Consider the following 63,871-nt stretch of genomic DNA (forward strand, 5'->3'; position numbering starts at 1 on the left):
GCTGCTGTCAAATGGCAAATCCAAAATCCACTGCTCGGCAGCTGGAGCATCCCCCTGTGCCCCTGCCACGAGGCTCTGGGCAGCTCTGGGTGTGGAGCAGAGAGGAGCAGAGTGTCCCACCCAGGTCCCCTCGCTGTGCCAGGGACACGACATCACTGCTGGCCCCAAGGGGTGACCACAGCTCACAGGACCACTGTCGGCGATTGAAGGAGAGACAGGGAGACTGACCATGACCAGAACCCGATTTTACTCAGGTTTTCCAAGAACTTATACACCATTTCAGTAAGGTTAATAATTTCTACTGCAACAATTAGGTTAAAAGATCATACAAACAACTCACACATTTTTCCACATATCCATGTAAGAAGTTGATTGAATCTTCTTCTTCTCTTGAGCAGATTTCTAATCCCATCTTCTCATGAACTCAAAGTTCTGTTTGTTCTTTCCAGGGCATCCCAGTCACCAGAGTAGATATGCTAATTAAATCTGTCTTACTCTCGTAAATCCCCACAGGCCACTGTTGTCTGTGTCCCTTGTTGTGACCCACCACGATGCCATCGGCCACCTCAGGCCACCCCGTGGGTTTTGGTGACAGCTGGGACATGTCCTGTTACCCCTCACTTAGAGGGGTCACACGTTGTGACGTGATGTGGACCCTCACAGAGGACAAGCAGGCAGCAGCAGGGTCAAACATGGAAAGCTTTTTATTTTTCTGACTCCATTCTTACACAGACTTTTTACAGAATGCCAGGATTGGCCCAAGGAGGTTACAACCTCCTGACCCCATTGGTCACTGTAACTTCAGAGAAGAACTATGCAAAATCTACAGATAATTTCTAAAAATACATATAGTTTACATCAAGCAGTGTGAGGATCAGGCTGCAAAGATTCAAGCACTTGAAAGCAAGAAAATCAGGGGTGAAAATGTTCCACTCCAGGTGTCCACCTGCACATTGAGGGGCCCTGGGATCCTCTGCTGGGCTGGGCTGGTCCCATCAGTGCTGCCTCTGCACAAACCAGGAACACCACAGGGTGTGCAAATCCATGGGGTAATCCATGTCCCAGTTGTCCCCAGTGCCCCACTGGGGCAGAATCCCTCTGCAGCCCCTCTCTGGTCACAACCCCAGAGGAGGTGGACTGTCCAAATATGTGGGTTTTGGGAAAAGAGGCTGAAAATGGAACAAGGTGGATTAAACTCCCCTGGGCACTGTGGAGGTCCTGAACAGAGCTCAGGGTCAGCAATCCCAGCAAGGCCTGAGGGACAGGAGAGGGCTCAGCCCAGTCATGGGGGGACACCACGGGGAGAAACACCGAGGAAAGGTGGAATGGTGAGTAAAGAGGAAACAGAAGGAGGGGACCATAAACCCTGGCAGGAACACAATGAGGCAGCCCTTCTCATGAACATGTTTTTCCTCAATATCCAACCTAAACCTCCTCTGGCACAGCTTGAGGCTGTTTCCACTTGTGCTGTCCCTTGTTCCCTGAGAGCAGAGCTGTATCCTCACCTGTCAGGGAGTTGTGCAGAGCCACAAGAACCCCCCTAAACCTCCTTTTCTCCAGGCTGAGCCCCTTTCCCCAGCTCCCTCAGCCCCTCCTGGGGCTCCAGCCCCTTCTCCAGCTCCCTCAGCCCCTCCTGGGGCTCCAGACCCTTCCCCAGCTCCCTCAGCCCCTCCTGGGGCTCCAGACCCTTCCCCAGCTCCCTCAGCCCCTCCTGGGGCTCCAGACCCTTCCCCAGCTCCCTCAGCCCCTCCTGGGGCTCCAGACCCTTCCCCAGCTCCTTCAGCCCCTCCTGGTGCTTCAGACCCTTCCCCAGCTCCTTTCCTTGCCCTGGACATGCTCCAGCCCCTCCAGGGTCTTTCCTGTCATGGGGAGGCCAATGCTGAGGTGAGTCCTGGAGTCACCCACCACAGCCCCAGCCCCAGCAGGGCAGAGCTGCAGGAAGGGGCTGGGACACCTTTGGGTGTCACTGTCACCCTGCTGACCCCTGGGAACACCTCACTGCCACTTGTGGAGCCCAGGCAGGGCAGGGGGTGCCCTCCTCCACAACTGGCCACCACTTTAGATCACCAGTCTGTCAGGAGAACATTGGGAAATCCAAGGGATTCAGAGCAGCCCTGGGCAGGGCAAAACACAAACGCTGCCTGGTTCCTCAGCAGCGGATTTAAGGAGCACAAAAAATCTGCTCAGCTTTCCTGGGAAACTGAAGGCGACTGGATGACACTGGGGAAGTACTTTCAGGGGAATATTAAACAGCTTCTTAATCGAGGCAGGGAGGAGGGAAAAGTCTCACTCTCTGGGAGCTGAAGGCAGATAAATCCACAGCGACAACCCGACACCGGATTTATCAGGGAGGGGATGAACCACTGGATAAACCCTCAAATCTGAGCAGACACAACCCCTCCAGCAGTGGATTCGGGCTCATTCCAGCTTTGGGAAGGGATAAATCCTGGTTGTCTGCCTGCAGGGATCAGTCATGGTTTAAATCTGCTGCTGCTGTCACATCCCTTGCTCTGGCAAGCCCAGGATCTGCTGGGCACCTCGGCAGCTCCAGGCTGGGGATGGGGTTTGCCTTACTTGGAGTGAGGATCCCTCAGTGCAGCCCATCCTCCCCAGCCAGAGGCAGCTCCCACAAAGAATCCCAGATCAGAAATCATGAATTCCCTCCTGGGAGGCCCCCAACCAACCCCAGATACCCTCAGCAGGAAGAGGCTGCTCTGGCACACGCCGATGCCTCCTGGTTTTATCCTGATTTCATCCTGATTTTTTTCTCAGGGAAAATAATATGGAGGATAAAATCCTCCTGATCTCATCCCAGGAAATATCAGTGGAGGGAATGCCCTGAGGACAGCAGACGTTGTTGCCCAGAATTTCCCTTTGACCCACAATTGTCCTTTTTATGGGAGAGTCAGTTTGTTCCCACCTCCCCCATCTCTCTTGCCATATTTCCATGGTTGGACCTCTTCACCTAAAAGTAAGAATTTTTGACATAGAACTAAGAACTTTTCACTTAAAATTAAGAATCTTTCACCTAAAATGAACGATTTCTGGCCTAAAATTAGGACCTTTTCACATAAAATTAAAAAATTTTAACCTAAAATTAAGAATTTTTCACCTAATATGAAAGATTTTAATCAGAGCCTGCAGGTGGCTTTAGGCACCCCTGGAGAGTCACAGCTCCAGAACCACTGAGGGCAGGAAACTCCTGGAGGTGCCTGAGCCCACAAACCCTCAGAATGGCCACAGCCACCATTGCTCGTGTCCCCGAGTGACACATCCACAGGAATTTAAACCTGGGAGTATCTGGGAGTGACTGGAGTCATACTGGGGGTGACTGGTGGCTACTGGGACTACACTGGGGACAAATGGCATCATACTGGAGTCGTACTGGGAATTACACTAGGAGCAACTGAAACCATACTGCCATCAACTGGGCTCATACTGGGAGCAGCTGGGTTCATGCTGGGGTAATAAATACTGGAATTGTCTGGGGACATACCGCGAGTTACCAGAATAACGCCGGGAGTGTCTGGGAGGGGCTGGGATGACACACTGGAAATAACCGGGATGACACTGGGAGTGCCGGGCCGGGACTACAACTCCCGGCGTGCTCCGCGCGGCGGCCACAGCCCCGCCATGGCTCCTACAGCCGGGACTACATATTCCATCGTCCCCCAGGCCGGCCGGAAGCGGCGCGATGGCGGCCCGAGCCCGGCCCGGTGCGGCCGCGGCCCCGGTTCCCCGCGGCCCCGCGGGCTGAGGCCGCGCCCGCCCGGTCTCCTCTCCCCCGGTGCGCCCCTCCCCGGGTCCTGCCACCGCCATGGCGCTCATCGAGGGCGTCGGCGATGAGGTGACGGTGCTGTTCGCGCTGCTGCTGGCGGCCGCCGTGCTGGGGCTGGCCTGGGCCTCCACGCGCGCCCCCGAGCCCGCGGCGCCGCCGGCTGAGGCGGCCCCGAGCGCGGCCCCCGCCGAGCGCAAGGCCCCGAGCCCGGGCCCGGGCCCTGCCCCGGCAGAGGGAGCGGCGGCTTCCGAGGAGACGGCGGGGCTGCGGCACCGGAATCCCCCCGCGGCCGCCCCCGAGAGCCCCGCCGAGCCCACGCTGGTGCTGCGGCTCAAGTTCCTCAACGACACGGAGCGCCTGGCGCGGGTGCACCCCGGGGACACCGTCGGGGCTCTCAAGAGGTGAGGGAGGAGCGGGCACGGGCGGCTTGTCCCGGCTCAGGGTCCTGGGACCTCCCCGGGCGTCCGTCCCTTCCCTCCCCGCAGCACCCGGGAGGGGACAGCGGTGTCCCGGGGCAGTGGCCTGTGCCCAGGTACCTGTGCCTGTCCCTGGAGGGGCCGTGGGACAGCCCGGGCTGGCAGGTGACACCTGGGGTGGCTGATGGGCACACACACACGCTCAGGTGTGTGAGCAGGGCAGGAGGGTCATGACGGGTGTGTTGGCAGGGGCAGAACAGAGGGGACTGTCCTGGTAGGTGACACCTGGGGCAGGTACAAGTGTGTGGGGTCGGGTGTGCAGGGCAGGGTGGGCACATCATGGGGTGTGGATGAAGAATCTGACCTGGCAGGTGACACCTGGGGTGGCCGACGGGTGCACGCACACTCAGGTGTGTGGGCAGGGCAGAAGGGTCATGACAGGTGTGTTGGCAGGGGCAGAACAGAGGGGACTGTCCTGGCAGGTGACAGCTGGGGCACGCACAGGTGTGTGGGGTCGGGTGTGCAGGGCAGGGCGGGCACATCATGGGGTGTGGATGAAGAATCTGACCTGGGAAGTGACACTGCAAGTGACACCTGGAGTGGCTGATGGGGACACACGGGCTCAGCTGCACAGGTGGGGTGAGACCTCAGGGTGGGCACAGTGACAGGAGGTGGGTCAGAGGGGCCTGTCCTGTCCTGTCAGCAGCGTGATGTGACCCCTGTCTCTTCCAGGACCTACTTCCCCGGGCAGGAGCAGCAAGTGCGCTTGATCTACCAGGGGCAGCTGCTGCGCGACGACACCCAGAGCCTGGCAGGGCTGCACCTGAGCCACCTGAGCGTCCTGCACTGCCACCTGTCCCCGCCCAGCGCGGCCCCCACGGCCCCCGGCAGCCCCGGCCCCCGCAGCCCCGCGCCCGCCGCGCTGGGCGTGGGCAGCCTGGCCCTGCCTCTCTTCGTGCTGCTGCTGGCCCTGCTCTGGTACCTGCAGCTGCAGCACCGCCACGTCTTCACCGCCACCGCCACCACCTGCCTGGCCGGCCTCACCCTGCTCGTCACCTTCGTGGCCTTCGCCATGTACCGCAGATAGCGCGGCCCGGAGCAGCGCCGGGGACACGGGGACCTCGAGCCACTCCTGGACACGGGGACCTCGAGCCACACCTGGGACACGGGGACCTCGAGCCACACCTGGGACATGGGGACCTCGAGCCACTCCTGGACACAGGGGACCTCGAGCCACACCTGGGACACAGGGACCTCGAGCCACACCTCCTGGGACATGGGGACCTCGAGCCACACCTGGGACACTTAGAGCTCGCCCAGGACACGGAGGGCTCTGCACTCAGCCCACTCAACATATCAGGGTCACGTGGGGCCTGCACCAAAGTGGGGCGGCTGGGCTTTGGTCCGGGCCCCCCACAGGCCCAGAGGTCCCGAGCCCACCCAGGCCCTGTCTGCACACAGGGGCTGTTGCGAGTGGGGGCTCAGCTACCTCGAGGGGGTCCCAGTGCCCCCTGTCCCTGCATGGAGCGTTCCCCCAGCCACTCTGCGTGCAGCTCCTCGGGCTGCAGTCCTGCCCGGGGAAGTGTCTGTGCCTGCAAGAGCTTCTCCCCGTGGGAATACGTCCTGGCGCCTCCCGGGGGTCGCAGTGCCTGGGGAGGGACGTGAACCCTGGGGTGTGGAGGATCCTGGCGCCGGCGGGATGCGCTTTGGAGCTCCCTGTGCCTGGGGAGGATTTCTGCCCCCATGCGGTCCCGGTGTCGGGGGTGGCCGCACTCCCCACTGTCCCGGGGATTCCGATGCTGTGTTGGGGGGTCTCGCTCCTCGCCGCCGTTCCGATTAAAGCGGAAAGACTGTGACCGGCCGTGGCGTCCCGGCTGTGCTGCGCCGGGGGTGGGGAGGGGACACCGGGGGACCGCGGGGACCGGGGGGGCGGGGATCCGGGAGGGGGCGGGGCCCCGGGAGGGGGCGGGGCCTGGCACCTTCCGCCACGCGCTCCGCAGGGCCGTAACGCGCCTGCGCCGGCGGCACCGCCCCGCTCTAACGGAGCTCTCGCTCATTGGCGGAGAGTAGCCGTGATTTGCATGCGGCGCGCGCCGGCCACGCCCCGGAAGTGGCGGGCGCGGGGCGGGGCTGCAGGAAGATGGCGGCGGCGCTGCGCTCCCGGGCCGGGTCCGGGTCCCGGCCGCGCTGAACGGCGGCGGTGGCGGCGGGACCGAGCGGCCGCCAGCGCCATGTACGGCCGAGCCGGGCGGGATAGGGGGGCAGGGAGTCCCACCGAGGGGGCCGGGGCGGGCCTGGTGCCGGTGGAGGTCGGAGTATGCCCGGGAGAGGGGCGGGGGGCGCCGGGCAGGCCCGAGGTCCCGGCACCGGGGGCCGGGCGGGACGCGGGCCCGGACAGGGCGGCGGGCGCGGTGCCGGGGAGCTGTGGGGAGGGGCGGGGATCCCGGTGGGTGTGGGGAGCCCCCCGTGCCCCCCGCCGTCCCGCAGTTCCCCCCGTGACGCCCCCGCCGCTGTGTCCCGCAGGGTCCCCCGGAGCCGCGGAGCCCCCCGCGCCGCGCCGGCCCCGCCATGCTGTGCCCGCTGCTGTGCCCATGGCTCCGCGCTCTGACCCGGGCGGGCCCGCGGGGCCCGGCTGCCCGTGAGCGCCGCGGCGCCGCGATGTTCCCCGCCTGCTGCTGCGCCGGCAAGGCCAGGCCGCGCCTGCTGCTGCCGCTGGACCCCTACGGCCATGGGCTGCTGCCCTCCGTGCACCCCGACGGCGGCCGGGGCCGGGCCCACCACGGCAAGAGGAAGAGCTGGAACTTCATCCACGAGAAGATGAGCTACGACACCTTCTTCACCATGAAGCGGCTGATCGAGCGCTCCCGCAGCGTGGGCGAGGTGCTGCGCTGGGTCACGCAGAACCCGGGCAAGGTGTCGGCCAGCCACTACCCCATCGCCCTGCACAAGCTGGGGCAGCTCCTGCAGCAGCAGCAGCAGCAGCCGGGGCCGCCCCTGGGGGCCGGGGACGGCCGAGGGCCCGCGGGGCAGGTGCTGGAGCAGCCCGAGTTCCACCTGCTGTGCCAGGCCATCGTCAGCGGCTGCGCCAAGTTCGACAACTTCAGCATCGTCAACTGCCTGTACGCGGCCGCTGCGCTGGGTGAGCCTCCCTGGGGACACAGGGGACACGGGGGACACGGCGGGTCACACAGGGGGTCACACAGGTGTCACACAGGGGTCACACAGGGTGCCACACAGGGGACACACAGGGTGGAAGCACAGGGTGGAAGCACAGGGGACACAGGGGGACACACAGGTGTCACACTGGGTGTCACACAGGGGACACGGGGGTTCACACGGGGGTTCACACAGGGGGTCTCACAGGGGGTCACACAGGTGTCACGCAGGTGTCACACAGGTGTCACACAGGGGACACAGGGTGTCACACAGGGTGTCACACAGGGGGGAGCACAGGGGACACAGGGTGTCACACGGGATACAGAGGGTCACACAGGTGTCACACAGGGGTCACGCAGGTGTCACGCAGGTGTCACACGGGACACACAGGGTGTCACACAGGTGTCACACAGGGGACACAGGGTGTCACACAGGGTGGGAGCACAGGGGACACACAGGTGTCACACAGGTGTCACACAGGACGTCACACAGGGGACACGGGGGTCACACAGGTGTCACACAGGGGACACAGAGGTCACACGGGGGGTCACACAGGGGACATAGGGTGTCACACAGGGGGTGACACAGGGTGTCACATAAGGGTCACACAGGGGGTCACACGGGACCCAGGTTGTCACGCAGGGGTCACACAGGGGACACAGGGTGTCACACAGGTGTCACACAGGGTGTCACACAGGTGTCACACAGGGTGGGAGCACAGCCCTGAAACGGGCCACGGCCCAGGGTTCTGGGGATTTGTGTAGATGTAGATTTGTGGCAGATGGAGCTGTGGCCACTGGGGGCTCTGCTCAGGGGGAAGGAGGGTTTGAAGGGGGCTCAGCTCAGCAGGGATGCTCTGCTCCTCCAGGGGAGGAGTGTCCCCAGCTGACCTGGAGGTCGATGCTGGGCAGCCCTGCCTGGCAGGATGTGTGTCAGCCACTCCTAGGCTGTGTCTAGTTCCAGCTTGAGTTCCAAGCCCTGAGAACCAGGAAACAGCTGAGCATTGATGGGTTTGGCTGAACTCTTGGAGGGCACAAGCCCCACGTCACCAGGTGTTGCTGTGTGGGAGAGAGGGTTTGAGGTATTTGGGTTCCTGTGCAGCTTCCTTGGGGTGCTGCTGAGCTGGGGAGGCTGCATCCTGAGGGGCTGTGTCCAGGGAAGGCTCCATCCCTCTGCTCCTCCTTCTGTGGGTGACCCTGCAAGTTCTCCTGCTGTGAGGAAGGGGATGGGGTCTCCATCCAAAGAGGAGTGGACAGCAGGGCAGTGAGGGGGGTCTTCCCCTCTGCCCCACTCAGGTGGGGCCCTCCCTGCAGTGCTGCTCCCAGCTCTGAATCCCAACAGCAGAAAGTGGAACGAGCCCAGACGGGGCCATGGACATGCTCCAAGAGCTGGAGGGGGACTTTGAATAAAGCCCTGGGGGGACAGGACAAGGGAAAATGGTTTCCCACTGCCAGAGGTCAAGGTTAGGTGGGGAATTGGGAAGGAATTATTCCCTGAGAGGGTTGAGAGGCCCTGGCACAAGCTGCTCAGAGAAGCTGTTGCTGCCCCATCCTTTGAAGTGTCCAAAGCCAGGCTGGACAGGGCTTGGAGCGGCCTGGTCTAGTGGAAGGTGTCCCTGGTCGTGGCAGGAGGTTGTAACTGGATGATCTTTAAGGTGCCTTCCAACCCAAACAATTCCAGGATTCCGCGATCTGGCGGGTGCCAGCCCTCCTGCCCTGGCTCCCCCCGTCCTGTTCCCGTTCCCCGCAGCCCTCCCGGGCCAGGGCTGTCTCAGGACCCGCCCGGCCAGGCTTGGGGCAGTAACTCGAGCCCCTGCCGGGCCCGGGGGGCGGCTCTGCCCCTGGTCCCGGGGCCGGCGGCGCCGGGTGTTTGTTGACACTGAGCCGGAGCCGCCGGCGCCTCTGCCCTGCTCAGGCTCCCCGTGCTGGGCCCCCCCAGCTCAGCCGTGCCCCCCACTTTGTTCTGCCCCCTTGGCCCTCATTAACACAAACTCCAGCTTTCTTTTGAGGCCTTTTTTACGGAACAAAGCGGCTGCTCGGGCCAATTCTGCACATTCCCCCTCCTGAGTTCTGATTAACAGTAACCCGCAGTGACTTGCCCTGCGCTGCCCTGCGGCCTGTGCCCGCCCAAATCCTGGGGTGGTGGGGAGCTCCAGGCCCCCCAATGCTCTTTGCCTCTGCTGAGGAGATCCCTCCTGACAGCCGAGGCGCTGAGCCTGTGCCCAGGCCTGGATAACACGTCCTGAGCTGCAGGGAAGTGTTTCCCTGGGAGCCGGGTCGCACAAGCTAAAGCTGAGCTGGGAAACAGGAGAAGGTCAAAAAAGCCAAAGGATTAGTCCCTTCTGGAACAAACAGCGTTTAGTTTGGTCACATGGGATGTCGCAGTTGTTTTCCAGCCACAAGTTTTTTTAATTAACTTTTTGAGGAGAGTTTTTTGAGTGCCCAGAGCCCCTGGAAAGTGCTCCAGGCCAGGTTGGATAGGGGTGGTCCAGTGGAAGTGTCCCTGCCCATGGCAGAGGGCTGGAACTGGATGGGATTTAAGGTTCCTTCCAACCCAAAACAGTCTGAGATTTTGGGATTCTACAAATGATTTGTCTTTGACATGTTTGAGACTTAGAAAATGAACCTTGCTACTGGTGGTGAGCTGCAGGGCTCCCATTCCAGTGGGATGGGTAGGAATGACCCCACGCAGTGTTTTCCGTGGTGCAGATGCTCTGATGTTCTGATGTGTTTTGCCTTCCCCTGCCTTCCCCTTCCTGGTTTGGTCACTGATCCAGCACATCCATCCCACATCCTGGGCATGGCAGTGGCCTCCTGCCCAAGCTCTGGAGGTGGTCCTGCCATGGGGCTGAGCTGTGTCCATGGAGCTGAGCCATGGCCATGATCTGATCCATGCCTGTGCCCGTTTTCCCCGCAGGGCTGCCTGGGGAGTCGCCGCTGGTGCGGGTGCTGGAGGACGAGTCCCGCAGCCGCCTGGGCCGCTTCAACCAGAAGGACGTGTCGATGGTGTTCAGCAGCGTGATGCGGCTGCACCCCTCCAGCCCCCACCCGCTGGTGGAGTCCTGCCTCAGCAGCCTGGAGCGGCACCTGGAGAAGGAGAGGCACCCCCAGACCCTGTTCCTGCTGCTCTCCTATTACCGTCTGCGGGCGCAGGCCCTGCAGGGCCACGCGGCCTCCGACCAGCAGCTCATCAACAACCGCAAGATCCTGCGCCTGGTGCGGCACACGCTGGGCCAGGTCAGCGCCATGAGGGAGCACGAGCTGGCGCTGCTGGACGAGATGCTGGCCCTGTGTGCCCAGGAGGCCAACAACAAGGCCCTGGAGGCCATCTTCAGCTCCCAGCTCTTCTACGAGAACCGGCAGGAGCGCTTCATCCGCAGCATGGCAGGTGAGGGGTGCCCAGGTGGGGTCCAGCATTGCCACCCACATTGGGCTCTGGTCAGGGAGAGGACCTGGCTGGGTGGGGGGCAGCCTCACAGATGCCTTCCCTGGCCCTGTTTGGTGGTGACAGCCTCAGCTGGGGCCCTGATGAGCTCCAGAACTGGAGCAGAAGGAGCCGTGTGTCAATGGCCACCCTTGTCACTGACAGCCCAGCCCTTTGACAGGCTGGGAGCCCCCCATTCCTCCAGGTACTGGGATGGACCAGGAGCCTCCCATTCCTTCAGAGACTGTTTTCCTACAGTGCCTCCAAGCTGGGCACAGTGGAGTTTTGGTGGGGTTTTGCAGAGGGTCCCACCTGTGCACATTCCTGTGCTCCATCTGTGCCTTCTGGCTGTGCATGACAGGAATCTGTCTCAGCCTCTCACCTGACCCACACCTGAGGGTCTTTAGGAGCTGCCTGGCTTCTGAGGTTTTTGGGGCTGGCACTACTCTCCAGTCCTGTCCTCCCACCTGTCCGGGCTGTGGTGGCTGCAGGGGACTTGTGCTGGGGACAGAGCTGGCCCCTGTTACAGCCTCCCCACTGTGCTGTCTCGGCAGAGTGGCTGCCCCGGAAGGCAGAGAACCTCACCCCCTACACCATGGCCCTCATCGCCAAGTACGTGGCGCGGCACCGGCTGCGTGAGCCGCGGCTGCTGGACACCATCGCCAACTTCCTGCTGAAGCGTGGGGAGCAGCTGGACAGCAAGGTGAGCATTCACCTCACCTGTGGGGTCACCTCACCTTTGGGGCACGCCTGGGCAGAGGAGACATGGCCCTTCTCCATCATGCTAGGGCATTCCAGGGGCTGTGCCCCAGTCCTGGCGGGTTCTGAGCACCTGTCTCTTCACAGCACTGGGCAGGTGGTCCCGTCCTGTCCCTTGTCCCATCCCAGCCCCACACTCCTCTCTTGCCGCAGGTGATCCAGAAGTTGGTGTTTCCCTTCAGCCGGATGAACTACCGCCCCTCCAACCACGGCGAGCTCTTCCCCAAGCTGGAGGCCATCCTGGAGCAGAAGGCCGGCAGCTCACCACTGGCCACCGTCAACATCCTCATGTCCATGTTCCAGCTCAGCCACTTCCCACAGACCGTCCTGCACCAGGTCTTCTCCCCAGGCTTCATCACCAATGTCATGAGTACGTGGGGTCGGGCCGTTTCTGGGGTGCTCCCAGCTGGAGTCAGGGGTGGGTGAGGGGACACCCATCCTAGTGGGGTCAGGCCATTGCTGGGGTGCTCCCAACTGGTGTAAGGGTTGGTGAGGCATGGCTGGGTGAGGGGATGTGTCCCAGTGGGGTCGGGCCGTTGCTGGGGTGCTCCCAGCTGGTGTAAGGGTTGGTGAGGCATGGCTGGGTGGGGGGATGTGTCCTGGTGGGGTCAGGCTGTTTCCGGGGTGCTCCCATCTGGGGTAACGGTTGGATGAGGCATGGCTGGGTGAGGGGACACCCATCCCAGTGGGCTCCATCTGGGTCGCCCCCAGGCAGCCCCTACGCGCTGATCGTGCGGCGGTACCTGTCACTGCTGGACGCGGCGGTGGAGCTGGAGTTCCGCGAGTACAGCGGCCCCCGCCTCGACCCGCGGTACCGCGTCCTCATGTTCGAGCACGCCCTGACCGCCGACGAGGCCAACAGGAAGTACAGGTGAGGGGGCGAGGGGATGTGGGGGTCTGTCACTGCTCTGGCACGGTCCCACATTATGCCAGGATGAAGGCCCCTATGGCAGTTCCAAAGCCTGTTGGGTGGCACTCTAGAATCACGGAATTATTTAGAATTGCGGAATTGTTTGGGTTGCGAAAGCCTCGAAGACCTCAGTGGAGAAGAGGTGATATTCATACAGGGAGAACTGGTTTGGAAACGCCTCCAAGTCCAGCCGGAGTTACCAACAACAGGGGGCAGAAGCTGGGTGCAGAGGCTCCCTGTCCAAGCATTCTCTCAGTCAGTGCACTCCCTCTGCCACTCCAGGCTCACCACACTCAGGCATTTCAGGGGATACCACTTGCTGGAAGCAGGACGTACAGGAGGTCAGGAGACTGGCATACAGGTGGAGGCTTTCAGATTGACAATGAGGAGAGCAAAAAAATTAGATGATGAAAATGCATCCTGCACATCTTCCCCAGCAGGAGCTGGGCAGAGAAGGAGGCAGGGTGCTTGCATGAGGGGGCTGCACATCTGGATGAAGATGTCATAACAATGCTGGGTGCTGTAGCCCCTGACTCCACCTGTCCCCCAGCAGTGCTAAGGCCACCACTAACCATGTCCCCAAGTGCCACATCCACATGGCTGCTGAATTCCTTCAGGGGTGGGGACTCCCCCCTGCCCTGGGCAGTGGTACCAGGGCTGGGCAGCCCTTCTGGGGGGCTTTTAGTGTCCGAATACTACGAGGAGCTTTTCTGCAAAAGGAACTGGAGCCCATCCCCTCTTGACTCCCAACAGCAGAGCCAAAAACTGTAGCCTTGTGCATCCCACTCCTGGGGGTTCCCATCCCCATGGTGATGTACTCAGCACCAACAGTGCTGGGGGGACATGCCAGCCCCTGCAGTGCCCCCCTGATTGTCCCTTCCTTGCAGCTACAAGGGGCTGGTGGCCGAGGCTCTGCGACAGCTGGTGGGGGAGGAATGCTACCGGCAGGACGAGGTGCTGCCCCCTGGGTACTGCACAGGTAACCCCCGGGCTGTGGGGAGGAGAGGGCTGCCAGGTGGGATCTGAGGGTGGGAGGTCATTTGGGGCAGATTGAGCTCTGGCTGCTTTGTCACTGCCTTTGGGACAAAGCTCCCTGAGCCCTCCCACTGCAGAAAGGGAGGTTTCCCCTGTGCCTCTGTTTGTTGGCTCAGAGTCCCAGCTGGGGCACACAGTTCCCCAGCCCATGTCCCATCAGTTGCTGATGCCTGTTCTCTCTCCTGCAGACTTCCTGCTGTGGATCAACCGCTCAGGCACAGTGCTGCCTCTCTCACGTGTTCCAGCAGCTTCCAGGGCACCCCCAGCCACGTCCCCTGTCACCATGTCCCTGCGCTCCAGCGTCCTCGCCCTCACCTCAGATTTGCAGGACTTTGCCCCGTTTGCCCCAGAGACGCCCAGCAGCCCCCCAGGCCCCCGGGAGAGCAGCAGGGCCGGGCGGTTCCTGCCAGCTCTCTGCCCGGCCCCGGGGGGGCCCTGCTTCCAGCCCCCCTCGGACTATTACTGTGGGCTGAGCAAGGAGCCCTCCCTGGCCAGCCCGGGCAGCTCCACGCTCAGCAGCCCCTCCGAGTGCCTCTCGGCGCCGCCGCCCGGCACCCCCGACTGCTCCCCCCGCACCTCCACCGCCTCCCTCTTCCAGTTCCCCATCGGCAAAATCCTGGAGGAGGAGGAGGAGGCTGCTGGCTGCCCTGGCCAAGAGCGTGGCTGCTTCCAGGGGGAGCAGAGCCAGGAGCAGCCTGAGGAGCGGAGCCCCCCGGGCAGCGAGGACAGCGGCCCCCCGCCCTCGCCCTGCCGGCCCAGCCCCAAGCAGAGGCCGGGAGAAGGGCCCCAGGGTGCCGAGGAGATCCAGAGGTATGGAACAGGGAGACATCCCCAGGCTCCTTCTAGCAGGACAGCCAGCCTGGCACTGCCTTGGGCTCCTGCTTGCTGAGACACTCAGCCCCAGCCCCTTCCTGCCCAGTGCCATGGGGCACCCACAGACCCATATCCCCACTGCTCTGGGGTGCTGGATACAGCTGTCCCTGCCACCAGCAGGGTCTGGGGTCATTTGGGGTGCTGCTTTTCAACTGCCACAGTGCTGGGGAGCAGGGTCTGTGGGGTGGGGTGATGCTGTGGCATGGGGTGACACTGCGCTCCCCGCTGTCCCCTGTACAGGGTGGTGCTGTCGGTCAATGACAAGTGGCACTACTGCCAGAACTCCGACATCCTGGTGGGCTCCCGGGCCATGAGGGACCGGCACCTGCGGCTGCTGGGGTATTGTCTGGTGCAGGTAAGGGGGGCTGCCCCCACCTCCTCAGGGCCGGGGCACACAGTGGTGGGTGATGGGCTCAGAGCTGAGGGCTGGCATCCCCCTGTAAGGATGGGCCCAGACCTGGCATCCCCAGTGTAAACACTCCTGTCCCTTTGAGAGGAAGCAGGGATGACTCATCCTCATGTCTCCTTGCCCTCCCCCACCCCATGCAGGACTTTTTCCATGCAGCTGGTGGGTGACACCAGCCCTGATGGAAGGCAGAGACAAGGGACAGTCTGTCCTGTGAGCTGAGACCCAACCTGAGTGAGGGGAAGGGGAAGGGGAGGGTGTTCAGTCCAGGCTCCAGACACAGCCACAGTGGCAGCATCAGGTGTGGGGCCTCAGCATGAAATCAGGTGGAGGGAACACATTTGGATCCACACATGGTGACCTGTGATCTCACGTGCCAAGGGGGCAGGAGGGACGTTGGTTCACCTTCTGCACCAGAGCCCTGCCTGCCCTGGCTCCAGCCCCAGCTATTCCCTGCCCAGTGCTGGGACTGGAAGAGCCCTCGGGTCTGTTGCTCCTTTGGCAAACTCCAGGTGTTGGTTTAGGTTGTGCAGCTCCCACGTGCTTGTGTGTGAGTGGTTTTAGCCTGAGGATGAGTCTTTCTGAGGAAAATGGCACTGGAAATGAGCCCTCAGTCCTGTTCACTCTTGCACTGCAGGGAGGACCAGGATTACAGCAATGCCATCCCACAGCCATTCCCCACCTGTCTGACCCCCTGCTGCCTCCAGGCCATGCCAGCTGCAGCTCCTCTTCATTCTCCAACTCAGCAACGCAGAGCTCTGTGTTTGTGCAGAGCCCAGAGTCCTGTGACTGCTGAGGATTCACCTGGGAGCTGCCCAGCAGCGTGGCTGGGCCAGGAGCAGGCCCAGCTCTCCCCTGAGCTGGTGTTTGGGCTGGGCTGGGCTGGGCTGGCCAGGCCTGTCTGTGTCCCTCCTGCAGAAGGCACAGCAGGGACCCAGCCGAAGGGACCTTAAAGCCCATTCAGTGCCAGCCCCTGCTGTGGGCAGAAACACCTTCACTATCCCAGGTTACTCCAAGCCCTGTCCAACCTGGCCTTGAACATTTCCAGAGATCCAGGGGCAGCCACAGCTGCTCCGGGCACCCTGTGCCAGGGCCTCTCCCCTCGCCAAGCCAGGAATTCCTTCCCACTATCACATCCCTCACCTCTGGCACTGGGAAGCAATTCTCCATCGTTTTGTCCCTCCAGGCTCTTGGCCTAAGTCCCTCTCCAACTCTCTGGGAGCCCTTTCAGGCACTGGAAGGGGCTCTAAAAGGTCTCCCCAGAGCCTCCTCTTTGCAGGTGAACACCCCCAGCTCTCGCCTGTGCAGTGGGAGGCTGCAGCTCTCGGGACCTTTATTCCTCCCCTGTGCTGCCAGTGCTGGAGTGTGGGTCCCAATGCCCCTCAGTCCTGCTCTGGGTGCTGGTGGTGCCCTCAGGGCTGTTGGACCTGCAGAGTTTTCAGCCCCCCCTTAGTACCTTACACCTTTAATGGAGGGTGCTGAGAGGGGCTCGAGGGGAAGATGAGGGTTGAAATTCCTCCCTTTGTGTGCCTGCACCACCTGTCCAGGGCAGAGTTTGGGCTGGACGAGCCTGGAACTGGGCATTTTATACACTTCCCATGCCATATCCTGCACTTCTGTCCATCCCCTCAGCAGGAACCCCTCTGCCCTCCTTCTCCAGGGTGGGATCTGTGTCCTGTTCCTCCTCCCACCACCACAGCAGGCTGAATGGGGCTGGGGGCTGGAGGTGCTGGGGACACAGGTGGGGCCAGACAGGCTGTCACCACTCTGACATCATCCCTGTCCCCCCACAGCTGCCCTACACGGAGCTGGAGAAGGTGAGTGGCATCGAGGAGGCCAAGCACTACCTGCGGCAGAAGCTGAGGGAGCTGCGCTTCTGAGGGACGGATCCGGGGGGTGTGGGGGGCCAGGTGGGTGTTGCCAGCCCCTTCCCCTGTGCAGGGGGATACGGAGCTGCCCCCCATCCCGGGGGGTCAGGGGGATAATACGGAGATGCTCCCCATCTTGGGGGGCCAGGCTGTGGGGTCAGGCCGTGGGTACCTGCTCCTGCTGTGGGGCTGGGGGAGTGTGAGATTATTTATTGCCGTTATGGGGGGCCGGGGTGTGATTTGAGGGGGGTGGGGGGAGATACTGGGGAAGGTCCCTCATGGCCCCCCTGCCCCAGCTCTGCCATTTCAGCCCAGTCTGTTCCTGCAGGGGCTGGGCCTGGCCTGGGCTTCCCTGGGGGCAATTCCTGTGCCCCCAACGTGGCTGCAGGGCTGGGGCAATGGGCCTGGCCCCTCCGTGGGGCACAGAGGGCCCGGGGGGCTGCAGTGGGTCATAGGCAGGGCCGGGAGTGGGTGTGCACACAGGGCTGTTCCCTGGGCCTGCAGGAGGGGGGTGTCAGGGAAGGGGGGAACTTTCCAATAAAACTGGTGAAAAGTGTGCAAAGTCCGGTCTCTTTATTAGTCGAAGGCAGCAGGGGGGCCTCAGCCCCCACCCCGGGCCCCCCCAGGGACTGCTCAGAGCAGCCTCCCCTCGGCAGGGGGGTCCCCCAGCACCTCTGCCCTGAGCCCTGCGCTCGGAATAAAGCTGTTTATTGCCTTTGAATACTGCCTGTTCCATAAACCCCGGGGGGCTCAGCTGACACCCAAGTGTCAGGACGGAGCCGAGGGGGCCACGGGGGGACCCCCAGCGCTGCTCAGGGGGCCGGGGGGCTCCGTCCCGGGGCGTGGGCAGCAGGTGTCTGAGGGGCTGATGAGCCTGGGGCCGGGGTCTCTTTGGCAGGTGCCCTCCGAGGGCCTGGGGAGGGCTGGGGCTCTGTCCCCGCTGGACACGGTGCTGCCCCCGGCCCCGCTGGACACGGTGCTGCCCCCAGCCCCCGGGGCAGGGTCCGGCCGTGCCCGGCGCCCACCGCCCACCGTGAGCCGCTGGCGCCGTCACACCGGCATCGGCATCTCGTTGTACTCATCCACACCTTCCCGCTCGTCCAGGATGGGCTCGGCCTCGGCTGCGTCCAGCTGCAGGACACGGTGGGGAGGGGCAGTGAGGGACCCCCAGCTCTGCCATCCCCAGGGGTCCAGCACCCCCCGCCTCCCCCAGGGGACAAACGGCCACTTACACACTTCATTTCCCGGTCGGTGAAGATGCGGCTGAGCAGGCACATGCGGAGTGGCACCGTGAGGATGAGGATGAAGGGGAAGGCGAGGGAGGCCACAGTGGACATGACGGCCCAGAGCACGGCCAGGCAGGCCAGCTGCAGCCCGGTGAACAGGTGCATGCGCAGGGTGCGCACCTGGGCACAGACGGACAGGTGTCACTGCTGGTCACTCAGCCCTGTGTCCCCCTCCCACCGCGGGGACAGCTTGGCCCAGGGGTACCCCCACCCCCAGACACGGCCCCCCAGCCCCACCGGGGTCTGGCTGCCCCAGCGTCCCCACTCTGTCCTCTGCCCCCTAAACAAGGCTCTGCCACAGCCTGTCCTGCAGACACCACAGTGCTCCCATACAAAGGTACCCCAGCCTGGCTGCTGTCCCAGACAAGGGTCCCACCCCTAAGGATCCTCCCCAGGCCCCCTCCCCACCTTTTTGACATAGGTGACATCAGGGTGGTGCTTGGGGGGCATCAGCAGCAGCTGCAGGCGCTCGTAGAACTGGATGCCGTTGAGGGAGGTGACCCCCATGTAGAGGAAGATGCCGAAGAGCACGGCCAGTGGGATCTGCCGCAGCAGGTCCCCGATGACGATGGACAGCCCTGGGCCAGAGCAGTGTCAGCCTGGGGAGGGGGCTCAGCACAGCCCTCCACCCCATTTCCCCCTGCCCACTTAACGGGGAGGGTCCCACATCCCTGTGTCCACTGGGGACAGGATGGCCACACCAATTTGGCAGGGGCTCAGGGTGCCCCAGCTCCATTCCCCACACTGCCCCCTCCCCATCTCAGCCCCCCATGGCTGCCCAGTCCCCTCCCCACGCTGCCCCCTCCCCACTGCACTGCAGCCCCCCATGGCTGCCCAGCCCCCTCCCCACACTGCCCCCTCCCCATCTCAGCCCCCCATGGCTGCCGAGACCCCTCCCCACACTGCCCCCTCCCCACCCCAGCCTCCCATGGCTGCCCAGACCCCTCCCCACGCTGCCCCCTCCTCACTGCAGCCCCCCCGGCCCCCGAGGGCCAGACCTACCAACCAGCACAGCCACCAGCAGCCCGGTGACCCTCTGCTCCTTCACCTCCTGGATCTTGGGCTTGTCCCCAGGTGCCACGGCCTTGCTCATGACAGTGAGGGCGTTGGCGTGGGTCACCGAGCGCACGGTGGCCGCGGCCAGCCAGGGCAGCCCAAAGAGGGCGAAGAATCCACCCATGGCCACGATGAGCAGCAGGTCGAGGTGGAACCCCGAGCCCTTCTGCAGCATCCTCTCCTTCTTGCTGATGATCAGCCTGGGCACGAGGGCAGAGGGTTGGCCCAGCACAGGCTCCCCCTTGCCCCCACCAACGCCCCCTGCCCGGCCCCGCTGCACTCACGTGGTGATCTGGGTCTCCATGAAGATGAGGATGAAGACGAGGATGGCGGGGAGGCCGCTGGCCACCATCATCCACACCGGGAAGGCACTCTGCATGCCCAGGGGGTTGATCACCCAACCCCGCTTGTCTGGGGCTGTCACTGAGAACCCACTGGGCACACTCAGCTTCTGCAGGGGGTGGGGGAGACAAATGGTGAGAGGGCACCTCACTCACCCCCACAGAGTGAGGGGGCCATGGAGGCACCAGGACCCACAGAAGGCAGACTCAGAGGGACAGGGAAGGTCAGATGCTGGGAGCCAGAGGGGGCCAAGCAAGTGCAGCACAGTGGGGACAGATGGAGCTGCTGCCCCTTTTAGCCAGGACAGTGGGACAGGGCACAGGGATCCCTAAGAGGGTGTGGGGTTAGACATCCTGCCCAGGCCGTGGATGGGTGGCTGCTCACCTGTGTGTAGGTGTCCTGGATGCTGTAGTCCACCAGCACCATCACCAGGATGGCGATGGGCACCCCAAAGTCCCCAATGAGCCTCCGGATCTGGGGGAACACCAGCACCAGCCTGGCCACAGCTCTCCTGGCTCACTCCAGCCCCTCTGGGCTCATCCCAGCCCCACGGCCCCCAGGTTCACCCCAGCCCCACGGCCCCACAGCCACCCCCACGCACTCGTCCGGGGAAGAAGCGGCTGTTCTTGAACTTGCGCAGGAAGAAGGCGATGAAGAAGGTGCCGGCCATGAGCACAAGTGACAGCAGGGCCGTGTTGGGCTGCCCCGTGACCTTGGTGGCACCACGGGCAGCCGGGCTGGTGGCCAGGGCCGTGGTGTTGGTAGCCACACTGCTGTTCCCCCAGGCCTCGGCCGAGCTGTTGGCGCTCAGGCAGCCGTGCAGTGGGTGCTCCTGGAAGATCTGGAGCAGGAGGATGGGATGTTCAGCCCCATCCTGCCTGGCCCTGCTGTAATAACCCCCTCAGCTCATCCCCTGATGTGGCTCACCTTGGCCAGCTTGGAAAAGGTCTCATAGATGAAGATGAGGGAGATGAGAAAGGCAAAGATCTCCTGGGTGAAGCGGGAGACGAAACGCACCAGGAAACTGCCCTCAAAGGCCACCATGACCAGCACGATGAGGATGAGCCAGAAGCCGATCCAGACACGCCCCACCAGGTACTCCAGCTCGTTGGATGTGCAGAACTGCCCAGCCATGCAGACAGACAGGTGGACAGACAGGTGTCAGGATGGTCACAGGGCTGGACAGAGCCCTGGGCAGTGGGGCAGAGCCCTGCCAGGAGGGCTGTGGGGATGTCTGCCCTGGGCAGTGGGGCAGAGCCCTGCCAGGAGGGCTGTGGGGATGCCTGCCCTGGGCAGTGGGGCTGGGGCAGGGGTGAAGAAGGCTTCTCACCGTGAAGAAGGCTTCCTCAAAGACAAGCAGTGGCCCCGAGAAGCCGATGACGAGCAGGGGCTGAGCTCCCAGCAGGCAGAAGAGGACGCCCTGCAGCGACGTGGAGATGATCAGCTCCGACACCCCGATCAGGTCCTGGGTCTTCTCCCCTGCGGCAGGACAGGCTCAGACCACCATCAGGATGGGCCCTTCAGCCTCGGCATCACAGCCCTGCCCCACAGCACACTCATGGGCAGCCCCCCAACTGCACCAGCCCCTGAGGCCTCCCCAGCCCCACTCACCCAGCAGCCCCCCCTGACTGCACCAGCCCCACTCACCCAGCAGCCCCCCATAACTGCACCAGCCCTTGGGGCCTCCCCAGCCCATTCTCCCAGCAGCCCCCCATAACTGCACCAGCCCCACTCACCCAGCAGCCCCCCATAACTGCACCAGCCCCTAAGGCATCCACAGCCCCACTCACCCAGCAGCCCCCCGAAGGTGATGGCAGGAGACAGCGCAGCAAAGTAGATGAAGATGACGGCGGCGATGCACTGGGGGTCCAGCGCGTCGCGGAAGTCGCTCAGGTAATGGGGGTACCTGCGCCGCACGTCCCGGATCAGCCCCCCAAAGGGGCGCCCCGTGCGCCTCAGGGGGTCGTCCTCCTCCTCGGCCTCGTCCTCCACCACCTTCAGCTTCAGCAGCGCTGGGGGCAGGCGGATGAACAGACAGACAGTGAGACCCCAACAGCTGGGACACCCCCCCAAACCCTGCCCTGGCCCCAGCCCTGCCCTTGTCACCTTTCTCCTCAGGGGATTTGGGCTCCAGCAGCAGCCTCCGCTCCTGCTCCATCCTCTTCTTCAGCATCTCGCGCTGGAAGTGGGCGACGCTGCGCAGCAGCTCCTCGCCCTGCACCTCGGAGGGCGGCAGCACCACGCTGCAGTCCAGGAACTCGTTGATGGCGTTCAGAAGGTCGTGACGGTCGTCAGCCAGGTAGGCAGCCTCGTGGAATTGCTGTGGGGCAGTGGCAGGGTCAGTGCCCACACCACAGCTCCGTGGTGTCCTGAGAGCCCAGTATTGCACAGCCCCAGCCTGGCCTCAGCGTGGGCCTGGTCCTGGCACAGCCCTGAGCCCCCAACCCTGACAGAGCCCTGGCCTCCACCCCAGTATGGCCATGAGACCCCCACACAGCAAGGCCCAACTGACATCCTGCCTCGACCCCAAGTTCCCCAGCCCCGACAGACCCCAAGCCTTCATCCTGGCATTTCATCCTGAGACCCCAGCACTGGCATAATCTGAGCTCTCCAGCCCATCCCATCTGAGCCCTGAGCTTCCAGCCCCATCACAGCCCCAAACCCCAATCCAGTGGTGTCTCAAGACCACTGTCCAGCAGGACCCTGAACCCCCAGCCCTGGCACAACCCTGAGCTCCCTGCCCAGCACAGCCTCAATCCCCCTCCCCAGCAGAGCCCAGAACCCCCATCCTGGCACAGCCTGAGCCCCCCACCCCGGCAGGACCCCAACGCCCTGGGGCACAGACCTTGTCGGACATGAGGGTGGAGATGGAGCGCCCAATCTCGTGATAGTCCATGTGGGTGCTGCTGGGGCCCAGCAGCACGAAGAGGAACCGCACAGGCACCGGCACCTCCAGCACTGCATCCAGCTCCACTGCCTCCTGCAGCCTCACAAAGGCCATGGTGGGCTGGTCCAGGAACTCCACACAGCCTGGGGGGCACAGGGGTCACTGGGGTGCCCGGTATGAGCTCCCCACACCCCTGGCCTGCCCACCCCTCCATACCCACGAGCACCACTGTGGCCTCGGCGTTGTCCGGGATCTTCTCCAGCAGCTTCAGCTCGTGCTTTGACTTGGAGCGAGTGATGCCGGCTGGGGGAGTGGGGGTGACCACCTCCCTCTGTGGGGACAGAGAGGGGCACCGGGGTCAGGACCCTTCCCCGGGGCACGGGCAGGGCTGGGGGGCCACGGCACCCACCTCCCTCTCCACGTCAACGCGCGTGTCGTGCTCGCCGGCGTGGCCGGCTATGAGCGGCTCGGTGACGGCCGGCTCGCTGCCCTCAGCCACGTGGTTGGTGCTGTGGTGGTGCACCAGCAGGGAGCCCAGGCTGCCCGCCGAGATGTTCCGTGGGAAGGAGAACTCCTTCTCGTCGCTGGGGTGGCTGCGGGACGGGGCCAGGGCTGTCTGTGGTGGCCCAACGGCACAGCCATCGCCAGGATCCCGGGGACAGCATCAGCCCCACGGCTCAGGGAGCAGAGCCCAGGGGAAAGGGGCTGTGTTCGTGCCCCCCAGGCCCACCTGTGCTTGAGCAGCAGCGCCCGCAGCACATTGGCGCGGTCCTCGGCCCGGATCTGGTCCGTGATGACCATCTGCTCCACCACCTGGTGAGCCACCCCTGGCAGCGTCTTCTGGTCCAGGTCCAGGAGCACGGCCCCTGGATAACAGAGTGGGGGCTGAGGCCGGCAGGGACAAGACCCCACCTCACCATGGGCCCCACAGGGTGGTCTCCACCTCCCTACCGTGGGCCAGGGTCTTGCGGAGCTCCAGGAGGCTGCGGAAGGAGAGGGAGGCCACATGTGGTTTGCCCCAGCGGTCTGTCTCCTCCTCCACGTCCTCCTCAAACTTGATCCAGCGCGCCGTCTCCTTCCACTGCAGCTCCTGGTTCTTGTCCACCACCAGCTCGTTCAGCTCCACAAACACCTGCAGCACGGCTGGGTCAGTGCCGGGACCCCAGGGCCCCCCTATCCCTGCCCATCCCCTGCCCCAGGACCCCTCACCTCGTGGGGCTGCCGGTCCTGCTTGCGCTGCCGCGTGCTGGGCTCCTTGTGGCCCTTGCTGACGTGCACCATCTGTGCCTTGGCGCTCTTCCGCACCAGGTGCCGGCGCACGCCCGGCACGTCCTCGAAGCGGTGACCTGAGGGGGGACAGCAGTGCCAGTCTGAGGGGTCCTGCTTCTCAAACCCCACCACAGGGGACACTGAGCCCTGGCATGGAGCTGTGGGATGTATCCTGGCTGGGGTAGCTCAGGGCAGAGCAATCATCCAAATGCTGGGGGTCACTGTGTCACCACCAGCAGTGCCAAGCAGGAATCAAGGTGGCTCCTCCTGGCACTGGGGTCACCTCCTCCCTGTGTGCCAAGGCCCACCCATGTCCACTGGCACATGGGCTCTGCCCTGGCTGCACTCCCCTGGGAGCTCCACAGCAAAAGCACCACCTGCCACCCTCTGAGAGTCCTGGACTGTGAATCCCTGGGGCTGGTGAGTGCCCAGGGCAGCCACCACCACTGCTGCTGCCATCACTGGCTCCACTTCCCCGGGCTCAGCTCCTGGCCACACTCAACAGGGACTCGGCCCAGCCCTGCCACTGGCACCCTGGCACCTTGGTTGTGCCTAGCACTGGAGGAGGGCCAGTGCCTGCACCCAGCCCAGCTTGGCTGGAGCCACAAGGCAGCCTGGTACTGCCAGCCCCTGTGTCCCAAACCCACCATTCCCAGCAATGCCAGCCCCACCACCCCCAGCCATTGCCAGCCCCACTGTCCGAAACCCACCACCCCCAGCCATTGCCAGCCCCAATGTCCCAAACCCACTATCCCCAGCAATGCCAGCCCCACTGCCCCAAACCCACCATCCCCAGAAATGCCAGCCCCACTGTCCCCAGTCCCACTGTCCCCAGCCCCAGTGTCCCCAGCCCCACCCCACTGGCACTGCCTGACCCACTGTCCCAGCCCATTTGCCCGACACAGCGTGGCCTCCAGAGCAGCCCCAGGTGCACGGCCCCCCACTCACTCTTCATGTAGTCCAGGTCAGCCGAGGCCAGTGTCTGTGCCTCCGACTCGTCCGTGGGCATCTTGTATCGGTCCTGCTCGGCCGCCGTCATGCTGCCGATGCAGCGCCGCTCGTGCAGGTTGTAGCTCCGGTGCCCCGGCTGTGACTTGGGCACAGGGCGCCCCGGGGACCCGGCCTCGGGGGCTGCCCCCTCCCCCAGAGCCCCCTGCTCGGCATCGGGGCTGCAAGGCAGGAGCCCACCTCAGTGCTGAGCCCCCCTCTGCACCCCAGTCCTGCCATGGGGGACTGGAAGGGGGTGTCCAGCCCCATGGGGCAGCCAGAGGATGCTGCCCACTCCCCAGGAGTCCCAGCATGGCCCAAGCCCAGCTCACCTGCTGGCCTGGGCTTCCTTTGGGGTCGTGGCCCCTCGGGGCTCAGGGGGGGAGCCGGGCAGTGCCGTGGGGGCCGCTGGCTCCTCTGCCCGGCGCTCGGCCACCTCATCCTCCTGCAGGAAGAACTGGGGGGGCAGAGGGTGAGCTGGCTGCTGGGGAGCCACGGTGAGCACCAGCCCCAGCTCCTCTGGTGCCCCAGACACCTCTGGTGAGTCACACTGTCCCCACGCCAACCCTGCCCCACCTGCACTGCCTCGCCCGGCCCGGGCTGCCGCAGCTCCTCCGCCGAGCGCTCCGTCTCCGTGTCGCACGCCTCATCCTCGTCCTCCTCAGCCTCCTCGATGGTGGGGGTCTCCCCGGGGACGGAGGCACGCCGGGCCTTCTTCTTGCCCTTTTTCGGGACCCCCTTCTTGCGGCGGGCGTCGGGGGGCAGGTGCGTGGAGAGCGGGTGGTGGATGTGGTGGGACGACTGGCGGTGGTCTGGGGGGACCGGGAGTTGGTGCTGTGCTCCCCGCCCGTTTCCTGCCAGCCCCCCACCCCCTGCTCGCCCCCTGCCCGCTCCCCGCTCCGCGCCCGCCCTTGGCCCCGCTCACACTCGAAGTCCTCCTCGCCGTAGCTGCGCCCGGCCTCCTCGGCGTTGCGGGGGTGAGCGTCGTTCAGGATCTCCTCGAAGCGCTCCACGCCCAGGGCCTTGTTCAGGTCCTTCTCCTCCTCCTCCTCGTCCCCGAAGGCAGGTGAGCCGGCGCCCAGCGCCTCCTGCTCGGGCTGCGGGCGGGAGGGGTGAGTGGACACAGGGCAGCGCCGGCCCCGCCACGCCACTGACCAGCAGCGTGTCCTGGCCGTGCAGCCCCATGAGATGGTGCCCGGACAGGGGGGCTCTGAGCCCCCAAACCACCCAAGGGCTGGGTACCCCCTGTGCCCTGGGCTGGGCCCAGACAGGGGGTCTCTGAACCCCCAAACCATCCAAGGGCTGGGCACCCAAGGGCTGGGCACCCCCTGCATCAACACCCACACCCCGCCAGCACCCCCAGCCCCAGCGCTGTGCTCCAGTGTCACCTCCAGGCCCTGGGGCTGTCCCTGGGTATCCCAGGGCTGTGTCCCCGGGTATCCCGGTGTCCTGCTCTCCTCTGAGCTGTGCCCCTGTACGACCTCAGCCCCCCCAGGGTCGTGCCCTGGCGCCCCCCGCCCCGTTTCCCAGCCCCAGCCCCCGCAGACCCCCCAGCTCGGTGCCCCCCGCCCGGCGCTGCTGCTGCTCCGCACCCCTGGGTGCTGGGGGGTCAAAAGGGGGGCGCGGGGGGAGGCGCTGCGGGGCTGGGGGCGGGGCTGGGGGCGGCGGGGGATGCGGGGCCGGGGGCGGCAGGGGATGCGGGGCTGGGGCGGGTACCGAGGATGCGGGGCTGGGGGCGGCAGGGGATGCGGGGCCGGGGCGGGTACCGAGGATGCGGGGCTGGGGGCGGCAGGGGATGCGGGGCTGGGGCGGACCCCGGGCATGCGGGGCCGGGGGCTGCGGGAGGCGCCGCGGGGGCTGCGGGGGGCGCGTCCCCGGCCGGTCCTACCTGAGTCATGGCGGAGCCGCTCCCGCCGCAGCTCCCGCAGCGCTTTATCGGAGCGCCGGGACCGGCCGAGGATGGAGCCGGGGCCGGGGGGGCCGGGGAGGGAACCGGGGGGGCGGCGGCTCCGTCCCGGCCTCGCCAAATATTGACGGAGCCGCCCCGCGCCCGTCTCAAGGTGACGGCGAACGCAGAGGGCACCGGCGGCACCGCGGCACCGGCGGAGACCGGCCCCCCCCCCCCCGGGCCGAACGCACCGGCCCCCCCGGGATGCGCCGGCCCCCCCGGGATGCGCCGGGCCCCCCGGGATGCGCCGGGCCCCACAGGGTGTCCCGGCCCCCACAGGACGCCCCGGGCCCGCTGGGGGTGCCTCGATCCCCCCCCCCGCCATCCCCGGCCCCCCGGGACGCCCCGACACCCCCGGGAGCATCAGCCCCTCCCGCGGAGCCCCCCGACCCGCCGTTCCCCTGCCCGAGCTCGGATCGGCCCTGGAGAGCAGCGACCCCCCGGCCGCGCTCGGATCCCCCGTAAATTCCCTCCCCGAGGGGCTCCCCTCAGCCCCGGGGGGGCTGCACAGCCGGGACCCCCCCACGGCCCCCACCCCCTGACCCGGGACACGGCAGGTCCTGGAGCCGGGTCAGGGGCCAAGGGGGGACAGGGGCACCCCAGGGACACCCCAGGGACACCCCCGGGCCAAGGGGGGACAGGGGCACCCCCGGGACACCTGCAGGGACCCCCCGGGCAGCGCTGGGGGAGCTCCCAGCGCCCCACAAGCATTTGCTGGTCCAGGGCTGTGCTGTGGCCACCCCACATGAACCTGAGCCCAGGTGTGAGGTTTGGGCACAGGTGCCCCACACCCATCCCTAGTGTACAGTGACCACAGGGGGTGACCCTGAGGGTGATACAGGGGTGACCCAGGTAACCCAGGTGATGCCCCAGGTGATCCAGGGGTGACACAGGTGATGCAGGGGTGACCCGGGTGATCCAGGGGTGACCCAGGTGATGCCCCAGGTGATGTAGGGGTGACCCAGGTGACGCAGGGGTGACCCAGGTGATGCAGGGGGTGATGCAGGGGTGACCCGGGTGATGCAGGGGTGACCCAGGTGATCCAGGGGTGACCCGGGTGATGCAGGGGGTGACCCAGGTGATGCAGGGGGTGACCTGGGTGATGCAGGGGTGACCCAGGTGATCCAGGGGTGACCCGAGTGATCCGGGGGGTGACCCGGGTGATGCCCCAGGTGATGCAGGGGTGACCCGGGTGATGCAGGGGTGACCCAGGTGATGACCCAGGTGATCCAGGGGTGACCCGGGTGATGCAGGGGGTGACCCAGGTGATGCAGGGGGTGACCCAGGTGATCCAGGGGTGACCCGGGTGATGCAGGGGGTGACCCGGGTGATGCAGGGGTGACCCAGGTGATCCAGGGGTGACCTGGGTGATGCAGGGGTGACCCGGGTGATGCAGGGGTGACCCAGGTGATCCAGGGGTGACCTGGGTGATGCAGGGGTGACCCAGGTGATGACCCAGGTGATCCAGGGGTGACACAGGTGATGTAGGGGGTGACCCAGGTGATCCAGGGGTGACCCGGGTGATGCAGGGGGTGACCCGGGTGACGCCCCACCCCATCACACCCCACCCCACCCCGGTACACAGAGCCTGCCACGTGCTGCCAGCCTTGGCACCAGGCCACATCCTGCACCTGAACACGCCACTCCTGCCACATCCCCCCCACCATCCCCCTGACCACTGTGACCCCCCAGACCCCTTAAAGCACCTTTGGCCACGTCCCCACGTCCCCAAACCTGCCAGGCCCCACCCCGCACCCCCGCAGCACCACACACACTCCTTTATCTGTCCCCTGGCGTCACCCTGGCGCAGGTGGGCACAGCGCCCGGGGGTGGCACCGCTCAGAGAGAGCCCCCAGGAGCCCCCCTAGGCCTCAGCTCACCTGGGAGCCCCGGAGGAACTCCATGGGGCCGGGGCCGGTCCCATCCCCGGTCACGTGCGTGGCACTGGCGTGACACGGGGCTCAATCATTAACCCGGCCCGGGACCTGTCGCCAGGGCACCGCTGGCACCGCCTGGGCCGTGCTGTGCCGGGCTGTGCCACCGCCGGCCCCAAGGGCACCGCCACCCCCGGCACGGCTGGTGTCACCCGCCCGGGAGCTGCTGCTGCTGCTGTGGGGTGGGTCTGCCCCACGGCTGAGCGATGGGGCGGGTGTCACACAGCACCCCACAGCCCTGCCCCACACCCTGCCCCAGACCTGAGCGATGGGGCGGGTGTGACACAGCACCCCACAGTCCTGCCCCACACCTGAGCAATGGGGCAGGTGTTACACAGCACCCCACAGTCCTGCCCCACACCTGAGCAATGGGGCAGGTGTTACACAGCACCCCACAGTCCTGCCCCACACCTGAGCAATGGGGCAGGTGTCACACAGCACCCCACAGCCCTGCCCCAGACCTGAGCAATGGGGCGGGTGTGACACAGCACCCCACAGCCCTGCCCCATTGCTGGGTGCTATGGGTGCTGCCAGCACCCCACAGTCCTGCCCCACACCTGAGCAATGGGGCAGGTGTTACACAGCACTGGCAGCACCCCACACCTGGGTGAGGAGGGGATGGGTGTCCCACAGCCCTGCCCCACACCTGGGAGAGGAGGTGTGGGTGCTATGGGCACTGCCAGCACCCCACAGCTCTGCCCCATTGCTGGGTGCTATGGGTGCTGCCAGCACCCCACACCTGACAGAGGAGGTGTGGGTGCTATGGGCACTGCCAGCCCCCCCAGCCCAGCAATGGGGCATCCCCCGGTGTCCAGGGCAGGGGGGCCGTGCTGTGACCCCCCTCACCCCCCAGGCACCACCGGGGGTGCGGCCCCTCGCCCCCCCAGCCCCAGGGCGCGCCCCCGCGGTGTCACTTACGCTCTGGAAGGCTGAGGAGACGATGTGGTGAAGCTCTGAGGACACCTGGGAGTGGGTCATGGTGCGGGCTGGGCCCCCGGCACGGCCGCCTTAGCCCTTTTCCTTCTCGCGGGGGCTCAGGGGACGCTGTCGGGGCAGCATAACCTGGGGGGGGGCGCACAGGGGGGGGCTCAGGGGGTCCGCAGGCAGAGCCCGGGGCTGCCCCTCCTCGGGCCGGGCTGGCTCCGGGCGGGTTTGTCTTGGCCACCGCCTGGAATGGGAGAGTCACAGCCAAGACAAACGCGGGGAGGGGAGCGGGGCTGGGGCAGCGGGACCCCGGGCAGGCTCCCAGCGCTGTGGGGCGCGGGCGGGGTGCCAGGCTGGGGGTGAGGGGGGGGCACAGCAGCACCCGACCCTCCCCAAGCCCCCCGCGCTGCCCCCGGTTCCCCCAGCCCAACCCAACCCTAACCCAGCCCAACCCATCTCCCCCCCACCCCACACCTGCCCCCCGGCCGCTCCCCCGGCCCCTCCGGCCGCGTTTATCGCCACGGGAGGCGGCCCCACGTGACGGGGGGGCCGGGGGAGGGTGGTGACGGATGACTGCACCTCACATGGGGGGTGGCATCACTGTCCCCGTCACCGCCACCGCCGCCGGGGTGACAGCACGGTGGCCGAGCTGAGGCTCGAGGGGTCAGCGCCACGCCACAGCCCCTGGATCCCGCCTTTTCCCCCCAAAAAAACCCGGTGCTACCCCGCTCTGGGCTTCTCCCTAATCCCCCGAATATTCCCGGCCGGGAGCCAGCACATCCACATTCCAGCGAGCAGATTATCCGCCCTGCCACGCCGCTCTCCCGGGGCGCCCGCCAAGCCGCCGCCAGCGCTCAAACCCCCCCAGAAAATTCGGGCTGGGACCCTCCCAGCCCGGGCTGGGACCCTCCCACCCTCCCACGGGGGGGGGTCGCGGGGCTGGGCCGCCCCCTCGGCGTGTCCCGGGGTCGGTGTCGCTGCTCCGGGCACTAAGCGGCTTTTTTGGGGCTTAATCTCGTGGGCGGTTTGGGATTAGTTTGGGAACACACTGGGATTGTTCTCGGGAACGCCGTGATCTCACCAAAACACCCCAAAAAAGGGGGTCCTGACCCTCCCCCGGCCCCCAGGTGACACTGGGGACACTGTGGTGACACTGGGGACGGGGTGGTGGCACTGGGGACGGGGTGGTGACACTGGGGACGGGATGGTGGCACTGGGGACGGGGTGGTGCCACTTGGGGACATTGTGGTGACACTTGGGGACATTGTGGTGACACTTGGGGACACTGTGGTGCCCGGGAGGGGCCGTGACCCCGCTGGAAAGGATGACGGGCAGCTGGAGGGGGGGACAGGGGACACTTCTGCTTTCCACGGCACCCGCTGAGTCACAGAGTCACAGAGTCACAGAGAACGGCTCAGGGCTCGCACCAGCCCCTGGAAAAGGGCCAGGACAAGCCTTGGCTGGTGCCCTGTGGGTAACCCCACCCCCAGCCCGCTCTGGGATGGGGGACAGGTCCGGAATGGACACCCCAGGACAGTCCCATGGACAGGTCCGGAATGGACACCCCAGGACAGTCCCATTGTCACCGCAGTGCCACCACCTCTCCTCCCTGCGCACGGCGGGGACAGGACACGCATCCCTGGCCACGGCGGGGACAGGACCGTGACAGTGTCACCACGGCGGGGACGGGACCGTGACAGTGTCACCAGGCGGGGACAGGACCGTGACAGTGTCACCACGGCGGGGACAGGACCGGGACGGTGTCACCACGGCGGGGACAGGACTGTGACAGTGTTACCAGGCGGGGACAGGGCCGTGGCCGTGTCACCACGGCGGGGACAGGACCGGGACGGTGTCACCAGGCGGGGACAGGGCCGTGACAGTGTCACCACGGCGGGGACAGGACCGTGACAGTGTCACCACGGCGGGGACAGGACCGGGACGGTGTCACCACGGCGGGGACAGGGCCGTGACGGTGTCACCACGGCGGGGACAAGGCCGTGACAGTGTCACCACGGCGGGGACAGGGCCGTGGCGGTGTCACCAGGCGGGGACAGGGCCGTGGCAGTGTCACCACGGCGGGGACAGGGCCGTCACGGTGTCACCGCCACCGGCGCGCCCCTGGCACAGCCCCGGAGCACAAAGGGCCCCTGTCGATGAGCGGGGCAGGAGCCGGGGCAGGGCTGGAGTGACCCGCCACCGCCTCGGGCACCGGCACCGCCACTCCCGGCCCGCCGGAGCCGCATTCCTGGGGCCGGCCCCGGCCTGCCCGGGCTGCGGAGGGGATTGCAGGGCCCGGCCCCGGCCCCGCACCGCCCCGGGGCTGCCCCAGAGCGCCCTGAGACCCCGGACCCGCCTGTGCCGGGACACGCCGGGACACCAGGGGCATCACCGGGACACCAGTGGCATCACTGGGGGACACCAGTGGCACTGCCAGCACTGGGACACTAGTGGCATCATTGGGACACCAGGGGCATCACCGGGACACCAGTGTCACTGCCATCACCGGGGCTCCAGTGGCATCACCGGGACACCAGTGGCACTGCCAGCACTGGGGACACCAGTGGCACTGCCATCACCGGGGCTGAGCACAGGGGAAGTGGGACAATGATGTGGCACTGCACACTCACACCAGGATACAGGTGCCCTCACCAGGACACAGCCCGTCCACACCGGGACAGCCACATCTGTATGGGACAGCCACATCTGTATGGGACAGCCACATCTGTATGGGACAATGACACCCTGAGCAGCCTGTCCACACCGGGACAACCATGTCCACAGCAGGACAGCCACATCTGTATGGGACAGCCACATCTGTGCTGGGACAGCCACATCTGTATGGGACAATGACACCCTGGGCAGCCTGTCCATGGCAGGACAGCCACGTCCACCCTGAGACACTCACACACATCCTGGGAAGCCACTCCACACACCCACACCAGGACATCCACAGCACAGACCCAAAACCCCGTGAGAAGGGACAAGACGGGAGCAGGGCACCCCCAGGGAGGCAGGAATCCCCCTGCCCACTCTCCCACGCCAGTGCCTGATCTATTCCCTCTCCTGGCACCACAACTCCTGCCACCACCGTGTCACCCAGCAGATCCCCGACCTGGGCTCGGTGCCACCCGTGCTGTGCCATCGAGGCTGACCCATAGGACATTTCCCAGCTGGTGACACCAGCTTGGTGACAAGGAACAGGCCGTGTCTGGTGTGGCCTCCCCTCCTGGCAGCACCCCCAGCACCAGGAATGAGCAGGGTGAGGCCAGCACAGCTCAGGCCGTGCCATCACCCGGGCAAACCTGTGACGGGAGAGGGAAATCAGGAGACCCCCAGCTCCCAGCACCCTGAAATGCAGGAGGGTGCCCCAGTGGGTGCCCCAGCACTCTGCCCACCCCCAGAAATGGGGGGACACAGCTCCGTGCAGCCCCTTGCTCCCCACCCCATCTCACCTGGCTGCTCTGGGTGTTTTTGGCACCCCCTGTGCCCCCAGGTCCCACCCACAGAAGCACTTTTGGGGTCCTGCACCCCTCACCAGGGGCTGGAGCTGGGCCAGACACCACTGGCTCCCACCCAGCAGAGCTTCGCTCTCTGAGACTTCAGAAACCAGCACCAAAAATATTTATCTCCTCCCCGCCCACAACCTCAAAACCACCGGATCTGGATGTAAAAATCTCTGCACCCACACGGTGCCACCACCACTGTCACTGTGTCATTGCTGCTGTCACTGGTGTGCCAGGACACCCTCCGCCACCTCAGAGCTGCCAGGACCCTCCCCCTGCAGCACCAGGACCCCCCTCCCCCTGCAGCACCAGGACCTGCCAGACCCTCCTGCCACTGCCATCGGTGTCCCCAGCATTGTCCCCATCCCAGCCCCAGGGGGGGACAGGCACAGCCGCCCCCCACCACAATCCCGTGGGGACATTCAGCAGCACTGACAGCTCGGTCCCTGCAGGATGAGAGGGGTGGTCTGGCCACAGGAACAGCCCCTCTGCCACCTGCGGCGGGGCTGGACAACGCCCACCCCCCCACGGCTGTGGGACCCCCACCCAGGAGGTGCCACCAAAGCGGTGCCACCAAAGCGGTGCCACCCCCTGTCCCGGCGCGGGCTCGGCCCCACTCACCCCAAAACCATCAAAAGCTCCAGCAGCTCCTGCCGCTCCCACCTCCCCCCTGGGGGTCCTGCCGGGCGGGGAGGGCGCGGGACCCCCGGCCCGGAGCGGGACCCCCGGCCTGGAGCGGGACCCCCGGCCCTGAGCGGGACCCCTGACCAGGAGCGGGACCCCCGGCCCTGAGCGGGACCCCCGGCCCGGAGCGGGACTCCCGGCCTGGAGCGGGACCCCCGGCCCCGAGCGGGACCCCCGGCCTGGAGCGAGACCCCCGGGAGACCCCCGGCCCCGAGCGGGACCCCCGGCCTGGAGCGGGACCCCCGGCCCGGAGCGGGACCCCCGGTCTGGAGCGGGACCCCCGGCCCGGAGCGGGACCCCCGGCCCCGAGCGGGACCCCCGCTGTGCCCGAGCCCCGCCAGGAGTTTTGTCCCGGCTCAGGAGGAAAACAAGCGGCGGGGGCAGCCCGGGGAGGTTTGTTCCTGCGGCAGCCCCGGAGCCAAACACAAACTCTGCCAAGTCCCTCTCTCGGCTCCCGCGGCCACCCCGGCCCCTCCGGGGCGCTTTGGGGACACGGGGACACGCCCCCCGCGGTAAGGGCAGTCCCGGCTCTGGTGGGGGCTGTGCCCACCCCCCTCGGCCCCCCCCTGGCCCCTGGAATGCCCCTCGGGCAGCCGGCCCGGCCCCTGCGGCCACCAGAGCCCGGTAATGACAGGCTGGGACTGCGGGGGCCGGAACGGGGACAGCGCGGGGACAGCGCGGGGACACGGCTCCCACGGTCCCCTCCCTTCCGCCGGGCCACCCCCAGCCCTGCCCGGGCCACGGGAGGGGACAGGAGGGTCCCCCAGCCCGTCCTTTGGAGCCCTGGGGCAGCCACAGCTCCCGCAGGGGACAGGGGACAGTGAGGGGACAGGACAGGGACAGGGACAGGGGACAGGGACAGGGGACAGGGACAGGACAGGGACAGGGGACGGGGACAGGACAGGGACAGGGGACGGGGGACAGGGACAGGGGATGGGGGACAGGGGACAGGGGACAGGACAGGGGACAGGGGACAGGGACAGGGGGACAGGAGGGGACAGGAGGGGACAGGGGACAGGGCAGTGACAGCCCCACCGGAGCCCCCCGAGGGGCCGCGGGGGAAGAGCCGCCGGCGGGGGAGGCGCAGCGGATCGTTAGAACGATCAAATCTCGGGGTTTTTTTGAGTTTTTTTGGGGTTTTTTTTGGAAGCGCTTGAAGCGGTGCAGCGACCCCGAAGGGTCCACAGCGGGTTCCCCCCGCGGGGGGCGGGGCGGGCACCGGGCCCTCCCCAGAGCGCCGGGAGCTGCCAACACAATCCCACCGCGGAGAGACCGCAAATCGTGACACTTATAGGAGAATTTAAAAAAAAAAAAAATTAAAATAATTAAAATAATTAAAAAAAATAAATTAAAGAATTAAAATAATTAAAAGAATTTAAAAAATTAATTAAAAGAATTTAAAAAATAAATTAAAGAATTAAAAGAATTAAAAGAATTAAAAAAAGAATTAAAAAAAGAATTAAAAGAATTTAAAAAAATAAATTAAAGAATTAAAAGAATTAAAAGAATTAAAAAAAGAATTAAAAAAAGAATTAAAAGAATTTTAAAAAATAAATTAAAGAATTAAAAGAATTAAAAGAATTTTTAAAAATTAAAATAATTTTAAAAAATTAAATAAAAAAATTAAAAGAATTAAAAGAATTTAAAAAAAGAATTAAAAAAATAAATTAAAGAATTAAAAAAATTAAAAGAATTTTAAAAAATAATAAAAAATTAAAAAAATAATTTAAAAAGAATTTTAAAAAAGAATTTAAAAAAAGAATTTAAAAAAAGAATTTAAAAAAATAATTTAAAAATAATAATAATAAAAAAAAGAAGAATTAAAAAAAATAAAGAATTTTAAAAAAAGGGTCTCTGCAGCGGGGGAAAGGAGCAACCACAGGCAAAACAACCCCAAAAACCCACTCCTCCCCCTCGCAGCTGCCGCCCCCTCCCGGGGCCGGGGCAGCCCCCGCTCCGTGGGAGAGCCCGGCCCGGGCTGGGCTGGGGCTGGAGCCGTGCCCGGCCTTGCTCAACCCCGCTGGTTTCGCAAGGGGCAGTGCCCGGCACCGGGCGGCTCTGGGGGGCACCGAGAGACCCCCGGGGGGCCCCCCTTGGGGGGCGGGCGGGGGATCCCAGTCCCTGTTCTGGTCCTGGGGACCCCCTGGACCCCTCGGGTACAGGGCTGCCCCACACCTGGGACAGGGACACACCTGAGACAGGGACACACACCTGGCCCTGAGAACCCCTGGACCCCTCGGGTACCTGGCCCCGTCCCCACCCCCGGTCACTCACCTGCCGAGGGCTGCCGGGCTCAGGCGCCGCGGGGGAAGCGCATGGAGCGGCCTCGCTGCAGAGAGAGGGGTGGGGATGGGGATGGACGGAGGGTCCTGCCCTGCCCCAGGGAGGGACGGTCACCCCGAGAGCGGGTCTGGGGTCACCCGGGACCACCCTGAGCTCCCGGTGGAGCCTGGCCGGGGGATGGGGGTGTCAGTGTCCGGGAGGGGTCCGGGGGGTCCCGGGGGTCCTGGGGGTCGGGTGTTGCTCCACCTGCAGCCGAAGGAGCCAAAGCACCGGAGAATGGGCTGGGAGACCCCCGGGCAGGCAGAGCCCCCCCGGACCCCCAGCGCGGGGAGACACCGGGGAGACACCGGGGAGACACCGGGGAGACACCGGGGGCTGCCAGGGCGGGGCGGAACCGGACCGGGAGCGGGTTCGGGACCGGGAGCGGGTTCGGGACCGGACCGGGAGCGGGATTGGGACCGGGAGCGGGTTCGGGACCGGGAGCGGGTTCGGGACCGGGTTCGGGACCGGGAGCGGGTTTGGGACCGGACCGGGAGCGGGTTTGGGACCGGGAGCGGAACCGGACCGGGAGCGGGTTTGGGACCGGGAGCGGGTTTGGGAGCGGAGCTGCCGCGGGCGGGGAGGGAGAGGAGGGAGCGGAATGGACAAGGCTCGGTGCGGGGAGCGGGGACAGCACCGGGCGGCACCGGGAGGGCGGAGGCACCGGCACCGGGACCCGAACCGGGACCAGGACCAGGACCGGGACCGGAGCAGCCTCACCGCCTCCACTCACGGTCCCGCCGCCGGTGCTGCTGCTGCTGCTCCTTACCGGACAGTCCGGCCGCGCCGGGCGGGTCTGCGCGTCCCCGCGGGGCGGAACGGCGGGAGCGCGCCGGGGCGGGGCGGGGCGGCACCGGGCGGGTCCGCTCCCCTTCCGGCACCGACCCGGGCGGCGCGGGCACCGTCCCCGCAAGGGAAACCCGCAGGGCACCCGCACGGTGCCGCTGTCCCGGGCAGGGCGGGCGAGGGGACCCGGCGGGTCCGGCGGGGACTGGAACGGGCGGAGCCGGGGATCGAACCCGGAACCTCGGGGCGGGGACTGGAACGGGCGGAGCCGGGGATCGAACCCGGAACCTCGGGGCGGGGACTGGAACGGGCGGAGCCGGGGATCGAACCCGGAACCTCGGGCGGGCGGGGCGGGCGGGCGGGGCCATGGCGGGAGGTGTGGCGGGGCGGGGCCGCGCGGGGAATGCCGGGAAGTGTGGCGGGGCCGCGCGGGGAATGCCGGGAGGTGTGGTCGGGCCGCGCGGGGAATGCCGGGAGGTGTGGTCGGGGCGCGCCGCGCAAGGGCTGCCGGGAGGTGTGGCGGGGCCGCGCAAGGGCTGCCGGGAGGTGTGGCGGGGCGGGCCGGGGCCGGTGGCGGGGCCGGTACCGGGGCCGGGCCGGGCCGGGACCGATCGCGGCGCGATGCAGAAATACGAGAAGCTGGAGAAGATCGGCGAAGGTGCGGCAGGGCCGGAGCCGCACGGAGGGACCCGGGCGCTGCGGGGCCCGGCGGCGGGGTCGGTACAGCTACCGGGGGGGCTCGGCCGTGACCCCCTCTCATTCCCCACAGGCACCTACGGGACCGTGTTCAAGGCCAAGAACCGAGAGACGCACGAGATCGTGGCGCTGAAGCGGGTGCGGCTGGACGACGATGATGAGGTGAGGTGGAAACCGGGGCTGGGACCCCCCCCGGGGGCTCCCCGGGACCCCCCCGGTCCCCCCGGGGCCCCCCCGGCTCCCACAGCCCGCCGTGTCCCGCAGGGGGTGCCCAGCTCGGCGCTGCGGGAGATCTGCCTGCTCAAGGAGCTCAAGCACAAGAACATTGTCAGGTACGGGGGGCTCCGGGGGGTACCGGGGGCCGGGGGGTCGTGACACCGGGGCTGCTCCTGCCCGGTGCTCTGGGGGGCTCAGGAACTCCCTCCCCGCAGGCTCCACGACGTTCTGCACAGCGACAAGAAGCTGACCCTGGTCTTTGAGTTCTGTGACCAGGTGAGCACCGGGGCCTCGGGGGTCTTGGGGGGTCCCTGGGGGTCTCTGAGGGTCCCTGAGGATCCCTGGGGGTCTCTGAGGGTCCCTGGGGGTCTCTGGGGGTCCCTGGGGGCGTCATTGGGGGGTCCCTGGGGGTCTCTGAGGGTCCCTGGGGGTCTCTGGGGGTCCCTGGGGATCTCTGAGGGTCCCTGGGGGTCTCTGGGGGTCCCTGGGGGTCTCTGGGCGTCTCTGGGGGGGTCATTGGGGGGTCCCTGGGGGTCTCTGAGGGTCCCTGGGGGTCTCTGGGGGTCCCTGGGGATCTCTGGGGGTCTCTGGGGGGGTCATTGGGGGGTCATTGGGGGGTCCCTGGGGGTCTCTGAGGGTTCCTGGGGGTCCCTGGGGGTCCCCGCCCCCGGCTCCCCTGACCCGCCCCCTCCTCGCTCCCCCCCAGGACCTGAAGAAATATTTCGACAGCTGCAACGGGGATCTGGACCCCGAGATTGTCAAGGTGGGTCTGGGGGTCCTGGGGAGCCCCCGGGGACCTGCAATGCCCTGAGGGGGTGCAGAGGGGCTGATGGACCCCCCTGTGCTCTCCCACAGTCCTTCATGTACCAGCTGCTGAAGGGCCTCGCCTTCTGCCACAGCCGCAACGTCCTGCACCGGGACCTGAAACCCCAGAACCTGCTCATCAACAGGGTGGGTGGGGCACGGGGGGTCTGGGGGGCTCAGTGGGGAGGGGGGATGGGGCAGGGGCTGTCACACCTGGGACTGTCACTGTCTGGGCTGTCACACCTGGATTGTCACTGGGCTGTCACACCTGGCACTGTCACTGTCTGGGCTGTCACACCTGGCATTGTCACTATTGGGACAGTCACACCTGGGACTGTCACTGTCCAGGCAGTCACACCTGGGATTGTCACTGTTGGGGCAGTCACACCTGGATTGTCACTGTCTGGGCTGTCACACCTGGGACTGTCCAGGCAGTCACACCTGGGATTGTCACTGCCTGGGCAGTCACACCTGGGAGCAGGGGATGTGCTTGGGGGGTCACACTTGGGAATGGGGTCTGTTTGTCTGTCTGTCTGTCTGTCTGTCTGTCTGTCTTGGGGAGTCACACCTGGTGTCTGTCCAGCCACAGCTGCAGTTCCATCTCTCTCACGTTCCCAATGCTGGGAAAGGCCACTGGGGTCTATGGGGTCTCTGGGGTCGGTCTCACTGTCTGTGGGGTCTCACGCTGACCCCATTTGTCCCCCCAGAACGGGGAGCTCAAGCTGGCAGATTTCGGGCTGGCTCGTGCCTTCGGCATCCCTGTGCGCTGCTACTCAGCTGAAGTGAGTTTGTGGGGTTTGTGGGGCTTGTGGGGCTCATGGGGATTGTGGGGCCTGTGGGGCTTGTGGGGATTGTGGGGCTTGTGGGGCTCGTGGGGTTCATGGGGCTTGTGGGGCTCGTGGGGCTTGTGGGGCCTGTGAGGCTTGTGGGGCTCGTGGAGCTCATGGGGCTCGTGGGGCTTGTGGGGCTTGTGGGGCTTGTGGGGCTCATGGGGATTGTGGGGCCTGTGGGGCCTGTGAGGCTTGTGGGGCTCGTGGAGCTCGTGGGGTTCGTGGGGCTTGTGGGGATTGTGGGGCTTGTGGGGCTCGTGGGGCTTGTGGGGCTCATGGGGCTCGTGGGGATTTTGGGGCTCGCGGGGCTCGCGGGGCTCGGGGTCCTGGCCCCATCCAGCCGGGCTGGGTCCCCCTGTCCCTGTCCAAGTGTCCCTGTCCCTCCCCAGGTGGTCACTCTGTGGTACCGGCCCCCTGACGTTCTCTTCGGTGCCAAGCTCTACTCCACCTCCATCGACATGTGGTCAGCTGGGTGCATCTTTGCGGGTACAAAGTGGGGGGACAGAGGGGTGCAGGGGGGCCTGGGGCTCCACGGGGGCCTGTGGGAACCAGCCCTTGTCCCCCCAGAACTGGCCAATGCGGGGAGGCCCCTCTTCCCGGGCAACGACGTGGATGACCAGCTGAAGAGGATCTTCCGATATCCTTGGGAATGGGGAGCCCCAGAATGGACTGTGGGAATGGGGAGCTCGGGGAATGGGGAACCCAAAGGAATGGGGACCACTGGGAGTAGGGAATCCCTTGAATGGAGAGCCCCCAGGAATGGGGAATTCACTTGGGAATGGGGAAACCTGTGGGCGTGGTAATCCCTCTGGAATGGGCACCCCAGAATGGGGGATTGGGGAAATCCTGGAATGGAGAGCCCTCAGGAATGGGGACCTCCCCTGGGAATGGGGAGCCCACAGGAATGGAGAGCCCACAGTAATGGGGAGCCCTGCAGAATAAGAACCCCCTGGGGAATGGGGAGCTCTGAGAATGAGGACCCCCCTTGGAATAGGAACCCCCCTGGACTGGGCTGGGCAGGGGGCAGGTGCTGGGTGTCCCCATGGTGGCCCTTGACTGTCTCCACCCTGCTGGGGACCCCGACGGAGGAGCAGTGGCCGGCCATGGCCAAGCTGCCGGACTACAAGGTGAGGGCAGGGGACCCGGGGGGTCAGAGGGAATGGGGGGGTCTGGGGGAGCTGGAGGTGACCCGTGTGTCCCCAGCCCTACCCCATGTACCCAGCTACCACCTCCCTGGTCAACGTGGTGCCCAAGCTGAACGCGACTGGCCGGGACCTGCTGCAGGTGAGACCCCACCTCTGTCCCCCTGCCTGTGCCCCCTTTCCCCTGTGCCCCCCTTTCCTGTGTCCCCACCTCTGGTGTGTGTCCCATGGCTGTGTCCCCACGCTTGGCACCCCTGCCCAGCCCCTGGGGGCTCTGGCTCCTGGCAGTGGGTGCCCACCTCCCCTCGCAGCCCCCTGCCCACCTGGGGGGGCTGTGGGATGGGGAGGGTCTGTGCTCTCCCCCCTCAGCCCCCCCCATGCCCCCCAGAACCTGCTCAAGTGCAATCCAGTGCAGCGGATCTCAGCGGAGGAGGCCCTGCAGCACCCCTACTTCACCGACTTCTGCCCCCCCTAGGGCCCTCCCCAATTCCCCAGAGCCCCCTGAGGGGGTGCAGCCCCCAGCCCCCCGCAGCCCAAGCCAGCCCCCCTGAACTGCAGCTCCCCCTCCCCAGTATTTATTAGGTTCTGCCCTGGCTGCGGGGGGCTGGCACAACCCCCCCGGGACCCCCAGCCCCACCGGGGGGGTGGATGAGAGGGCTTGGGCTCCCCCCAGGGACACGGGGCTCACCCGGGGGCAGGGGGCTTCCCAAGGGCATGGGAACCCCCAGGACATGGGGCCACAGGGCTGGTGGAGGGGCAGGACCCTCCGGGACCAGGCACAGGGACCCCAGGGGGGAACACACCCCCCACTCTCCTTTCCCTATTTCCCCCTGACCCCTTCTCTGCTGGGGGGGTCCTGGGTGTGCCCTGTGCCAGGGTGCTGCTGTACATGGGTGATGTGTGTTTGGTATCCCATAAAGAGCTTCCCTCCAGCGCCGCCTCCTCCTTCCTGGGGTGTCGGGGACCCCCCCAGTGTTCTCTTCTCCTTCCTGGGGTGTCGGGGACCCCCCCAGTGTTCCCTTCTCCTTCCTGGGGTGTCGGGGACCCCCCCAGTGTTCCCTTCTCCTTCCTGGGGTGTCGGGGACCCCCCCCAGTGTTCCCTTCTCCTTCCTGGGGTGTTGGGGACCCCCCATCTGCCCCTGAGCCCAGCCCTGTCACCCCGCAGTGTTCCCTTCTCCTTCCTGGGGCGCCCAGGACCCCTCCCCACCCCAGTCCCCCCCAAGCAGCCCGGAGCCAGGGCCTGGGGCACCTCTTTATTTGGGGGGGCTGTGGGGAGGGGGTGCATGTCCAGCGCGGGGGGGCACAGGCAGCGCATGCAGGGAGGTGGGAGCAGGGCCGGGGGGGGCCCCTCACCCCCAGCCCCCCGACACCCCCTCAGGGGGTGGGGGAGGCCTGGAGGCCGCCCCGCGGCCCGGGGGTGTCCCCCCAGCCCCCCGGCCGGCGGGGGGGCGGGCTGGGCTCTGCGGGGGGGCCCGGGCAGGACCCTAGAGCCGGGTGACGAGGTAGCAGGTTCGGGGTGACGCCGAGACGGGGCGTGGGGCCGGGCAGGGGGGGCCAGGCGCTCTGCAGGGGGGGTCGGGGGGTCAGATCCCACCTGTACCCCGCCTGCTGGGGGGCTCTGCCCCTCGCCCCCTCCCCTTGTGCCCCCCAGGGTGGCCCAGGAGCCTCCATTGGGGAGGGGACACCACATGGCCAACCTGCAGCTGCCCCCTCCCTGGTCCCCCACCCGGCCCCACTGAGCCCCAGAGGGGAGATTGGGGGACCCCAGCCCGGCTGAGGGGTGTCAGGGCAGGGCATACCCCGGAAACAGAGTGCTGTGGGGGATGATGAGGATGGGGGGTGTCTGCAGGGAATGGGGGGGGGTCTGCAGGGATGGGGGGGTCTGCAGGGAATGGGGGGGGTCTGCAGGGAATGGGGGTGTCTGCAGGGAATGGGGGGGTGTCTATAGGGAATGGGGGGGGGGGTCTGCAGGGAATGGGGGGGTGTCTATAGGGAATGGGGGGGGGTCTGCAGGGAATGGGGGTGTCTGCAGGGAATGGGGGGGGTCTGCAGGGAATGGGGGGGGTCTGCAGGGAATGGGGGGTGTCTATAGGGAATGGGGGGGGTCTGCAGGGAATGGGGGGTGTCTATAGGGAATGGGGGGATGTCTGCAGGGAATGGGGGGGGTGTCTGCAGGGAATGGGGGGGGGTCTGCAGGGATGGGGGGTGTCTGCAGGGAATGGGGGGGGGTCTGCAGGGAATGGGGGGGTCTGCAGGGAATGGGGGGTGTCTGCAGGGAATGGGGGGGGTGTCTGCAGGGAATGGGGGATATCCACAGGGAATGGGGGGGGTCTGCAGGGAATGGGGGTGTCTGCAGGGAATGGGGGGGTCTGCAGGGAATGGGGGGTGTCTGCAGGGAATGGGGGGGGTCTGCAGGGAACAGGGGGGTGTCTGCAGGGAATGGGGGGATATCCACAGGGAATGGGGGGGGTCTGCAGGGAATGGGGGGGGTCTGCAGGGAATGGGGGGGGTCTGCGAGGAATGAGGGGGTGTCTATAGGGAATGGGGGGATGTCTGCAGGGAATGGGGGGGGGCTGCAGGGAATGGGGGGATGTCTGCAGGGAATGGGGGGTGTCTGCAGGGAATGGGGGGGTGTCTGCAGGGAATGGGGGTGTCTGCAGGGAATGGGGGGGGTCTGCAGGGAATGGGGGGTGTCTGCAGGGAATGGGGGGGAGTCTGCAGGGAATGGGGGTATCCACAGGGAATGGGGGATGTCTGCAGGGAATGGGAGGGGTGTCTGCAGGGAATGGCCCCGCACCCCCGTGCTGGAGCCCCCCACGGACCCCCATCTCCCCCCCCCGGGGAGTGACAGCCCCACACTCCCCGTGCCAGCCCCGGGGGGGGGCTCTGGCCGCCCCCCAACATGTACCTGGGTGGGCGCGGGGCCGTGGGGGCTGCCCGGGACCGCCGGGTGCTCCTGGACGGGCGCACGGAGGGACGAGAGAGCGGTGAGCGGGGGCGGGATGAGGTGCGACCCCTGGGCTGGGGGCTGGGGAGTGGGGGGGCGCGGGGGGGTTACCAGGGTGCCGCCATCGCTCCGGGGGCTCCGCTTCTTCTCCTTGTACAGGCTGAGCAGTTTGTCCCGAAACACCTTTTGGGGTGGGGTGGGGTGGGCAGGTCAGAGTCCCCAGCCCTGAGACCCCCCACCCCGGGCAGGGGGAAGCCAGGGTGGGCTCACCTCATACAGGTAATCAAAGATCTCCAGGATGGTGAGGAGGCTGGCACCGATGAAGAGCCCCATCTGCCCCCCGATGTCACCTGTGCGGGGGGTGAGGTCAGTGGGGGCAGACCCCTGGTGTCCCCCCCGGCACCCCCAGAGCCCTGTCCCTCACCCAGCAGCCCCGCCACCTCGTAGGCCTTCTTCTGCTCGATCATCTCGTAGTTCAGGGCCTCGAAGAAGATGTCCAGGACCAGCACGTTGTCCCTGGGGGCACAGGGGGCACAGGGGGCGGTGTCAGGGTGTGCTGTGTCAGGCCAGAGGGGCTGGGGGGGCTGGACTGTGCCATGGGGTACCGTGAGACAGGGCAGAGGGGTCCCCCCAGCGCTGGGGGCACAAGGCTGTACTGTGCCATACCAGGGCTGTGCTGTGCCGTGCCATGCTGAGCCGTGCTGTGCCATGAGTGTTTCCCATTTCTGGGGCAGGTCTGCCACGCCGTGCCATGCTGTGCCGTGTGTGTTTCCCATTTCTGGAGCAGGTCTGCACAGGGGAGAGCCCATGCCATGCCATGCCGTGCCATGCCGTGTTGAGCCATGTGTGTTTCCCATTTCTGGGGCAGGTTTGCACAGGGGAGAGGCCATGCCGTGCCATGCCGTGTTGAGCCATGTGTGTTTCCCATTTCTGGGGCAGGTTTGCACAGGGGAGAGCCCATGCCATGCCATGCCGTGCCATGCCGTGCTGTGTCATGTGTGTTTCCCATTTCTGGGGCAGGTTTGCACAGGGGAGAGGCCATGCCGTGCCATGCCGTGCCATGCCGTGCTGTGCCATGTGTGTTTCCCATTTCTGGGGCAGGTCTGCACAGGGGAGAGGCCATGCCGTGCCATGCCGTGTTGAGCCATGTGTGTTTCCCATTTCTGGGGCAGGTTTGCCATGCTGTGCCATGCTGTGCCATGTGTGTTTCCCATTTCTGGGGCAGGTTTGCCATGCCGTGCCATGCCGTGCTGTGCCATGTGTGTTTCCCATTTCTGGGGCAGGTTTGCCATGCCATGCCATGTCACGCTGTCACACTAAGCCATGCCATGTCACACCATCGTTTTGGGCTGTGTCAGTCGGTGTGTGACGGGGATGCTGGGTGTGGCTGTGCCATGCTGTGTCACACTGTCACACCGTCCCAGTTCATGTCATGTCTGCTGGGGGATGCTATGTGGGCGTGCTATGTCACACTGTCGCTCTGGGCCGTGCCGTGTCACACTGTCACTCTGGATTGTGCCATGTCACACTGTTGCTCTGGGCTGTGCCATGTCACACTTTCACTTTGGGCTGTGCCATGTCACACTGTCACTCTGGGTTGTGCCATGTCACACTGTCACTCTGGGCTGTGCCAGTTCATAGATGCTTGGGACATTGTGTCACACTGTGCTGGTTCATGTCATGAGGCCATGCTGTGCCATGTCACACTGTCACACCGTGCCCTATGATGCCAGATCTCATGCTGCGGCTGTGCCGTGTCACACTGTCACACCGTGCCCTATGATGCCAGATCTCATGCTGGGGCCGTGTCACACTGTCACACTGTCACACTGCCCTATGATGCCAGTTCTCATGCTGGGGCCATGCTGTGCCATGTCACACTGTCACACTGTGCTGGTTCATGTCATGGGGCCATGCTGTGCCATGTCACACTGTCACACTGTGCCCCATGATGCCAGTTCTCATGCTGGGGCCATGCCGTGCCGTGTCACACCGCGCTGGCAAGGTGGCAGGTGACACCGCAGTGGCAGTGTCTCTGGCAGTGTCCCTGGCAGCGTCACTCACGCAATGTACTGCTCCGTCTTGTTGAACTTCTTGGCCAGGTACTTGGCCGAGGCCTTGCTGGGGATCTTCACCATGGAGAGCTCCTTGCCGTAGCGCACCATGGCGCAGGGCGTGCGGCACGCGCAGTACTCGCTGTCCTTCGTCACCAGGAAGTCTGGGGGGGCGTGGGTGGGACGGGGACCCCCGGGACCCCCTGCCCACGGGGGGGAGGCGGGGTGCTCCGGGGACAGAGCTGGGTGGTGGTGGGTGCCACCCAGGGGGACAGGTGGGGGGACAAGTGTGCCACGAGTGCTGTTGGTGGCACAGGGAGGGGACCCGTCCCTGCGGATCTGGGGACAGCGGGGACCCCCACCCCAGTGGGGGCACAGGGACACCAGAGCTGCACTCGCAGAAATGGGGGCATGGGGAGGCTGAGAGGTTTTTGGGAGAGGCCAGGAGGGTGTCCAGGCCCACTGAGGGGCACAGGGACACTGGAGCTGCACTCACAGTGCTGGGGACACAGGGACATTGGAGCTACACCCGCAGAAATGGGGACATGGGGAGGCTGAGGGGTTCCCAGGAGAGGCCAGGGGGGTGTCCTGGCCCACTGAGGGGCACAGGGTACGTACCCAGCGCGGGGTCAGCGCACTCCTTGTACTGCTCCGGGGTGCAGACGTTGGCATTGCCTGCGGGGGGAGGCAGGGGTCGCAGGGGTCGCAGGGGCGGGGTTGGCCCCGCGGTCCCGCAGCCCCCCGGGCGTTCCCCCCCCCGGCTCACCCGGCCCCGCAGCCCCCCGGGCGTTCCCCCCCCCGGCTCACCCGGCCCCGCAGCCCCCCGGGCGTTCCCCCCCCCGGCTCACCCGGCCCCGCAGCCCCCCGGGCGTTCCCCCCCCCGGCTCACCCGGCCCCGCAGCCCCCCAGGCATCCCCCCCCGGCTCACCCGGCCCCGCAGCCCCCCAGCATCCCCCCCCGGCTCACCCGGCCCCGCAGCCCCCCGGGCATCCCCCCCCGGCTCACCCGGCATGTGCACCATGCGGCAGTTGCAGTTCTCGGCCAGGTAGCGCGTCTCGCAGTCCAGGCGGCAGGCGGTCAGGCTGTAGTTGGTGAAGAAGTCGGACTCGATGGGGGTGGCCTTGCAGTCCCCCCAGGGCGGGGGCAGGTACACCAGCTGCCGGGCACCCGCTAAGGAAAACACGGCGTCCTTGGGGCCCCCTGTCGACCCCAATGTCCCCGGTGTCACACCCCGGCCCACGGCAGTGCCAGCCCTGGGGGGTCCTGCCACCCCAGAGCCCCCCTCCCACCCTGTCCCCTCCTTGTGGGCCCTGGGGATGGGTGTCACAGCGATTGTCACCTGCGCCGGGTGCCACCACAGCGCAGTGTGGCAGGTGGCACTGTCAGGAACGGGACAATACCGGGTGGGGGGCTCAGCAGGGACCCCCCGCCGTCCCCTTGGCGCAGGGATCACACCTGGTGAAGCCCCAGCACCCCCCACCCGTGGGTGCCAAGGCCACATCGCTGCTGCCGCCGTGTTTCTGCCGCCCCTGCGCCGGCACACGTGGTGACACCCACCCGAGGCACCTAAATTTAGGTGTCTGGCTGCGGGGGCCGGGTGCCGCCACCCCCCCGGCGGCTGTTCTGCGGGAGCCGGGGGTCTCTGCCGGAGCTGCTGCCTGCACAGGGGCTGCTGGACCCGCCCTGGGACTGCCCCACACCCCGTGCTGCACCCCATGGCACGGCTGGGCACGGGGTGTCCCCATGGCTGTGGTACCCATGGCTTGGAATGTCCTCACAGGGCCCCCCTCTTTGGGGGTCCATTCTGATCCCTTTAGATCACCATGCTGAGCCCTTTGGGGGTCCATCCCAACCCCTGCAGGGGCCCATCCCAATCCCTGGGGGGGTCTGTGCCCAGCCCCGGGCGCCGTGCCCGGATACCCGCTGCTGCTGGCAGGAGACGAAGGTCTGGAAGCCGGGGGCAACACCAAAACCCAGCTGGTCGATGAAGGGCGGCTCGTCCTGGCTGTGGATCTGCACCTTCACCCCCACCTCAAACGAGGTCTCGTCTGCAGAGCAGGGGAGGGGGGTCAGTGCAGGGCAGGGGATTTCACCCATGTCCCCCCAGATGGGCATGTGCTCACCTGTGTGCCCCCAAAAGGAAAAGTACTCACTGGGGACCCAAGTGCTCTCTCACCTGTGTCCCCCCACACAGGCAGGGCTCACCTGTGTCCCCCCAGACGGGCAGGGCTCACCTGTGTCCCCCCACACGGGCAGGGGCTCACCTGTGTCCCTCCAGACGGGCAGGGCTCACCTGTGTCCCCCCAGAGGGGCAGGGCTCACCTGTGTCCCCACACAGGCAGGGCTCACCTGTGTCCCCCCAGAGGGGCAGGGCTCACCTGTGTCCCCACACAGGCAGGGCTCACCTGTGTCCCCACACAGGCAGGGCTCACCTGTGTCCCCCCACACGGGCAGGGCTCACCTGTGTCCCCCCAGACGGGCACAGCTCACCTGTGTCCCCACACGGGCAGGGGCTCACCTGTGTCCCCCCAGACGGGCAGGGCTCACCTGTGTCCCCCCACACGGGCAGGGCTCACCTGTGTCCCCAGACGGGCAGGGCTCACCTGTGTCCCCCCAGACGGGAAGGGCTCACCTGTGTCCCCCCAGACGGGAAGGGCTCACCTGTGTCCCCCCAGACGGGCACAGCTCACCTGTGTCCCCAGACGGGCAGGGCTCACCTGTGTCCCCAGACGGGCAGGGCTCACCTGTGTCCCCCCACACGGGCACAGCTCACCTGTGTCCCCCCAGACAGGCACAGCTCACCTGTGTCCCCAGACGGGCACAGCTCACCTGTGTCCCCCCAGACGGGCAGATACTCCTCCTGCTGCACGTTGAGCATCAGCTCCAGGCCGTTGCCGGAGCCGCCCTGCAGCGTGGTCAGCACCTCGCGGCCCGGCCCCCCCGGGTTGAAGGTGTAGCACTTCCCCAGGCGTGTGAAGATCTGCAGTGACACGGGGCACACGTGGGACACGGGGACAGGGCCCTCGCTGCCACTGCGGGGACCCCGTGGGGACGTGGGGATGGGGCACTCAGTGGGGACCCTGGGGGGACACACATGGGGACACAGGGACACACATGGGGACACAGCAGTGGGGATTTCAGTGCCCCACAGGATCCCAGTACCCTCAGAGCAGGACCCCAATGCCCCACAGGGCCCAGGATGGGGGTCCCAGTACCCTCAGAGCAGGATCCCAATGCCCCACAGGGCCCAGGATGGGGGTCCCAGTACCCTCAGAGCAGGATCCCAGTGCCCCACAGGATCCCAGTACCCTCAGAGCAGGATCCCAGTGCCCCACAGGGCCCAGGATGGGGATCCCAGTACCCTCAGAGCAGGACCCCAATGCCCCACAGGGCCCAGGATGGGGGTCCCAGTACCCTGAGAGCAGGATCCCAGTGCCCCACAGGATCCCAGTACCCTCAGAGCAGGATCCCAATGACCCACAGGGATCCCAGTGTGCTGGGGGAGGATGGCAGTGCCCCCAGGAGAAGACAGGGATGTTGGTGGTGCCTGTGCTGCCAGGGCTCTGCAGGGATATTGGGTTTCGTCGCCGTCCCAGGGAACATGTGGGGACACTTGAGATGGGAAGGCACAAGCCAGAGCAGTGATGGGGAGCAGGACTCCTTTGTCATGGCAGAGGCCACCACGTCCCCTTAGGACCTGAGAGCAAATCCTGGGCCAGCCCCCCACCCGAGGGACCCCAGGGAGCTGCACCCCCAGCCAGGAACCCTGGGGTGACCTTGAGCTCCCAGGGATCAGAACCCACAGCCAGGGACCCTGGGGTGACCCTGAGCCCCCAGGCTGGTCCCACGGCCCCCCAACTCCTGCCACACAGTCCCATGGCATCGTGTCCCTCTCTGCTGTGGGTGCCCCCACCCGGGGTTATGTCCCACGGGGGGGAGCGGAGGGGGCGTTGCTGTGACAACCAGCTGCTCCCAAAGTGGGGACCCGTTGCCATGGCAATGCGGTGCCCAAGGAGGAAAGGGGGGGGCGGGTGTCATGGCAACGGCTGCCCGGCATGGGGATGCTGGGGGGGGCATGGGTGGGGACAGTGATGGGGACACAGCCCCAGCAGTGCCAGTCCTCCTGCGCTCCACGCTCGGGGTCACACAGGGACCCCCAGCCCTGCGCCCTGGGGACCCCCAGCCCTGCACCCCGGGGACCCCCAGCCCTGCTCCCCAGGGACCCCCAGCCCTGCACCCCAGGGACCCCCAGCCCTGCTCCCCAAAGATCCCCAGCCCTGCTCCCCAGGGACCTCCAGCCCCACTCCTCAGGGACCCCCAGCCCTGCTCCTTGAAGACCCCCAGCCCTGCTCCCCGGGGACCCCCAGCCCTGCACCCTGGGGACCCCCAGCTCCGCTCCCCAAACATCCCCTGTCCTCACATCCCCATCCTGCCCCATCCCACTGGTCCTGGGGGAGGCGAGAGGGGACACAGAGAGGAGGCATTTGGGGCCTCACCACTTTTCCAGGAATCTCAGGGATGCTGAGGCCCGGACTGGGATGAGGGACACAGGGACACAGGGACACAGGGCCAGAGCTCAGCACCGTGGCCCAGGGCAGAGGATCCCAAGCCAGGACTAAACCTGGCTGAGCCTGGGGATTTGGGGAGGTGGAGCCAGGACCCTGCTGCTTTACCAGGCACCTGCCACCCACCCCAAGTTCTGCTCTGGGGACCCTCAGCCCTCCTGCCACATCCTGGACCTCAAACCCAGGGACCATCAGCAGTGCCTGGCCCTGCTATGGGGACACTGGCAGAGCAGCTCTGGCCACGGGCACTGGGGCACTGGGGGCACAGGGAGCATGGGGGGCACAGGGAGCATGGGGGGAGCATGGGGGGCACAGGGGGAACAGGGGGAGCATGGGGGGCACAGAGGGAACATGGGGGGCACAGGGAGTATGGGGGGCACAGGGGGCACAGGAGGCACAGGGGGCACAGGGGGAGCATGGGGGGCACAGGGAGCATGGGGGGCACAGGGGGTACAGGAGGCACAGGGGGCACAGGGGGAGCATGGGGGGCACAGGGGGAACAGGGAGCATGGGGGCACACACCTGACAAAGGGCAGCTCGTCCCTAAGCTGCGTGGTGAGTTAATTAGTGCTCTAAGAGCATTAAGGTGACAGTAATTGCTGGGGACAGTGATGTGGATGGGCAGAGCTGGCATGGCAGACGTGAGCTGCCCAGTGCCCACGCTGCTGCCCGGTGCTGCTGTGGCAGGGGGGAAGTGTCTGTGGTGTCCATGTCACCATCGCTGCCTGTGCCACTGTCCCTGCCTGTCCTGCCTGTGCCACCATCCCTGCCTGTGTCAATGTCCCTGCCCATCCCTGTGTTCCCTGCCTGTGTCACTGTCCCTGCCTGTCCTGCCTGTGCCACCATCCCTGCCTGTGCCACTGTCCCTGCCTGTCCTGCCTGTGCCACCATCCCTGCCTGTGCCAATGTCCCTGCCCATCCTGTCTGTGCCACCATCCCTGCCTGTGCCAATGTCCCTGTCCATCCCTGTGTCCCTGCCTGTACCACCGCCCCTGTCCATCCTGCCTGTGCCAATGTCCCTGCCTGTCCTGTCTGTGCCACCATCCCTGCTCATCCTGTCTGTGTCCCTGCCTGTGCCACCACCCCTGTCCACCCTGTCTGTGCCACTGTCCCTGCCCATCCCTGTGTCCCCTGTCTGTGCCACTGTCCCTGTCCACCCTGCCTGTGCCACCATCCCTGCCCATCCCTGTGTCCCTGCCCGTGCCACTGTCCCTGCCTGTCCTGCCTGTGCCACCATCCCTGTCCACCCTGCCTGTGCCATCATCCCTGCTCATCCTGCCTGTGCCACTGTCCCTGCCTGTCCTGCCCATGCCACCGCCCCTGTCTACCCTGCCTGTGCCACCACCCCTGTGTCCCCTGCCTGTGTCACTGTCCTTGTCCATCCCTGTCCACCCTGTCTGTGCCAATGTCCCTGCCTGTCCTGCCCATGGCACTGTCCCTGCCCACTCTGCCTGTGCCACCATCCCTGCCCATCCCTGTGTCCCCTGCCTGTGCCACTGTCCCTGCCCTGGTCTGGGGGCTGCAGTGGGGGGTCACAGCAGGAGACCCCCGCCCATGCCAGGCATGGAGGAGCTGCCCATGGGGCCTCTGTGCCAACAGTCAGGGCAGCACCTGCTGAGGGCTGTGCCCAGTGACCTGAGGCTGGCACAGGTGCTGGGGGCTGCACCTGTCAGTGGTGACATCCCATATACAGGAGAGCACCCCACACCTGTGAGCATCCTGTACCTGTGACACCCCACATGCACCTGTGAGCATCCTCTACCTGTGAGTATCCTGTGCCCACCACCATCCCTGCTCAGTGTCTGCGTGCCAGCAGAGACCCCCAGCCCGCAGGGAGCCCCCAGCCCACACAGAGCCCCCAGCAGAGACCCCCAGCCCGCACAGAGCCCCCAGCAGGGACCCTCAGCCCACACAGAGCCCCCAGCAGAGACCCCCAGCCCACACAGAGCCCCCAGCACAGACCCCCTAGCCTGCACAGAGTCCCCAGCAGAGACCCCCAGCCCACACAGACCCCCCAGCACAGCCCTGCTCTATCCTGGCCACTTTTCGCAGCCCCCTGTCACCCCTGGGGACCCCCAGCCCTGCTCCCCAGGGACCCCCAGCCCCCGGGGTGGGGAGACATCCCTGTCTGGGAGCGGGGCGGGCAGGGGCTGGGGGTGCTGCGGGCTGTGTGGGCCGAGAGAGGGGATCACCTCAGCCGCTGTGTGACCCCCGCAGCCCCCCTGGGACCCCCGCCCGGGCTCGGGGCACTCACCACGGTGAAGTTGCGGGCGGAGCAGCCGGTGCCGCGGAAGGAGCACTGCAGCAGCATCTCGGCCAGGTCGTGCCCCGTGCGGTTGTAGAACTCGGCCATGCTGAAGGGCTTGGCCTTGAAGTTCTTGAAGTTGGCCTTGTCGCGCAGCGCGGCCAGGACGTGCGGCTCGGCCAGCTGCGGGTTGCTGATCTCGTAGCGCTCGTTGAGCAGCGCCAGCAGCTCGCCCACGTGGTACATGTCGTTGCGGGTGATTTTGGAGAAGCGGAACTCGTTGAGGTTGCAGATGGTGATGGCCGGGAAGGTGAGGTTGCGGGCGGCCACCTCGTCCAGCTTGGTGACGTGCGGGTAGGTGAGGAAATAGGCGACGCGCTCGGCGCACACCAGCAGCAGCAGCCCCAGCGAGCCCAGGAAAAAGCCGCCCCACAGCACCCGCCGCAGCGACACCGCCCCGTAGGCGAAGACGTGGCTGATGCCGTGCAGAGAGGAGCTGTGCGCGAAGGCCCGCAGGCTGGACGGCCCCTCGCCCTCCCCGCTGCCCTCAGAGCCCCTCCTCATCCTCCTGCCGGGCTGGGGGCGCCGCGGGGCCCCGCAGCCTCAGCCCATCGCCGCGCCGGGGAGGGGACCGGGGGGGGGAGGAGGAGGAGGAGGAGGAGGAGGGTGGGCAGGGGAGAGGGAGGCTGGAGGTGGGGAGGGGGCAGGACCGGCCGCGGCGCTCCCCCCGGTCCGTCACGGGGCCGGGGCCGGTGATGCCCGGGCGGTGCCGGTGGGAGCGGAGCGGAGCGGAGCAGAGCAGGGCAGAGCGGAGCGGAGCAGCCCCGTCCCGGCTCCAGCCCCGGCTCCAGCCCCGGCTCCGAGTCCAGCCCCGGCTCCGAGCCCGGTCCCGGCTCCGCTCCCGAGTCCAGCCTCGCTGCCCCTCCTGAGCCCGCTCCCGGCTCTGTTCTCTATTCCCAGCCCCGGTCCCGGTCCCGGTCCCAGTCCCGGCTCTGTTCTCTATTCCCGGCCCCGCTCCCGGTCCCGCCGCTCCGCAGCCGCCGCCGCCCCCGCCGTCCCCCCCCCCCCCGCCCCTCCCGCTCGGCTCCACCCGCCGCCCCCGCCCGCGGCCGCAGCCTCGGGGTTCGGGGGGTTCGGGGGGTTCGGGGGGTTCGGGGGGGGCCCACACCCCTGGGGAACGCGGGAGGGGCAGCGGAGAGAGCCCCTTTATCGGGGAACCGGGGTCACGCTGAGGTCACTTCATCCATCCCCGGGTCACACAGGGGTCCCCCCATCCATCCCGGGAAATGATGCGGTGGAACCTTCACCCCAGAGATGTCACAGGGTCCCCCCACCCCGGGGGTCACACAGAGTCTCCCCTCCCAAGGCTGACCCACCGGACCCCCCTCCCCTCCCCGGGAGGGTCCTGCGGGGCTCATCCGACCCCCGGGGGCACCCAGGGGTTCCCCCCGCCAGGGGGGTGACACGAGGGTCCCCTGCCCCGAGGGGCAGCGCAGGGGACAGTCCAGCCCGGGGTGTTGTGAAGGGGTGACCCCCATTCCAGGGGTCCCCACCCTGGGGTTGTGCAGAGGGTCCCGACCCCAGAAAGGTGACAGAGGGTCCCGCCACTCCTGGGGGGCGAGAGGGACACGAGGGACACCCCCTCCCCTCCAGGGGGGCTCACAGGGGGGTCTCCCCACCCCAGGGGGTCACCCGGGGGTTCTCCCCGCCTGGGGGGTGACACCCGAGCCCCCCTTTCCCGGGGGAATATCGGGGTCCCCCATCACAGGAATCACCCAAGGGCTGCTCCAGCCCGGAGGGGGTTCAGGGGTCCCCCAGCCCGAGGTGACCCCTCCAACCCTCCAGGGGGTGTTTGCAGCGTTTCCTCACCCGGGAGTGACAGGGACCACCCGACATGGGGGACACGGGGGACCCCCCACCCCAAGGGTCACACAGGGAACCCTCACCCCCACAGGGGTCCCACATCTCGAGAGGGGTCTCTCACCCCAAACAGGGGGTGACACAGGGGACCCCCACCCCGTGGGGGGCAGTGCAGCCAGGGCAGGGGGCGTGGCCAACCCCTCAAACCCCGCCCACAAACACACGTCACTCCCCTCGGTCCCGCCCACAGCCCCGCCCCCCTGGTGCCAAGGGCGCCCTCTAGCGGCGCACAGGACCCATCACAACATCCCACCAACAAAGGGGACCCCCAAATCCGCCTTGCAGCCCTGGTTTATTGGGGAGCAGCGGGGGGACCCCTCAGGACCCCTCCTTAGTCTGCCGTCGGATGAGCTCGGCGTAGAGACCCCCCTGCCGCAGCAGCTGCTCGTGTGTCCCTGCCTGTGGGGACAGTGGGGACAGCGGGGACAGCGGGACAGTGTCACCTGCAGGAGTGACCCATGTGCCACCCGTCCCCACCCGGCCCCAGGCCTCACCTCGGCCACGCGTCCCTGGGCCAGCACGGCGATGAGGTGCGCGGCCCGGATGGTGCTGAGGCGGTGGGCGATGAGCAGCACGGTGCGCCCCGCGGCCGCCCTGTCCAGCGCCTCCTGCACCGCCCGCTCCGCCCGCGCGTCCAGCGCGCTCGTGGCCTCGTCCAGGATCAGCACGGCCGGGTCCTTGAGCAGCGCCCGGGCGATGGCGATGCGCTGCTTCTGCCCCCCGGAGAGCGCCGTGCCGCGCTCGCCTGCAGGACACCCAGGGGTGGGGGGCACCGTGGGGTGGGGGGGCACCGTGGGGAGGGGGGACACCGTGGGGAGGGGGGACACCGTGGGGTGGGGGACACCATGGGGATGGCCGTGCTGCACCATCCCAGGGGACCCCCCAGAATGCCCGTGCCGCATCAGCCTGGGGAGACCCCTCCAGCCCAGAGCCAAGAGCCTCCCACATCCAAACCTTGTCCCTCCTATCCCCATCCCTAACTCCACCCCTATCCCTATCCCCATCCCATCCCATCCCCATCCCCATCCCATCCCATCCCATTATCCCGATCCCCATCCCTATCCCCATCCCATCCCCATCCCATCCCCATCCCCATCCCCATCCCCATCCCATCCCATCCCATCCCCATCCCATCCCCATCCCATCCCATCCCATCCCATCCCATCCCCATCCCCATCCCTATCCCATCCCCATCCCATCCCCATCCCATCCATACCCCTACTCTTACCCCTATCCCCATCCCTATTCCTATCCCCATCCCTTATCCCCATCCCAGCACAGCCACAGCTCCTCTGGCACAGCTGGACACCAGCAGTGACCAGGGGCCGGTCGGTGTCTGGCAGGGCCGGGGTCACCCCGGCGGGGGTTCCGTACCCACGATGGTGTTGTAGCCCTCGGGGAAGGTGCGGATGAAGCCGTCGGCGTTGGCGAGCCGGGCGGCCTCGAACACCTCGGCGTCAGACGCTCCCGGCTTCCCAAAGCGGATGTTCTCCATGATGGTCGTGCCAAACAGCACCGGCTCCTGCGGCAAAACCCAGCACTGAGCCTCCCTCCCCTTCCCCAGGGGCAGCCGGGGGTCTTGGCCTGCCCCCCTCCCGTCCCCACCTGGCTGATGAAGCCGATGACCTGTCCCCGCAGCCAGGAGGGGTCCAGGCTGGCGATGTCGTGCCCGTCCAGGGTGATGGTTCCTGCCGTGGGCTCGTAGAAACGCTCCAGCAGCGCTGCCACCGTTGACTTCCCTGGGGAGGAGACCCCTGAGCCCCCCTGCTCCGGACCCCGGGGGGGTTCCCAGTCCCTGGCACACACTGGGTGCACTCAGCAGAGGATTGGGGGGCAGGAGGATTCACTCAGGGAGAGGGTGGGGGGCTCTGGTACCTCCTCCAGAGGGTCCCACGATGGCCACGGTCTGGCAGGGGGGCAGAGTGAGGCTGAAATCCTCCAGGACACGGTAGCCAGGCCGGGTGGGATAACTGCAGGGAGAGGAGCAGGGGCTGCAGGGCTTTGGGGACGTGGTGCCAATCACCCCGTCCATGAGGGGGCTCAGGGAGCCACGGGGGGCCAGGCAGGGGCCTGGGGGACTCACCTGAAGGAGACGTGGTTGAAGCAGATGTGTCCACGCAGGGAGTGGGCAGGGATGGAGATTCCCCCCTGCAGCGGCACGAGGGGCTCCAGCCTCAGCAGCTCAAAGACACGGGCACCAGCACTCAGACCCCTCACCACCTGTGGGGGGACAGCAGGAGCACCTCATGGTCCCCCAGACCCCACCTCATGGTCCCCCAGGCCCCCAGACCCCACCTCATGGTCCCCCAGGCCCCAGACCCCACCTCACGGGCGCTCAGACCCCACACCACCTGCAGGGAAGGTGGTGAAAACATCCCCAGAGCCCCAAACCCGAATCCCCAGCCTCAGGGGGTGCCAGGACCCCTCACCCACCTACCTGGCCCATCAGGATGGAGATGTTGGCCAAGGACCTGGGATGCACAAGGACAGAGGCTGAGCCCAGGGCTGTGCCCAGGCAGGCACAGGAGTACAAAGGGAACCGCTGAGCCCTGCCCTGACCTTTGCACCGTCTGCGAGGCCACCAGGAAGGACATGAGGTCCCCAGGTGAGAGCTCGTCTCCTGCCATCAGGGAGCCACCGACGAAGATGGTTCCCAGCACGATGCCTGTGGGGCGGGGGCAGAGCTGGGATTTGAGGGGGACACGCAGAAGGGATTTTGGAGGGGGTCCTGCCCAAGGGGCTGCCACCCCACTATGTGACCCCCACTCACCATTGAGTGCCAGGTTGGAGAGCCCCTGGAAGGCGGCGATGCCGAGTCCCAGCTGCTCGCTCAGGTGTCCAGCACGGTCCACCTCGGCACGGAACAGCCTGGGGCAGGGACGGGCTGGGGTCCTGCACTGCCACACCCCCCCACCACCACCCCCAAGCCCCCCACCCTTCCCCTTACCCCGCCTGCTGCTCCTCCATGGCAAAGGCGCGCACCGTCCGCACGTTGCCCAGCGCCTCGTCGGCCACCACGGTGGCCTTGGCCACCTGCAGGGACGGGGGGACAGTGGGGACAGCGTGGCCTCGGGGCTGGCAGGACACACGGCAGGGGGCTCAGGTGAGGGTTACCTGCTCCTGTGCCTGGCGGGACAGGCTGCGGAGGAAGGCACTGATGAAGGCACCGGCGCTCACCAGCACCGGCAGCGTCACCAGCAGGAGCCCGGTGAGCTTGGGCGAGAGCAGGTACAGCGACACGAAGCACCCGGCGGTCTGGGTGCCGCTGCGCAGGCCCTGGAGGGACAGGGGGCACAGTGAGTGGGGGGACAGGGGGCTGGGAGACCACCGGGCTCGCCCAGGAGGTAGCTGTGCTCACCTGGGAGATGACCAGCTTGAAGGAAGACTTGAACTCCTGGACGTCGGACGTCAGCCGTGCCACCAGCTGCCCCGTGCGCGTGGCGTCGAAGAAAGCCACCTCCTGCCTGCCGGGGGAGCGGTGGGTGGGGGTGTCAGGGTCTGTCTGTGGGTGTGTTATGCCCCACAACTGTCTCCGATGGTTGAAGACCAAGACCCCAAAGAGACTGGGGAGAGCCCCAGGCCTGGCTGAGGTGGGGCCTTGCCGAGGGCTGATACACATCTCCACGAGAACGGAATGCAAGAACAATAGTAGCTCGTTACAGTGGACTGAGCTGACAATACTGACCGTGCTAGAAGGGCACAGCTTGAGCTCGTTCCTGAGCCCCCAACCTTAACACAGGTGCCTGCCTTGGCTCTGTGCCCCTCGCTTGGTTCCCTTTGGCTCCATGACACTCACCTGGTCCTTGTCCCGACCACCCTATAAAGACTCTGCGGATCCCGTGCACCCTTTGTGATCCCCCCACTGGAGAAGATCCCGTCCATGGGCATCTCTACGCCTTGAGGACTCCGACTCTCCACGTTGGTAGCTATAACCACCTTACTCTCTTTCTCCATCTTTCTCACTATTCTCTATTTTCTTTCCCCACTATCGCATTGTGGGCACTAAATAAAAGCGCATTTTTTGTTTAAGCAAACTGGTTTGTCCCCTGTGGTGTCTTTTGCGCTTTGAGATCTCCAAAACCAACCATCGGGTTCCCCGCAGATGTTTGGGGACCCTGACAGGGGGTCCCTGCGTGCCCACCCGTCCCGTGCCCCCTCCCTGCCGGGGGTACCTGAGCAGGGCACTGAAGAGCGCCTTGCGCATGTTGCCGGCCACCTGCTCCCCGACACGGGCCAGCAGCGCGATGTACCCGAAGGTCAGCAGGCCCTGCGGGATGGAGGGGTCAGCAGGGATGGGGGACACCCTTAGGACCCCCCACCCGCCCTTTGGGGGGGTCAGCACTCACCTGCAGGCAGTAGACGGCCAGGAGGCGCAGGGCCGGGCGCCGCACCTCGCGCAGGTAGGTGGGGACGTGGCCGCGGGCGCAGTGCGACACCACGTTCACCAGCTGCCCCAGCAGCACCGGGATCCGCACGTTGAGCAGCGCCGCGCCCAGAGCCAGCTGCGGGGACAGGGATGGGACAGGGATGGGACAGGGACGGGGATGGGGACAGGGATGGGACAGGGACAGGGATGGGACAGGGATGGGACAGGGACGGGGATGGGACAAGGACAGGGATGGGACAGGGATGGAACAGGGACAGGGATGGGACAGGGACGGGGATGGGACAGGGATGGAACAGGGACAGGGATGGGACAGGGATGGGACAGGGACGGGGATGGGACAGGGACAGGGATAGGACAGGACAGGGATGGGACAGGGACAGGGACAGGGCAGGGACAGGGCTGTCAGCACCGGGACAGCAGCACCCAGGGTGTCATGCCATGGCACCACAACAGTAGGTGGCCTGGCACAGCACTGCAACACTGGGTGTCACACCATGGCACTGGACAGTGGGTGTCATGCCTTGGGGACAGTGGATGTCACACCATGGCACTGGGACAGTGGGTGTCACTTCATTGCACCAGACAGTGGGTGTCACACCATGGCACTGGACAGTGACAATCCCCTGTCAGCACTGGTATGGTGGCTGTCACACTGTGGCACTGGGACAGCACGTGTCACCCAACAGCAGACACCAGGATGTGGTGGGTGTCACGCAATGGCATCAGGACAGTGGCTGCCACACCTTGGGGACAGAGTCTGTCACACCATGAGGACACATGGGGACAGGGCTGTGACACCCCTGCACAGGGACCATGGCCACCACGCTGTGGCACTGGGACAATGACAGCCAGGGATGACAGGTGTCATACCATGTCAGTGGGACACAGGCCATCATGCTGTGACACCGGGACAGTGTGTCACCCCACAGCACAAATGTGACACAGGGACAGTGGGGACAACCATGGCCACCCCCTGTCCCCAACTCACCACGACAGCAGCAGACAGCGCCAGGAGCTGCGGGCGCAGGAAGGTCCAGAACAGTGGCCAGTCAAAGGGGGGCTCCGGGGGCGACTCTGGAGCTTTGGGGTCGCCGGAGGGGACAGCGGGGACAGTGGGGACAGCAGTGGCCTCCTGGCAGTGCACGGCCGTGCGCAGCAGCCCCAGCACCACCGCACAGCCCGTGGCCGACCCCGCCAGGAGCAGCCCCCGGGGGGCCGGGGGGGCTGGGGGCAGCCGGGGGGGCCTGGCCAGCCCCAGGCGCCCCCCATACCTGAAACTGGGGACAGGGCGTGAGTCAGGGGGGGCCCAAGTGGGGGAGCCCCCAGGGATCACCCCAGTGATCTCAGAATCCCATCTCCCCACACCAACAGTTGTGCTCCTGCCTCCAAAGGATTCAGGAGTCCAAGAGCCCCCCAGCACCGCCTGGACCCCCAGAATTCTGGATCCCCCCACCAAAAGTTGGGGAGCCCCCAGGGATCACCCCAGTGATCTCAGAATCCCATCTCCCCACACCGAGAGTTGTTCTCCTGTGTCCAAGGAGTCCAGGAGCCTCCCAGAACCGCCTGGACCCCCAGAGTCCTGGATCCCCCCCCCAAGAGTTGGGGAGCCCCCAGGGATCACCCCAGAATCCCATCTCCCTGCACTAAGAGTTGTGCACCTGCCTACAAGGGATCCAGGAGTCCAGGAGCCCCCCAGAACCACCTGGACCCCCAGAGTTCTGTCTCCCCCCCCTAAGAGCTGGGGAGCCCCACCGATCACCCCAGGGATCTCAGAATCCCATCTCCCTGCACCAGGAGTTGTGCTCCTGCCTCCAATGGACCCAGGAGTTCAGGAGCCCCCCAGAACCGCCTGGAACCCCAGAATTTGGATCCCCCAAGAGTTGGGGTGCCCCCACCACCCACGGGCCCCGTGAGTTTGGGAACCCCTGAACACCCCAAAACTGCAGAGTCCGGGCTCCCCGCCCCGCACCAGGCCCAGAGTGGGGGTCGTTCCTCTCCAGTTACCTCGGGGCCCCCCAGTGTCACCTGCCCAGGTGTGACCCCCGCTGTGACCCCAGGGACCCCCAAACCTCCCCAACCCGGCCCCCCCTGGTACCCCCCAGTTGTTTGGGAGCCCCCGCGAGTTCCCGGGACCCCCGAGACCCCCCAGACCCCTGAGACCCCCCAGACCCCCGAGACCCCTGAGACCCCCCGGGAGTTCCTGGGACCCCTGAGACCACCCAGACCCCCGCGCCCCGTGTCCGGGCACTGAGAGCGGGGGTTCCCTCGCCCCAAAGCCCCCCCAGACCCCCGGGACCCCCCGAACCCCCCGGTACCTGCGGGCCGGGCCGGAGAGCGGCCGGAGCCGGGGCCAAGCGCCCGCCGCCCGCAGCAACAGCACCGGGAGCGGCATGGCGGGGACGGGGCGGGGCCCGGACAGGGGGCGGGACGGGACAGGGGGCGGGGACAGGGGGCGGGAATGGGGACAGGGGGCGGGGCCGGGGGGCGGTACCGGGCACAGGGGGCGTGGTGGGGACAGGGGGCGGGGACAGGGGGCGGTACCAGACACACGGGGCGGTACCGGGGAGGCGGTACCGGGACCACGGGGCGGGCTGGGGGAGGTACCGGGCGTGGTACCGGACACAGGGGGCGGCACCGGGAACACGGGGCGGGTCTGGGCGGGAACAGGAACAGGGGCCGGGCCGGGGGGGGAGCTGGCACCGAGGGGGGCGGTACCGGGGGGGCGGAGCCGGGCACAGGGAGCGGGCTGGGGGCGGTACCGGGGGTGGTACCGGCCACACGGGGCGGGTACATGGGAACACGGGGCGGTACCGGCGAGGCGGGAACGGGGGGGCGGCACCGGGGGGCGGTACCGGGCGGGGCGGTACCGGAAGGGGCGGGGCGGGACCCGGTACAGGGGGCGGTACCGGGGAGGCGGGACCCGGTGCAGGGGGCGGTACCGAGCACACGGGGCGGTACCAGGAGCGGTACCGGGCGGAACCGGGAGCATGGGGTGGTACCGGGGGGCGGGAACGGGTGCCAGGGGGATGGTACCAGGAACACGGGGCGGTACCGAGCACACGGGGTGGGTCGGGGGAGGTACCGGGGGCGGTATCGGGCACAGGGGGGCGGTACCAGGGGTGGTACCGGGGGCGGCACCGGGCGGGCGGAGCCCCAGCCCCGCGGCCCGGGCCCTGCACCGGCCCCGACCCCTCTCGGGCTCCTGGGGCCCTGCCCTGACCCCTCCGGGCCCGGTCCGGTACCGCCCCCGGCCCCGCCCCGGGACCCCCCGGGACCCCCCGACCCCCAACCCCCGGGGCTGCCCCATGGCCGGGAGCGGCACCCGCGGGCACCGAGCGGCGCCGTGAGCCCCGGACACGGGCCGGACACGGGCCGGACACGGGCTGGACACGGGCCGGACACCGGCCCCGAGCGCCAGGTGAGCCCCGACAGGGCACCGGGGGGGGGCAGAGGGACCCCCGGGACCCCAGGGACCCCCCAGGGACCCCCCGGGACCCCCCCGGGACCCCCCCGGGACCCCCCAGGGACCCCCAGGGACCCCCCGGGACCCCCCGGGCGGGCAGAGCGGGGCCTGGGCCGGGGGTGTCCCCTGCGGGCCCGGGGGGGTCCCCAGGGGGGGTCCCGGGTCACTGCGGGGTCACCGAGCAGCTCCTGGCACAGCCCTGTGTCCCCACGGGGCTGTCACCCCAGTGTCCCCATCCCAGGTGTCCCTGTCCCCCCCACGGTGTCCCTGTCCCCCCTCAGGTGTCCCTGTCCCCCCCCCCAGTGTCCCTGTCCCCCCCCCAGGTGTCCCTGTCCCCGTGCGGGGCTCCCCGTGACACAGGTGACACAGGTGACAACGCACGTGTGTCCCGGCAGGGTCACCAGGGCCATTCCCTGTCCCCGGGGTTGTCCCTGTCCCTTGTCCCCTCTCCCCTGTCCCCTGTCCCTGTCCCCGTCCCCGTCCCTGTCCCCTGTCCCTGTCCCTGTCCCTGTCCCTGTCCCTGTCCCCGTCCCTGTCCCCTGTCCCTGTCCCCTGTCCCCTGTCCCTGTCCCCGTCCCTGTCCCCTGTCCCTGTCCCCTGTCCCTGTCCCCTGTCCCCTGTCCCCTGTCCCTGTCCCTGTCCCCGTCCCTGTCCCCTGTCCCTGTCCCCTGTCCCTGTCCCCTGTCCCCTGTCCCTGTCCCCTGTCCCTGTCCCTGTCCCTGTCCCTGTCCCCTGTCCCCTGTCCCTGTCCCTGTCCCCGTCCCTGTCCCCTGTCCCTGTCCCCTGTCCCTGTCCCCTGTCCCCTGTCCCTGTTCCCTGTCCCCTGTCCCTGTCCCTGTCCCTGTCCCTGTCCCTGTCCCCAGGGCTGTCCCCACTGCCCAGCCCCGCCCGGGGACCCCCCGCCCCGCCCCCCCCCGGTGACACTCGGGGTCTATTTTGGGGCCCCGCGGGTATTTTTGTCTCCCGGATTTGGGGCGGGGCCGGGCAGTGTCACCGCCCGCGGGGACACCCGACCGGGGGTGTGGCCTCTGTCCCCAGGGGGGTCCCCAAGGGGGTCGGGCCCCTCCTGCTGCCCCAGCCCCGCCCCCGGCCCTGGAGAGGTGAGTCAGGCCCGGCCAGGTGAGTCAGCCCGGGACAGGTGGGGCCAGGTGGTGACACCTGTGGCCACTGGCCCGGCCGGACACCGGCTGGGGACACCCCGGGGGACACTGGGGACACGCGGAGCTGCGGTGAGGGGACAGTGGGGGGTGGGCGGGGGGTCCCATCCTTCCCCAGGGGCGGTGGTCCCATCCAGGGGTTTGAGGGTCCCATCCGGGGGTTTGGGGGTCCCATCCTTCCCCAGGGGTGGGGGTCCCATCCGGGGTTTGAGGGTCTCTTCCCAGAGTTTTCCATCCCGTCCTCCCTTATGGGGTCTGTCCCCCTGTCCCAAGGTCGGGGGTCCTGCCCTGCCCCAGGGGGGTGGGGGGTCGGGAGGCAGTGAGGACCCCCAGGGCCCAGGGCTGGTTCTGCTTTGGGCTGCTGCCCCCCGGCTTGGGGAGGGGGGGTCTGTGGGGAGGAGGTCTCTGGGGCGCTGTGGACACGGGAGTCCATGGGAAATGGGGTCTGTGGGGGTCTGTGGACAGGGGGGTCCATGGGGAGGGGGTCTCTGGGGGTCTCTGGGGGTCCATGGGGGCAGAGCTGTCCCCACACTCGCCCTGGGCAGCACAGCCCGGCCCGGGGGGCTCAGCTGGGGGCGGCACTGGGGACCCTCAGTCCATGCAGGGGGTCCCCCCGGGGGTCCCTCCCGGGATGTCCCGGGGGTCACGGCACGGGGGGTCCCCCAGGATGTCCCGGGGGTCACGGCGGGCCTGGCACTGCCCCGGCCGGTGCGACAGGACGGGCCGGTGTCACCTGCGGTGTCACCTGCGGTGTCACTTTGCCCGCGGCCGGGGCCAGCTCAGGCCACCCCAATTCGGGGCACGCTGAGACTCCCCGGTGGCATTTCCTGTGCCCCACACCTGCCCCCGGCCCCCCTGTGCCCCACACCTGCCCCCGGCCCCACACCTGC

The 63,871-nt window shown here is 66.7% G+C and overlaps 6 protein-coding genes across 9 annotated transcripts; 3 read left to right on the forward strand and 3 right to left on the reverse strand.

Moving 5' to 3' along the window:
* The first annotated feature begins 3,695 nt into the window (after positions 1-3,695).
* On the forward strand, positions 3,696-6,051 carry TMUB1 (transmembrane and ubiquitin like domain containing 1). Its single transcript, XM_083885614.1, has 2 exons — positions 3,696-4,179; positions 4,927-6,051. Exons 1-2 carry the CDS (start codon positions 3,818-3,820, stop codon positions 5,279-5,281), a joined length of 717 nt encoding a protein of 238 aa, XP_083741740.1. The 5' UTR covers positions 3,696-3,817; the 3' UTR covers positions 5,282-6,051.
* A 283-nt stretch (positions 6,052-6,334) lies between these two features.
* FASTK (Fas activated serine/threonine kinase) lies at positions 6,335-17,092 on the forward strand. Its single transcript, XM_083885612.1, has 10 exons — positions 6,335-6,427; positions 6,718-7,333; positions 10,267-10,737; positions 11,328-11,476; positions 11,686-11,902; positions 12,244-12,403; positions 13,330-13,421; positions 13,666-14,287; positions 14,591-14,705; positions 16,550-17,092. The coding sequence occupies exons 2-10, from the start codon at positions 6,763-6,765 to the stop codon at positions 16,634-16,636; spliced, it is 2,484 nt and encodes an 827-aa protein (XP_083741738.1). The 5' UTR covers positions 6,335-6,427; positions 6,718-6,762; the 3' UTR covers positions 16,637-17,092.
* A 91-nt stretch (positions 17,093-17,183) lies between these two features.
* SLC4A2 (solute carrier family 4 member 2) lies at positions 17,184-35,777 on the reverse strand. Of its 4 annotated transcripts, none has more exons than XM_083885608.1 (23): positions 35,722-35,777; positions 29,252-29,395; positions 25,377-25,548; positions 25,028-25,263; positions 24,784-24,908; positions 24,413-24,633; positions 23,405-23,541; positions 23,147-23,327; positions 22,926-23,061; positions 22,605-22,788; positions 22,412-22,526; positions 22,154-22,338; positions 21,415-21,628; positions 21,099-21,320; positions 20,639-20,787; positions 20,236-20,430; positions 19,910-20,149; positions 19,693-19,782; positions 19,251-19,417; positions 18,913-19,166; positions 18,319-18,488; positions 17,857-18,030; positions 17,184-17,755 (listed from the first exon to the last, which is right to left on the reverse strand). In XM_083885608.1, the coding sequence occupies exons 2-23, from the start codon at positions 29,309-29,311 to the stop codon at positions 17,675-17,677; spliced, it is 3,708 nt and encodes a 1,235-aa protein (XP_083741734.1). In that variant the 5' UTR covers positions 29,312-29,395; positions 35,722-35,777; the 3' UTR covers positions 17,184-17,674. The 4 variants fall into 4 exon arrangements, with proteins under 4 accessions (XP_083741734.1, XP_083741736.1, XP_083741735.1 ...); XM_083885610.1 differs by lacking the exon at positions 35,722-35,777 and adding an exon at positions 29,732-29,779; XM_083885609.1 differs by lacking the exon at positions 35,722-35,777 and adding an exon at positions 29,725-29,741.
* Positions 35,778-37,023: 1,246 nt separating this feature from the next.
* Positions 37,024-41,168, forward strand: CDK5 (cyclin dependent kinase 5). The gene is made up of 12 exons (XM_083885613.1): positions 37,024-37,213; positions 37,325-37,413; positions 37,516-37,583; positions 37,683-37,743; positions 38,174-38,230; positions 38,323-38,418; positions 38,979-39,053; positions 39,491-39,587; positions 39,669-39,738; positions 40,168-40,228; positions 40,305-40,385; positions 40,632-41,168. Exons 1-12 carry the CDS (start codon positions 37,177-37,179, stop codon positions 40,716-40,718), a joined length of 879 nt encoding a protein of 292 aa, XP_083741739.1. The 5' UTR covers positions 37,024-37,176; the 3' UTR covers positions 40,719-41,168.
* A 2,161-nt stretch (positions 41,169-43,329) lies between these two features.
* On the reverse strand, positions 43,330-52,405 carry ASIC3 (acid sensing ion channel subunit 3). Its single transcript, XM_083885607.1, has 8 exons — positions 52,064-52,405; positions 48,074-48,224; positions 47,165-47,292; positions 46,250-46,400; positions 45,863-45,919; positions 45,255-45,408; positions 43,615-43,706; positions 43,330-43,540 (listed from the first exon to the last, which is right to left on the reverse strand). Exons 1-8 carry the CDS (start codon positions 52,298-52,300, stop codon positions 43,401-43,403), a joined length of 1,110 nt encoding a protein of 369 aa, XP_083741733.1. The 5' UTR covers positions 52,301-52,405; the 3' UTR covers positions 43,330-43,400.
* A 1,848-nt stretch (positions 52,406-54,253) lies between these two features.
* ABCB8 (ATP binding cassette subfamily B member 8) lies at positions 54,254-60,753 on the reverse strand (the record flags this gene model as incomplete). Its single annotated transcript, XM_083885606.1, has 16 exons — positions 54,254-54,373; positions 54,469-54,719; positions 55,349-55,496; positions 55,580-55,713; positions 55,850-55,944; positions 56,058-56,194; positions 56,412-56,445; positions 56,534-56,639; positions 56,745-56,842; positions 56,922-57,007; positions 57,089-57,250; positions 57,333-57,438; positions 58,147-58,241; positions 58,321-58,476; positions 59,350-59,638; positions 60,677-60,753. The coding sequence occupies 16 exons, from the start codon at positions 60,751-60,753 to the stop codon at positions 54,293-54,295; spliced, it is 2,055 nt and encodes a 684-aa protein (XP_083741732.1). The 3' UTR covers positions 54,254-54,292.
* Positions 60,754-63,871: the final 3,118 nt, after the last annotated feature.

The sequence above is a fragment of the Zosterops lateralis genome, assembly GCF_965231275.1.
Source record: "Zosterops lateralis genome assembly, contig: HAP1_HAP1_SCAFFOLD_206, whole genome shotgun sequence".
NCBI lineage: Eukaryota > Metazoa > Chordata > Aves > Passeriformes > Zosteropidae > Zosterops > Zosterops lateralis.

Coding starts and splice junctions, on each gene's coding strand:
- SLC4A2 (XM_083885608.1), bottom strand. CDS start 29,311: ATGACCCACTCCCAGGTGTCCTCAGAGCTTCACCACATCGTCTCCTCA. Junction 25,264..25,376: donor CGGCGAGGAGGACTTCGAGT/GTGAGCGGGGCC, acceptor CGGTCCCCCCAG/ACCACCGCCAGTCGTCCCAC. Junction 19,167..19,250: donor ATGGAGACCCAGATCACCAC/GTGAGTGCAGCG, acceptor CCTCGTGCCCAG/GCTGATCATCAGCAAGAAGG.
- TMUB1 (XM_083885614.1), top strand. CDS start 3,818: ATGGCGCTCATCGAGGGCGTCGGCGATGAGGTGACGGTGCTGTTCGCG. Junction 4,180..4,926: donor ACCGTCGGGGCTCTCAAGAG/GTGAGGGAGGAG, acceptor TGTCTCTTCCAG/GACCTACTTCCCCGGGCAGG.
- ASIC3 (XM_083885607.1), bottom strand. CDS start 52,300: ATGTACCACGTGGGCGAGCTGCTGGCGCTGCTCAACGAGCGCTACGAG. Junction 48,225..52,063: donor CCGCCCGCAACTTCACCGTG/GTGAGTGCCCCG, acceptor GTGTCACTGCAG/ATCTTCACACGCCTGGGGAA. Junction 47,293..48,073: donor GCCCGTCTGGGGGGACACAG/GTGAGCTGTGCC, acceptor CCTGCTCTGCAG/ACGAGACCTCGTTTGAGGTG.
- CDK5 (XM_083885613.1), top strand. CDS start 37,177: ATGCAGAAATACGAGAAGCTGGAGAAGATCGGCGAAG. Junction 37,584..37,682: donor AAGCACAAGAACATTGTCAG/GTACGGGGGGCT, acceptor CCCTCCCCGCAG/GCTCCACGACGTTCTGCACA. Junction 38,231..38,322: donor TGGACCCCGAGATTGTCAAG/GTGGGTCTGGGG, acceptor GCTCTCCCACAG/TCCTTCATGTACCAGCTGCT.
- FASTK (XM_083885612.1), top strand. CDS start 6,763: ATGCTGTGCCCGCTGCTGTGCCCATGGCTCCGCGCTCTGACCCGGGCG. Junction 11,477..11,685: donor GGGAGCAGCTGGACAGCAAG/GTGAGCATTCAC, acceptor CTCTTGCCGCAG/GTGATCCAGAAGTTGGTGTT. Junction 12,404..13,329: donor GAGGCCAACAGGAAGTACAG/GTGAGGGGGCGA, acceptor CCTTCCTTGCAG/CTACAAGGGGCTGGTGGCCG.